The sequence below is a fragment of the Ixodes scapularis genome, unplaced genomic scaffold, assembly GCF_016920785.2.
Source record: "Ixodes scapularis isolate PalLabHiFi unplaced genomic scaffold, ASM1692078v2 PGA_scaffold7__128_contigs__length_106722199, whole genome shotgun sequence".
NCBI lineage: Eukaryota > Metazoa > Arthropoda > Arachnida > Ixodida > Ixodidae > Ixodes > Ixodes scapularis.
In genome coordinates this window covers 104,713,715-104,781,507 of record NW_024609882.1, presented here as the reverse complement: position 1 = coordinate 104,781,507, position 67,793 = coordinate 104,713,715, and the positions used below count along the sequence as shown (strand labels likewise).

Below are 67,793 nucleotides of genomic sequence, written 5' to 3'. Positions count from 1 at the left end.
TTTACCAGCACAATGACGAAAAGGTTGATAATGCATTCCGTGTTACGCTATCCTTGGCCGAGGTATCTAAATGCCGCATCACCGTTCTGATTGGGCTTGGGTTCAGTCAGTGAAACACCAATTGAACGCGAGTATCAGCTGAACAATTACGTGTCCGATCTTCACGAGCTCGATTGAGGTAGGTGAAATAAATAATCAACTTCATAAGCATTGTGTTGGGTAAGTCTTGAACTCCGGGGAAAAAAGGCTGGGCGAATTGTGTAAAGTATAGTTTAATCTTCTCGCCAATACTGCTTAACATCGCGATATTTTAAGTAGCAATATTGTAGCACCGCATTGAGCTCGTAAACCGACCTCTTGAAAATACCTGCATGTAATCTTATGGTTACATGTTTACTGGCCACTGCTTTATTTGTTGTTCAGAAAACAATCCATTTATCATAAGTACCATCTCAGACAAATCCGTACTGGGGTAACCTAATTTGAGTAAAGGTAACATTAACATCAGCATAACTTTTAACTAACTGCACCGCACAGAAATTGTACGGTAAAAAGCTAGGAAAACCGCGTACAAAGGATTGCGAATTAATGTTGTGGCTGTCCTATTGCCCCTGCCCGATCGGACCGCGCTCCGCTCGCTCACCGAAAAACCGGGCGACACCCGCTGCCATGAGAAAGGGTTTTATAAATACAGTTCTCTGCGTGGTCTGTCCACTGGGTTGGCCTCCCACGTTCTGGCAACCGCCGCTATGTTGTCGGCCAGCCTCGATGATGCAGGTCCGACTCTGCCGTGAAGCAGAGGGAGGGTCTGGGCCCACGACTCCGCGCCTTGAGCTCCGCCGGATTCGACCGCTGCCACCGTTCTCGTCACATGCCAGCCTTTTTTTTTTTTTTTTTTGTCCCTCGCGCCTTGTCGTGAGCCTCTCTTCTTTTTTGTCTCCTGCAATGTCAAATATTATAACAACCAACTTCGATATTATTTGCTTGTCGAAAACATGGCTTCCGTAATGGTACACCAAACTCAAATTACTTATACCCAAATAGAACGTCTTTCGCCGCGGCAGGGACTATAACAACACAGGGCTTAAGCTAGGAGGAGGTGTTTTGATTGCGCTTGAGTCTTCGCTTGTTTCCCATCGCGGGTTCAACTTGGAGTTGTAATGTTTGTGGATCGAAGTTAGAACAACGGACGGCGTTAATTGGCTTATAGGTATTTACTACTTTTCCTCCGATATTCAATGAAACAATATTTATCAAGCATCTCGAGTCACTTGAACAACAAATGGACTTCGATATGCACTATAGGGGAAAAATGAAATGCGAAAAGAGGAGCGCGTGCCTCGCGGTAAAGGCTGCGCCACCTGGAAGTGAGTCTAGGGGCGAGGGTGCGTGGCCTACTCCGATGTGTTCACGCCCTTCGCTCTGCGCTCCCCAAGCTTCGGCAGTGCACCTCTCAGTACGCTGCAAGCATCACCGCTATCTTTGCTGGCTCAGCGCTTGCGGTGCGAAGAAGTTCGCCGCACACGCCGAGCAGGCGAAGATAGCGGTGATAGCTTTTAGCGAATGAGAGGCGCACTGGCGAAGCTTGGGGAGCGCAGAGCGAAGGGCGTGAACACATCGGAGTAGGCCACGCACCCTCGCCCCTAGGCTCACTTCCAGGTGGCGCGGCCTTTACCGCGAGGCACGCGCTCCTCTGTTCGCATTTCATTTTTCCCCGATAGTACAGAGTTCAAATATACGGAGATTTTAGCCTTCCAGGAATTGAATGGCCATTAGGAGTCATAAATAGCAGCATTTATATTACGTCATCTAAGGCAACTCGGTTGCTATTTTTTATGCATTTTTGTGGGTTGAATCAGCTAGACAATTTTAAGAACAGCGCAGGTAATTAATATTTTGATCTTGTTCTTTCTAACATTCCGATCGATGGCATTACTACAGTTTCATCACCTTTAATACGCATGGATGTGCTCCATCTACCTTTTGTGATTCATATTCGTTTTCCACGCAAGCTGCGTGTGTCGCAGACGCCCAATTTTAATCGTTACGGTAAAGGCGATTGTTTTGGAATCTATAAGCACTTCCATAGCTACACTGGAACGAGGTTCTAGCAATGGACGATACCGATCTGGCAACAGAGGCGTTTACTGCAGTTGTTAACGACGACAGATATATTTTTGTTCACAAACGCATTTCTCGGATTTCTATTTAGCCTGATTGGTTTTCGGAAGTTTAAAGAACTGCCAAAGAAATAAAGATCATTTTCACAGACATTTTAGGAAAACTGGCTTAAATCTTTGGTATATAAAATTTAATATTTATCGAGTTCTTGCTAAAATATTGTATTCGCGCGATAAACAACTCCACAACAATGTTGTGGAAAGTAGTTTAAATCGTGACCCCAAAACCTTTTGGAAGTTTTCAAGGCAACAACCTCGTGACGGTTCACAGGGTATTGCACTGCGAAACCGTAGAGATTGAAATGCTGGTTATATTTCTTGTCGCAAATGTTTATGCTGACTACATCAGCAACTGTTACACAAGTGGTCCAGCCCGGTGACGCTCATATTAACTGCCAGGACACATTTTCTGGTTTAGAGTAGATAACGAAGAAATTGTAGAGGCTACCAGACAACTAAAGCTAAATTTATCTACTGGATCTGATCTCATTCCAAGTTTTATTATCAAGGGTTGTGGTGACTTGCTTGCACCGATTTTGAAGCATATATTTAGTCTGTCCCTGAGTTCTGGTGTATTCCCATTGTTATGAAAAAAGGCGGTTGTTGTCCCAATTTTAAAGGGGAGTGACGCTTCAGTTGTCTGTAATTACCGCCCCGTTTTGTTATTGTACGGGTTTTCAAAGGTGTTTGAAATGCTGATGGATAAACGTGCGAATGTTTTATTTTCGTCAGAAATTAACGGCTGAGAAGCTTGGGTTCATCAAAGATCGGTCGGTTGAGACCAACTTGTCTTCCTTTTTAAATTACTCTGTACCTGTTGTTGTGAACAAGAGACAGGTAGAAGCTATTTAGTTCGACATTCGATAAAGTTGACCATAGGCTGCTACTAAACAAGCTTTCTTTATATAGTTGTTCGGAATTCTATATCTGGTTTTAAAGTCATTTGTCGCATTGTACAAATAGTGTTCGCATTTCTGGCACCCACTTGAAAATGTTTCGTTCAACTTCGGATGTCTCCAAAGGCGTATACTTGGGGCGCTTCTGTTCTTGATATTTGTTCGCGCTATAACATCATGTGTCAAAAAGGCTGAAATACTACTGTTCGCAGATGACATCAAGATTTAAATGAGCCTTAATTCTCTTGTTGATTGGAACTTACTTCAAAGTGACATGGATAACATACTGCGCTAGTGTTCAGCGAATAGCTTTCTTTTAAATCCTCTTAACACTAAGATTCTTTCTTTGTGCCAACGCCCATGATGTTATGCCTTTCACCTACGTTTTAGGGGAAACGCAAACCAAACGATTTCGAGTCGACCGACTGTTGTTTAAGGATCTGGGTGTGTATGTTGATAGCGTGCTTCTATTCAATGGTAACCTGTCTTTTATTGTCGGAAACGCAACAAAAATGATAAACATGATCTCCCGTATGACTAAGCAGTTCAGAAACTCTGCATGTTTGATTCGTTTATTTTGCGCGTTGTACGATCTAGGCTTGAATTTGGTTCAGTTGTTCGCAATTCGTTATCTCGCACACGGGCGTTGAGCATTGACTCCGTGCAAAAAAGACTGATACTCATTGTATAGGATAGACACATCCAACGTCGCTTTCATTATGATTATGAATTTCTTGTTAAAAGAGTTTCTCTGGCACCTTTGCGAAGCTGTAGGCTGGAACGGGACCTAGTTTTCTTGTACAACATTGTTAATGGGGTGTTCGACACTAACTTGCTTTTGGAAAGTGTTCATTTTCACGTTCCCTGCCGTGTTACTAGACATTTTACTATTTTTACGTTAATTCAATTTGTAGTGTGTTGCCAGCGCCTTGTCTGCAAACTTCGTTCAATAGAAGCGCGTTGTCTAGCCTGGATATATTCAGTGACGTTTCAGTTTTCGGTTAAAAGTTTAGATACCATACAGCAAATATTTAGCGTGCGTACTTATTGTGCATCTCTTCCACTAGTCAATTTTACGTTATGTCGTTCTTTGATCGGCCATGCTTTTTCGCTTGGTTTTACTTTTTTTATTGTGTGTACCAAAGTGAAGACCACTGTGGTTGTTTTTGGACGCATTAAATAAAGGCCTTCTCCGACAGGGAGAGAGCCTGACAAAAAGTCGCAAAGTTGGAATGCAGGCGGAGAAAAGTCAAAACAGGTTAAAGACACGTACTTTGCCATACAATGCCAACGGAAGTGCTTCTCATTCTTTTCCAACCCTGTTTGAGTTCAAAATGTCGAGTTTCATTGAGCCTCTGTGGAGGGCGGGGGGGGGGGGGGGGGGGGGTTGTTTCATGTCGGGGTCCTCACAAAGCTTCTTCGGGCTGCCGACACCCGTACTAGAAGGTTGAAAAAATATTGTAGAAGAAAGCCATATTGCACCTAGATTGTCCTGCATACCAAGACACTTTCAGGGCAGGTAGAATATTCTTTACCCTGAGCCTTTATGCACACGATAAGAATCTATCATATAGTGCCGATTCGATGGCATGTCTCATTAAAAAAAAAGCCGTAAAAATATGTGAATTCCCGGATTCCGCTATGATCATCCGAAATCGCCTTCCGAAATCGCAAAATGTTTAAAGTACTTCAGGCAAGAAATGCGCGACATGAAGGCAAAAATGGAAAAGAACCTAAAAAAGAGTACAAGGACCTGAAGAGCTCGATAGTCTTTGTAAATGAGCAGTTTGACGAAATGTCAAAGCGTTGCACAAAAATCGAGAGGGCAAACGCGGCACTAAAGAAAGCAAACGCTGCACTTTTACGGAAAATGCTGCGCTTTCTGAGGAGTCTGCACCGCTCAAGCAACAGGTGGTTGGCTTAGACCAAAGACTAACTGATCTCGAACAGTATTCGAGGAACCGAAACATTGAGATCAAGGGCCTTCCACTTGCTGAAAACGAAAATCTACCCGAAATCCTAAAAAAACTCGGCGATGTCGTCAGCGAACAAGTCGCTGACACTGACATCGACGCTTGCCATAGCGTTCCGAAGAAAGACGGAGGCTGCCCGAACCTTGTCGTTCAATTTCATTCGCGAGCAAAACGGGACGCGTTGATCGAAAAGGCTCGAAAAAAGCGAGTTTCTACCTCTGACTTAGGCCTCTCAGACCGGTCTCCCGTCTACGTAAATGACCATTTATGCCCTGTTCTCAAGAAACTGCTCGGTCAGACCATCGCACGAAAGAACGAGAAACACTGGAAGTACGCCTGGTCAAGGAACGGCAAAGTCTTTGCAAGAATAACAGACACATCGCGTGTACGACGTGTCACTTGCGTTCAGGATCTAGATAAGATTGAGTAGATGTTGGCCTCAAACATCGTCCTTGATGCGGTGAACTCATATGTCTGACAGTGTGCTATCCCCATCTGACGTAACGGATCTCTATCGATCTAAGAAAAAGTGCACATCTTTTTTTTTTCATTTGAACGCACAGTCTGCTCGCAGTAAGGGCGATGACTTGTAGGCACTGTTTTCTTGTTTTGGTTTTTGTTTTGACGTTGTGATGCTATCCGAAACGTGGTATCAGCAGGACTCTGAAGTTTTTAAGATGCCTGGTTACGAGACCCAATGCCTGAACCGCTTTGTCAAGAGGGGTGGTGGTGTACTACTGTTGATAAAAGATACCTTACGCTTCGACATAGTTCAAGATTTCACCAAAATAACAGATGATTTTGAAATCTTAACCGTCATTTGCGATCGAAATGTATTCGCTGTACTATACCGTCCCCCCGGAAGACTCGTATCTACTTTTCTGGCGTTTCTGGATGACTTTTTGACTTGGGTTAATCAAAATAACTTCAATGTGGCTTTAGGTGGCGATATTAACATTAACATGTTGGACGCGACAACATCACAGTGTGAACTGGTAAGATTATTAGTCAAATGCTTGCATTAACACCATTAGTGCGCCCACTCGCATTCAGAATGGTTCCGCAACGCCGCTTGACGTTTTTATTACAAACATAGATGCTGAGAAAGTGCTCTCCGGTGTGATAGCTGCTGATGTCAGTGATCACTTGCCCGTTTTTTTTTTATAACGTATCAGGATTCAATAATAAAATCATCTAAAGAAAGGCACCACGTGACATTTCAAGATATCAATCCACTTACATTAGACAAATTTTACAACGAGCTATCACAGATTAGCTGGGAAGTAGTTTATAGCAAAAATAACCCTGAGGACGCCTACAACACGTTTTTGTCTTTATTTAAGTCAGCTTATATGAAGTTATTTCGTTACAAAACATCAAGAAATAAAAAGGCGCGAAAGCCTTGGATAACAAATAATTTATTAAAATTTATAAAGCAAAAATATGCTATTTTCAAACCATTTTTAGAGACAAGACGTTCAGAGGATCTACATGCATTTAAAGTGTTTCGAAATAAAGTTACTGGTGTCGTCAGACACGCTAAAAGAAATTATTTTCATAACCTTTTCAACGCCGAAATAATGAAACGTAGTGATGTTATGTGGCAAAGACTGAACGCAGTACTTGGTCGTAAGCAGCAGCATACACAGTCTGTTCAAGAGCTTATATTAAATGGGCTACCAGTATCAGGAACGCCGCTGGCTGACTCGTTCAATAACTTTTTTGTATCACTGGCAAACAGCACACATAATCCACTCAGCCTTGAATACTTAAAATCAGAAATCGTGAAAGCGCGTTTCTAAGTCCTACTGACGCTGACGAAATTCATCAGATATTTCTTTCCTTCCGAAACAGTAGTTGCTGTGATGCCGATGATCTGCAAATTCTCCCAGTTAAACACGTCTTACATATAATTTGCCCTGTTTTAGAACACGTGTATAATCTTTTGCTTATGTATGGCGTATTTCCAAAACATATGCAGTTAGCTAAGGTGAGTGTCCTATTTAAAGGGGGTGACAAAAATTAATTATCAGATTATAGACCAATATCAATTCTTCCCGTTTTCTCAAAGTGCCTCGAAAAAATTATTAATCTTAGAATGACTTCATTTTGTGAAAAACATAGTATAATAACAGACTCTCAGTTCGGCTTCAGAAAGGGTCGCTCAACAGAGGCAGGACTTCTGACTCAAAAAGAACTTATTATCTCTGCAATAGAACAAAAATTACTCACACTAGGAGTATTTATAGACTTTTCGAAGGCGTTCGATAGAATAAACCACGAGACCCTACTAAGAAAACTCGAAATTTATGGTTTTCGGGGAATATTTTTAGATTTATTAAGAAGTTATCTTGAGTATCGCTGCCAGAAAGTTGTTATAAACAATAAAACGTCAGGTATTAAACCCATTCATTCTGGGGTACCCAAAGATAGCATCCTTGGACCGTTGTTATTTAACATTTATATAAACGACATAACCTACATTGACGATAATACCCAATCCGTTATTTACGCTGACGACACTTGCTTATTTTTTAAATCTACAAATACTAAAGAATTAATTGATCATGCAAATAATGTGCTAAACAAGCTAGACAAATGGAGCATATACAATTCCTTAACCATAAACACATCTAAAACAAAGGCTGTCATTTTTAGGCCTAGAAACCAGAAAGTAAATGTTGAAACCAATCTTATGATTGGCACCTCAAATGTGGATATTGTTCCTTCAGTAAAAAACCTGGGAGTGTTCTTCGAGGAAAACTTAGTTTGGAATAAACATATTGAGATGGATGCAAATAAACTTGCCCGCGTTGTTGGAGTTCTGACAAGGCTGCGATATTTTCTACCAACTAGTATAAAATTGATTATTTATAACTCACTTTTTCTCTCGAACATCACCTACTGTCATTTAGTATGGGGAAACACAACCGTGACAAACACTTCAAAAATATTCTTGTTACAGAAAAAAGCCGTTCGCGCTATCTCTGGTTCAGCCTACGATGCTCACACAGAACCACTTTTTAAGTGTCTTAATGTTTGTGCTGTACAGTTTTTATATAATGACTTGCTGCTCAAGCGATACTATGCGGGGAAAAAACAAAAAAAAACAATTTTATTGAGCAATCATCCAAATTAAAAAGAAACGCTAGCAGCTATAGCACACGTCACAGTGAAATGTGGAATATACCCTTTGCACGTACAAATTACGGTACTCAATCAATTGTTTACACACTGCCATCATTACTCAATTCCCACACTCATTAGAAAGTAGATGTGTTTTTGATGTTATTATGTTTTCTTTTATACAACCTTGTTTTTCCGGTTTTTGTTTTCACTGCATTGTTGGCCTGACATATGCTAAGTTCTGTTTTGCAAACTGCTGTATAGATTGTTACTTGTTTACTATTGTATAATAGCCGCTGTCGCTAATTAGATCAATCGGGGGCACAGACCTCGTCAAGCCACACTCCAGTGGCTTTTTGTCTGTGCTCCCGACATCACCATCCTTGTACGATGTGGTGTCAAATAAATTTGATTTGATTTGATTTGATCATGATATTTCCTCGGTGCAGAGAAGGGGGTGGGGGAGGGGGATTCTGCAAAGAGATGTAACGCAACGTACTGAACCGCTAAATTTAGCAGCCTAATTATTTCGTTGATAATGCAGTCAATGCAAAGGTAGAAGCGAGCGGAACAATCATTACGAAAATAATCACAATGAAAATCTCTGGAGAAGGGGAACAAGGGGGCAAAGGACAAGCATGCATCTCCAAATACAGCTAGGTGATTGTTGCGCGACCAAAAAATCCGCCTGGCCGGTTTCGAACCAGTGACCTCTCCATCTCCAGCGGAGTGCTCTAACAACTGAGCTCACCAGGAGTTAAACATCAGGAGAGCAAACGGGTTTTATCAACTGCCAGCAGTCAAACACCAACACGTGTGAACGGCCTGCATTTTAAGGTTATGATGATAATGTAATTAATGTAAAGGTGAAAGCGAGCTCGGCAATAATGACGATAATGCCAACTGTAGCGTGGAGTGCATCCGTAAGATGAAATTGACCATCGATAATTCTTCCAATAATATACTGTAAAGAAATGTCATTGAGTCAACTTTTCCGCAGAACACGACACAACTATACTCTGTTTCACCTTATAACGTACCGCAGAAAAGGCTACAAGCGCCAGCTCCTTGCTCTAGGGCACATCAAGGCGGCACAAGCTCACGTGCGTTAAGAGTAGTTCCCAACACTATGAGCTCGCGCTTCTAGCCTTGTCTGCGGTACAACATAAGGTGAAACGGAGTATAGACACGACAAAGATGAGAAGGATGAAACCGAATGGCGAATCTCGTATACGATTCGACCGAAAAATTAGATATGCGCAGATACAATTCGCATGTCATTTCACTTACTCGTTGTCCCTAATCACATCCCGTGTTTATTATAATTTTTTTTCTTTTTTTACAGCGGAGCTGCTAAGGGCTAGTTTCTCCAGGATTTTGTCCCCCGCAAACAAATGTCGGCACAAAACTCTGGTTGCCGCCGTCGCTCACAGATGGCGGTAGCTGTCCAGAGTGCTGTGTTCGCCGGTCGTCTGCAAGCCGCCGTCGCTTATAGATGGCGGCAACATTTCTTCGGCGGAAGAACGGGAACAGAACGAGCGCCGAAGTGCGCAGCAGCGAGAATGGTTTCGTAACCGCCGCGAGGCCGCTATCGCCTAAAGTTACACTGCGCCGAGGGCTTCAGATTCCCTTGCAAAAGAAGTGCAGATCGCTCTCCTGGAAAGCCACCGCCGAGAACAGAAGCTACAGCTCCGCGGCCTTCCTTCTTCACCAAAGTGGAAAGGCTGAACGTTTTTCTTATTTTCATATCTAAATAAATTCCAATGCTTCGTCATTTCTTCGCGATCCTTCTATCATCCGCCGCCATTGGATGTCTCCGTGCTCCGCAGGAAAGCTAAATCACGGACGATCTCTTTTGAGGCTGTGGTGTTTTTCACTCCTGTTAACTTATTGGTATCACCAATTATGTCTGCTGTATGGGAGACGAAACATCTGATTAGATTATGATATTTGTTATGTAAAATCGGTGGTATAGGTTTCATGGGTGCAATAATACTTAGTAAGTGTCGACAGAAGGCATAATCAGAGAGCACTCATTCCTTTTTCACGAAAAGAAACAAACAGTCTCGGTTTATTGGTTCGGAGGGAAGCTCTGGAGTGCACTTTGTGCCGGTGTTCGCCTTTTGCCAAGTAAGGCCGAACTGGCGTACAGCATGAGTTCGTACTCACTTCTTTGTTTATGTCACCCGACATCACCGTCTCCTTTCAAGAGTCGCACAAGCAGTGAGTACTTCATATCGTGCGTTGTGAGAACGAGACGGGCACATCTAGGGTCCCATTTATTGAACGGCAGCACTCGGGAAAATTCAAGAAACGCGAAAGCTCAAGTGTGCATAAAATAATTAAAGACTATAGTGACGATGAATGTGATCATAAAGCAATGATAGTTTTCGCCTTAAAATCAAGCCTATCTTTAACAAGACGTCATTACACAGGTGGAATTGCTTCTGCGCCACGTATGTCCTCATAAATTTCCTGTCTCAAAAAAAAAAAGAAAAAGAAAACCTTTCGAAGCTTGATTTTTTTTTTTTTTGACAGCGAGTAAAACACGCGCAGGCATATAAAAACTATAAATTCCGTTGGTGCGATTTGTACAGAGGTGCAGCCTAACACGTAGTTTCTACATCACTCCATGTTGTCACGAATGTGAGGTGACGAAACAAGGAAGGACTAAGTAACAGCAGGATCGGACGCTGTGGCGAGAGTGACGCCGGCTCACCACGCGGGGCACTTATGTACACGCGTGGGTTTCCGCAATATTCGACACAGAACGTTCGGTGCGTAGAACACTCGGAGCTCGATCAGCGGATAATGTTCTCGGACTTCCGAGGAAGCCAAGTTCCAATTACAAAGAGAGGAACATTTCACTGACTAGGAATCGAACACCGACTTTCCGCGCGACTGTCATGCGCTGTAACCATTCGGCCACGCACGCGCTCAATCGGAGACACGCAGGGCAATACAAACGCGATCCCTGTATCTTGTTCCGTCGCTAAGCTCGCAGGCAGTCCCCAAGTTGTTCGGTAACTGGCCAAGACACAGCACACAATACAATTTGCATGCTGATATTTATTATTACATCCAAAATACCGATATCTCCTAAGAAGGGGAGCAAAGTCTACATTCTATCGTGACTAATGTAGACCAGCAAAGGCGCCGTGGCTGCTGGGTGGCAGATCGTAGTTCACCCACAGCGGCGAAGCGAGACGAGCCCGACACAGTGGAACGGACGGAGGACCGGGTGGCAGGCATTCGCTCGGAAAGTCCAAGGCGGTTCTTGAAAAGACGCGGGCTTTGAAGAAGTTCCTGTTGCAACGGCTGGACATCCCGTTCCTTCTGAAGGGCTGTTCAAGCTGCCCGCCAGGCCTCGGTGTTGCATGCATCTGCTGGGGACAGACAGGGCACCGGAGGGTAGCCGCCATCTCTGGTCGTACGCACAATAGCGGCGTGTAGGTGGCCCCTGAGAGCGAGTTCGGAGGTGGGCTGCGCATGCTGGGGAACCGCACTGGTGGATCCAAGACTAGGTGGGCATTATAGGTCACTGCTGGGACGCCATTGGTGAGACCTGGATCTTGAGAAGGACGGATGCTGTTCCCTGTTCGGGGAAAGCGGCTCCGAACTCCTGCTGGCTGCCAGCTTAGCTGACCCCTCGCGAGTTTCGGGCGTTGATTCTCTCGGGGTCCGGAGGTGGGGACGAGGTCCTCTTTGGAAAACGTGCCGCTATAAGAAAAAAAGCACCAGAGTGAAGAGCGTCTGCAGCATACCATTACGTTGTCTGTAAAACGTGAACAGTTTAACGACAGTACCCGGCCAGCTTCCCATGAATCACTCCGTGGCCTCAAAATGTGCAAAGGCATAATCCCGAGACCCACAAGAAAACGCACAGGCTGAACAACTCGTACTATTTTAGCTGACACAAAAGTAACAAAGATATCGCAAGGGACGTGGTCATACGATAGCATAGATGCAGCAAAAAGGCAGACAGCCCTTCATACTTGTTCTCTCTCCAACTTGCCAGCCTCATGTCATAGAAACAGAATTAATAGTAAACTGCGAAAAGCACGGAGCCCACTATAAACTCGCAGCTTACGTTTTTATCACGGATCGTCTTACAAGAAGGAACTCCCTGGCCGAAGTCCCCATGTTGTTTGGTACCTGGAAAGAACACAGGCCATTACATTATGTACTGAGTTTAATAACGTGACTGATGCTAATTTAGTTCTTGCTAAGTATCTCCACTGAATAAAAACAATTAGCATTGAAATGTCATTAGAAAATGCAGCCCTACCTCGCTTATGGCATCGAGCGCTACTGCAAAAATGCAAACCATGCCATTTTGCAGCGACCATCGAATTTTGTCCCGTCTTATAACCTTTCCTACGTGGGTGCCGCCATCTTCAATTCTGGAACTTCCAGTATGCGTGAAAGCCTCGCTTTCTTCTCGCCTCGGAAGTAGAACGTGTAAACATTTTAATTGCAACCATCAGTCGTTCTTGTTATGACCCTTCTATACTTTTTTATTAGTTTGGTGTTGTAATCTCTTGCTTTTTATTTTTCAGAACGCATACCCGGATGGGGGATAACGTGGCTGGGTGCGAGGTATACGCGCAAAAGGTGTATATACGGGCAGTAACTTCGGTGCAAAGGTAGCAGCGGAACTTACTGCGCTCTTGAGAGAAACAGCCAAAAGCTCGCTTTTCTTCAGAGCGAAGCGAACGACGGGAGAGATAGAGAGTGCTGCTCCATGTCCAGATTTCATGATCCTCAGCGTTGGTAGATACTCGCAGTTGGATGTCAGAGTCATCTGCAACAACACACAGTGATAGTAAACACTCGGAGCCTTTCGCTGTGACGCATAACTCGGAAGGTCAGAAGGCATCCCCTGAGGATTAGTCAGTGAGCAAAGGGAAGTTTCCAAGAACACATACAGGACAGACTATCCGATTACTAAGACCACAATAAACAAGTCGCCAGCAAAACATTAATCCAGCGATGTAGATGACCGGTTTTTACGTCTTTTTATCATACTGCCAGGCGAGTCCTGCGCTATGGACGAAGAGCGAGTTTGGCATGACGTCGTACACGCGCTAGTCTTTATCGGCGACCAAATTTGATTGCGTATTTTGAAAAAAAAAATAGCTTGTATAAAACACTGTCAAAGCAGTGGCGTAGCGGCGGTTAGGCGCTCACTTAACACGCTGCTGTCTCAGTATCAAATGCTGAAGCCGGCGGAAGTAGTCTTTCTTCGAGCATTTGGCAATATCGACGGTCGACGTCCTAAGCTGTTGAAATCGCATTTGTTTTTAACAGCTGTCGCTGTAAAATAATTGCGCTGTCCACAGACATGTGAAAACAATAGGAAGAAAAAAATCACCACTAAACGAACTAACTGGTGCAAGCACTCGGCGTCGTGCCTACAGCACACTTAATGTTATGCAAATATATATTTGTCGCGTTACAGTCATTACAGCTTGCACACGTCGCATAATTGGAAATAACAATAAACTGTCCAAGAATGTAAACCCAATTGACGCAACGCCACTCACCCCGCTCTTTAGAAGTCCACCGTTGACTATTGACGTGAGATTGAAGTAAAGGACTCTCTTCATCCAGTCCCGGCCCTCCAGGTGGTTCGGACGTGGCATGTAATACGGCTCTGGGGGAGAACGGGGGCGTATATTAGTTCAAGTCCACAATTCATTCGAATACCTAACGAGTTCGCTCAAGAGTGATCCTGAGGTCACGGGACCGGCTCCGTGGGGAGAAATTACTTAGGTTTCCAGAAATTCCGCTCAGCAGACCTAAGCCTCGCCTCACTTAGCATTACAGTCCCCATAACGCAGTACATTTCACTCCCATTTGAAGCCTTTGACCTCTCTCCTGCGCGGAAAATCGAACTTTAACAGTCGAGGCGAGTTAGGACTTTCGGAAACCAATTGACTGTAACCCAAGAAAGCGGTAGTTTATTTTCTCTAAAGTGCCAATTACGTGACCTCAAAATCCCTCTTGCGGTAGATATAGCCTCAGAAAGAGATACCGGCCACCGCCACGGTTACTCAAAGCAAGAAAACACTGAAGTCGAATGAACAACAAAACAGTCGGCTTTGAAATTATTAACAATTATATTTAGTCCGGTACAGTAAGATCCAGAGAGGAATGTATAATAACAAATCTCCAGGAAAGCATCACATTTCTGTTCAAATCGTCTGTTCCTTCGCAAGACTTAAATATCAATAGCGAAGCAGATCATCCGCATCCTTACTTAAACTTGAATTATTAGTGTCGTAAAATATTTAATATTAAGCATCGATTACGGAGCAGGCATCTAATGTTAATTTCTTGCGTCTTGGAGAGAAAGTAAAAATCCAAATATCGTAAATACTCCGAGGGAACAGGCCCTTCCAACATAAAATAATAATAATAATAATAAAAAATTACCGGTGAATGTCAGAAACCTCTGGTTCATATCGGTGAACATCTCGCAGAAGTCCAATGCTAGCAGGTACCTCCGGTCCTCCAGCAGCCCACTGATGGCGATGTGGAGGCACGGAAACCTGCTCAGCACACACGAAAGAGTTTCAATTAGTAATACCTCTTATATACATGTTCTTTGGCAAAACGTGACAAGCACAATATATTGAATCGACGAAACCAATGTGATAACGATAAACAACGCTCCAGAAACGATGGAGGTTGCGACTGGTTCCATAAAAAGACCAGAACCGCCGTGGACGACAATCCAAGCGCACACTCACTTTCCTCCGGTAGCCACGCTGATCTGACTGCCGTCCTCTTGCAGGATGTCTGTCAAGCTGCAATCCCTGGGATCCCCGCAAGAACACCCCTGTGACCGCACCCGGCACATCGCTGCGCCGTCGGAAACACCGTTCTTCGCGTTGCCGGCACCTTCTGGAGACCCGTTGTAATGATCAATGTCCGTACTTGTGAAAGGAGACCCTCTACTCGATGGCCAGCTGTGTCCCAGGTCTTCGTCACCGTCACGGAGTAGCTCTTCGATGAACGTAAGCCCTGAGAACTCGTCATAGGGCGATTCCTTTTCTGCCATGGCTACTCAGGTACTCGAAGACCCTTCGGAAATACAGTCTGCTTGATGGAACTGCTGAAGTCACTGTGACTATTGGGCTGGCGGCAGTCGGGTTTTATATGGGCCAAGGTTCCCCCTAGAGCACAGGACCGGTGCGCCCCCGTTTGGATGCAGAAAGCCTTCGGCTGCATTCTGCTTACACATTTCAACCAATCACAGTGGCTGTACTATTCTTTTGTGTTCAAACACTAAATAAACTTTCTACCAAGATGCTTCACCAGTTCAAGGTACCTTGTTATCTCGACAACTGCACCTTCAAAAGAAAAAAAAAAAATAACATAACATAGTTAGATAACATAGTTGTGCTGCACCCTCCTTTTCCTGGAAAATTCTGACCTTGACAAGTAAACTCTCACCTCAAAGCAACCGACGTGGAAATCGTTAGGAGAGAAATGGAGGTCAAAATGAATGGGGAAAGGAGGGACAATTAGCTTGGCTACCACTAAAGTTCGGCGGTTCCGGGGTGTTTTTTTGTTGTTGTTTTTTTCGAATTGCGGGAAATTTTTTTCGCGAGTATTTTTCTACAGATTCGGTGTTTTTTGTGTAAAGTGGTTAAACTTAAAAAAATTCACACACAAAGCACCTAATTTGTGGGGGAAATTAAACCTCGAAAAAAAAAATGGTCCCAAATTCGAGAAAAAATATATAAACTGCGAAAACACGGAACTCTAGCTACGACGTAGCAGTGTTCTGCTACTGAATGAAATTGTGTTTGAATTACCTAAAGTTGTAGGTTCCTACAGGTTTCTACTGTGGCATAACGGTCAATACAAACGGATGAAACAAATTAAATGGGAACACCAAGGACAAAAAAAAACAAACAAAAAAACCAGAACTTCCGCGCACAAAAAACGCTTCGCCCTTACTTTTACATCTGCAATATTTATTGATCTATTCCTACACCAGACATTGAGGATCATAGAACACGTTTGTCAGCTTCAGATAATATTGGTGTGCTTCATTCTCGAATTTTGTAACATGCTGTCTTTAAAGGGTAATTGCATAGAAAAAAAAAGTTTTTTTTTTTTTTTTTTAAGCAGCTTAATTGGGTCAAGCAAGACAAAAAAAAAATTGCAGCAATATTTATTGCGTGAGACCGATTTTAGTTTGCGGCTATTTCGTCCGTTTTGAATCGCGCGCCACGAAGTTGGTATTCCGTGACGTTGAATACCAATCGGCTGCTATACTTCTCATTGGCTAAGAGTTCGATTGACAGCTTAGATCTTGGTTGTTAAACCCTTGTTATATGTTGCAATTTTCATTTGAAAGGCATATTTTTACGTTTAAAGAACAACCCATGTGATGAGAGTTATTAATCTTTACAAAATGTTTACAAGACGGGCACTTCCGTTTGGATTCATACCAAAACAAACAAAAGCCTCGCCATTCTTTAATGGCCGCCGAAGTCTCTGCTCCCGCCTGTCTGGCCTACCTCGACTAATCGTTTCGCCGAAATTATGAGTGTTTCGTGCTGACCCAGGTGCTTGAGGGATACTTCTTGAAGTGAAGTAGTGTGTTTAGCAGCTGTCGCAGGTGTTAGTGATAGGAAGCGACGCGGGGTTTTGACTTTCATAGCGCGGTTCTTTCGTTTTCCTCTATGCTTGCTTAGCGCTTCGGGCGTTCGCGTAGCGACAAACGTGTCCAGTTACGTTCTCGTTATATCGCTCTGGAGGCCGTCGAGATTCGCCCCCTGTGCACCTAACGTCCGCGACTAGACACAAAATAAAAAACAACTATGGTCACTACGTTAAAAGTGGTCTCAGTTCATGCATCTGTAGGCAGGTACGAAATCGTGCCCAAATTTATTCACACCACACGATGCAACACGTCGCTGTGCAAACGCAGTCCAACACGAAGCATAAAAACGGCAGATTTAGGGCAGCAATTCCGAGTCCATTGTTCAATTAAAACGACGCAATTTTGTTGAAAACGCCTACAGCTTTTTACTCACGGTATGCGTCGGGAAACTTCCACATTTTGAAACAGAACGAGGCAGATTTACTTTTAAAAACGCTCGCTGCGTCCTCCCGGACCAGTTTGACTGGATCAGCTGACGACGACGTGACTGAACTGGTTGAACGTCAACCCCACAACAAAAAATTTTCGCTCCGTGTTAGCACCGCATTACACACACCACGAACGTTTCAGCTCTTTCTCGCATCGCCGTGTTGCACCAAACAGAACGAGATCGCCGAAACCAACGCAGCGCTGTCGTAAACCTTGGCTTGTGGTTGTGCACTCGTGGATTCTGTGACTCCCTTCGCTTTCAAAGCACGCACGACGATTACGAATGATAGTTTCCATCTTCCGGGAACATCACAGGGGCACTTCTCCGTTCACGTCTTCGCAACATGTGCTCGCAAGCCGCGTCAAACCAAAACAATACCGCCGCCGTGCGTTGTTGCCAGATCTTACCGGAAGTCGAGACGCTGCGTCGTTCAACTCCGCAACGCAAGGAGAGTGAGGGGCGGGGCGTACTCCTCTTCCGCGGGGGTCGAAAGAGCGGGAGTTTCAAATGTGTAGAGGTTCTGACTCCGACTAAATTACGTCCTGTGGCGTAAATATTAGTAAAAAAAAAAACAAAAAAAAAACAACCTTTTTTTTGCGGAATATTTGTTGACGCCCAAGGCATGTCGAAGCACGACTTCAAACAGCAGTTTCAAATTTGCGTGACACGCTGCCTAAAATTGGATCTGCGTCTGTTCGTTGCCTCGTTCGCGGACCTTCTGAAATATCACCATGCGAAATCCAGCAGCGATAAGTTCCCATCCCAGATTGACCGCGGCGCCCAAGCTACTGAGCTCAGCTTGACGAATTTTCGACCTCCTACAAGACACAAAGAGAGCAAACACAAGAAAATGGAACGCCGAAGAAAAGGGATAAAGATACGCATTACAAGGAGGCTATGGTTTGGAACATTTTGAAATTTTTTCATTTCCATCGTTAGCGATGGGGGGTACCGCGAAATAAAGTTCCTTTTATGCAGCCTAATGAGCCCTCGGTACAAAAGTCAAATTGGACGTTTAGTGTTTATACAGTGTAAGGTTGGTCTGCCAGGATGAGGCGACACTGGTTTACACTGTAGATGAGCAATTTTGCCAGTGCAGTACGACTGCTAACCTGGGGTCTTTAACGTGCTCACGCAGTAGTGATACACGACCGCACGCCGGTACGATGCTCATCCAGATCGAAACGGGCCCTCGGTACACTCACAGGGCAAACCACGAGAACCAGACGCTTTGTTATTGGCACATTTACGGTTGGCGAAATGTTCCAGACGACGGGCTCGCTTTTGCTAGAAGCGTAGCGGACAATATCGACATTTCATCGAACGTCGTTTCGTCGAACGCCATTTCATCGAAAAAATGGACGTTTCATCGAACGCCGTTTCATTTCGCTTTTTCTGGAACATTTCGCTTTGGCGAAATGTTCCAGACGACGGGCTTGCTTTTGCTTGAGGCGTAGCCGACACTATTTACACATCAAATATTGAAAACTTCGGTTCCCGGACATTTCATCGAACGCCGTTTCGTCGAAAGCCGTTTGATCGAAAAAAACGGACGTTTCATGTAACGCCGCTTCATCGAATCGATGACGGCCGTTTCATCGAATGTCTTTTAAATAAAAAGTGTGAAAGATGCTCTTCTATGCACGGATCGAGTGCATTTTCGTGTAATTCACCCATTTCATTGTCAGGTTTTTTTTCATGACCAAACCTCTAGCTGTTACAATTTATTTTGATGCAAGTAACCCATGAGAATATTTTTACCGATTTATATGTGTTTTTCGCACGTTGTGCTTATTAGTTCACTCCCTCTGTATTTACCCGATGGGCCTTGAGGCTATTGTAACAAATGAATAAAAAGTCGCACTCCCGGTAAGAGCGCATGGAGGCCAGAAGGCGACTTAGGTTTTGCGCAGGCGCGACAACTTTAGCCATGTGAGCCTCCTAGCCTCTCATGTTTTTCTATTGATAGTTTTTTACTGCCCGAAGCTTGCATAAAGAAAAGGCGGACCTTCTCATTCCTTGCCGCTATGGCCTTCTTTTGGCGAGGAGGCTCTTGGGAACTCAGCATCGCCTCCAGCTTGTCTCCCGTCAATTGATGTTCTGCGGCGATGCAAGTCAAAAACTTCCAGAACCCGGGATGGGCATCTCCGACCAGCTTCAGGAAGCGGGAATGCCACCCTGGCGTTCGGTAAGACGGCGTTCAATAAAACGGCGTTCTATGAAACGGCTTCCATGAAACGGCTTCGATGAAACGGTGTTCGATAAAACGGCGTTCGATGAAACGGCCTTTGATGAAACGGCTTCAATGAAACGGCGTTCGACAAAACGGCGTTCGACGAAACGGCGTTCGACGAAACCGCGTTCGATGAAATGTCCGGTCCCACGTAGCTAAACTGTTTTACTGGTGAGGGCTAGCGACTCTCACGAGACTTTCCCGACCACCCTCCGTTCTCACTTAACGTATATTGGGACTGGGCAGTTCATCGATTAACCTTCGAATTATTCGAGTGATGCTTTAATCGCGATATTTCTTTTTTGCCGTGAAATCAAAATCTTGTGCTGAAGAAAGTCAGGAAAAAGTAAAAAATGCCTGCTTTAATATTTCGGGTGTATTTCTTTCTTTTAGGACACAGGCTTGCATGGTAAACCACCTTAGCGAGCTCGTGATTGTCACCGAGAGTAATTATACTGTTTAAGTAGTAACTAAAAAATTACTTTGCTTCAAGAGGCTTACCGTGTTCATATTTCTGTAGGCATCACAACAGGAAGCCTAAAATAAGCATGCAATATGCCATTTATGACATAGTGAGAATAATTCTAATAAATATGGTTTTAACGTCCTTCATGCAATGTGACCGGTGAAAAATCAACTAACGAATTGATCCACACTCCCAGTGTGGTGTTGTTTATAAACTGAACTCATTGCACCCGTATGAAAAAAACACAAGCGGGACGTGGCTAAGGCCACACATGCTACAAGGGCAATGACGGAGATGGGCGCCCATTTTGGGCGACGGGTAAGAGTTTTGTGTTGGAAAATGCGGAGACCTTGGCCCTCAAACAAAGGTGGGGTCCACAAAGGCACTTGGAGCAATAATTACTGATCTCTACTGTAGTAGGCTGCATCGCGGGTCGGGAGCCCGTCGGTGTCGCCATCGGCGGCTATTGCTTGACGCCAGGCTGCGTCCGGACATTTCATCGAACGCCGTTTCATTGAATGCCGTTTCATCGAAGCCGTTTCATCGAACGCCGTTTCATCGAACGCCGTTTCCTCGAACGCCGTTTCACAGAATCCGTTTCATCGAACGCCTTTTCATTGAACAACGTTACAGTCTGTACTATTTTGGAATTTACTTTAATTTTTCTACACAATTTCATCCAATTCTCTCTTTTTTTTTTTCCTTTTGTTTCTGTTTTTATCTCGCTGGGTGCAGTGACGAGATAAGTTCCATCGTGAACATATCCTGCTCCGAGAAGAAAGCCTCCATGAAACAATGACCCCTCTCCGTGTCACATGAAACAATAAAAAAAAAAGACGAAAACAGAAAGCACAGACACTTAAAAGTGTTTTAAGTGTCTGTTCTTTATTCGCAGTGTCGTTGTGTCAGTCATGTATGCACATGAGTAAAGCTTTTGAGTAAGTCGCATACCCAATTGTTTTTATTTATTTATGTGCCAATTGTTTTTACTTTTATTAATTTGACACCACCTTCAAAACAATAGAACCTTTTCGAAGTAGAGCGCCACCTGTTCCACGCAACTGCAACTGCAACTAGGTTCGCCGCCATCACGCAGGGGTCCCGCCAGAACCGCCTGCACTTTTCCGCCTACAACGGTGCTGCTTACACTTTGAGTCCCAGTCTGCGCGCGCCGCATCAATATGCCATCGCATTGCTGCGTACCTTTGTGTACGCAGAATGGATACGGAGACGGAAAAAAGGTACGTGTCAGACAAGTTCTAAAGTGTTCAGAAAGAAAGACCGAGTCCTCGAGTTGTTTACAAAACTTTCACGGGTTAGACAAGAAAACGCTTTTATCATCCGTAAGCGGAAGCATCGCAAACGATTATATGTCGTAGTAGTGTGGCCGTGTGTCGAGCCCCGTCTTTCACTAGAAAGGTACGGCCGCGGTTCAGTGCGCGGCTCGCATGCGCGAGCGGCTCCCTCCTTCAGTGCTTCTTCACTGCAACCGAGGCCATTTTAGGTACTTTTTCGGCGTGTAGATACATTATTACTTCTTCCGCAAGTTCATTTCCTTTACTCACGCCGGTAAAGAGTTTTCCAGAAAACAAACGTCGGGTGGCGGGGGTGTACAGACTAAATGCAGTGTACACCCAATCTGACGATCACTCGAACCCGCCTTGCGATCCTGGGAACTTTTGGAGTGGTGGCCTATACAGAGTGCCAAGGCCGTACCGCTAGACGTTTAGGGACGTTCTGCTACTAATCAGTTTGGAAATTTGTAAGAATGCAGCCAAAGAGTTGGTGTTTAGAGCATGTTCAACAATTGTTATTCTGTTAAACGGTTTTTATTCCTGAACACATTGTATGTTGTTCTTGGGTCTTCCGCTTGCTTCGGTAGCAGGAACCCTTGATGAAGAAACTTCCTGCACTGAATGAAATAAAAATAAAAAAATTATACACCGGTTTTACACTCAAACAGCTCTGCATATTTTCTGTGCAAATAAAGATCAGTTCCAGCACACATTTTTTTTTTTTTTTGCGATGTCGCATTTTGATTTGGTTAAAACAAACGTGGTACATTTACAAACGCCGTGAAATAAACCCAATACATCAGTGGTTCTGAAAAGTCTACTCTGTAGCTTTGTGAGCAATGCCATAAACCGCTTAACTTCTTAGTCTTTAAAAGGTTACCGAGGAAGGAATTTAAAATGCTGCCTGCCACCCACCCGTACAACCTTTTCTGCTGTTCTGTACGATTTGCGATTGCGATTTCTTGAACACTCAAGGCTGTGACTCGTAAAGCATATGAGGCACATTTTGCAGTTACTGGTACGCGGTTGTAAGTTTATTGGAGGGGTACGAAAAACGAAACGAGCGAGTTCTCGGCTGTCACCGAACGACACGCTCACGACGGGGGCAGCGTACCGGGTCGTTCAAAGATGCCACGCTAAAAGCTCGATCACTATGATTAACTGTATTAAAATTATGGAATGTTACTAAAAAAATCACCACAAAACAAGAAAAAACTTGCCTGTTCCGTGAGTAGTTAGCCTTCATCGAAGCGGGGACCGCGTATGCTTCGACGAAGAAGTTGTAGCTTCTTTCCATCCACCGGTTTGTGCCTGACCGGCTCCTGTAGAACTGCTCCACCTCTCTGTCACTTATATGTGGCAGTATCGATAGATCATTAGACCAACAGGTGATCGGGAAAACACCCGCACAAGCCATAGCTTAAAACACTACGGCGGCTACGCTGCACGCCGACCGGTCGAACGAGTCGAACCCTGCCAACGTTACTAAAACACTCAGTTGGGAAACTCCCATAGAAACAGCTTTCAAAAAATGGCATCAATCTGTCTCCGAGCACCGAGCTGATGACAAACACAACGCCACCATTTCTCCCGCAGCGGCCACTCGAGGAATTGCACGTGACTTCTGTAATGGCTTTAATACAGGGGTGCCACCCCTGTCTCCCCAGTGGACGCACCGCGTTCAACTTCCTAAGTTAAAATGCACCTAGGTTGGGACGCGCTACCTGAAAGGCCCGCTGAGGCATGGTTGTATAAAAACAATATTCATTGTTCCGCAAAACCTTGCGAACTAAAGATGATAAAAACATCCCAGGCAGCACCGAGTTCTGGGCCAAAACTTGGCTTGCGTCTGGCAGTTTAGGGCATTAAAAATCCCGAAGAAGCCAAAGTAGTGCCAAACCTGACCTCCCTTGGCAACAGTCTGGGTATCTTGGCCCTAATTCGCCAAACAAGTGCCAAACTTAGGCTTCGCTGCCGGGTAGTTCGGCTGTCGTCTGGCATCTTCGGGCGTAAATCGCCTAAAAAATGCCAGATTTAGGCTTACTGCCCGGTAGGTCGGCAGATCTTTGGCATTTTTGGGCCAAAATCGCCAAACTAATGCCAAAGTTAGGCTTCACTTTTTGACAGTTCGGCTGTCACCTGGCACATTCGGGCCAAAATCGCCAGAGATGTGCCAGAGTTAGGCTTACTACCTTGTAGTTCGGCAGAGCTTTGGCATTTTCGGGCCAAAATCGCCAAACTTATGCCAAAGTTAGGCTTTACTTTTTCACAGTTCGGCTGTCACCTAGGATCATATATTGCATTTCTATGAATATCCACAAAATATACATTTTACTGCTACCCCACACTGTCAAATGTGTGTTTACGTAGATACATCGACAGAATAGGCCACTGACCAATCTTTATTGGCCTGGTTCGAAATTTGTAGTTCCGACAAATATGTATGCTACAAAGATAATACGCAGGAGATCGCTAGTTAGGAAACATGTCATTCGACGTCGGAAAATCACAGCCCTTTGGCGGGATTGGTTGTCGAGGGAGCACAGAGAATATAATTTGCAAAAAAAGTTTTATACATAATAGCGCCAAAACTCCAAACAAGCACTTCCGCCGTCCAAGAAAAACAATCGTAATATCACACGGACAACCATTAAAATAAACTAAATATGTAATAGCACACAGACACCTATTAAAATAAAACAAAATGAAGGCACAATTACGCTGCAAACTATACGAAAGTTCCAAAGTCGTTGATTCTTACTCACAGGGTGAAGTCCTGATTCAACTCTCCGGTCGAACACATCAGTTTTGACAAGAGCTTGCTTGCTAGCCTCGTCGTTGAAGTCCTTCCTTGCACCGTGGGATGTTCAAAGTCCCCCAGTCGCTCCTCGCTCGCCTTATTTTTCCGTTCGGTCCCGAAATCATTCCTTGTGATCAACACATCGCACACACACACGCACAAAGACACCACTGTTCGCCGGAAGCAATACAAGATGGAAAATTCATTACTGCTCCTTGAACACGACGTGGTCACCACCGCTTCCCGGACTAGAAAATGACGAGGGCATTATATCTTTAACTAAAATTTAATAAAAGAAAAAAAAAGTAAATTATGAACACATAAGTAACAAAAACACGGACTAAATCACGAGAAAAACATGAAATAGTGAACACACAAATAAAAAAGAATAAAAACACGAAGGACTTACACAGACAGCCACATTTGTTCAATTAACAATTAAGTCTGATAAAAAAATATTCCTGCTGTGCTACAGATCACCAAATTGGTGTGTAAAATATCCGACCTTGAGCAAAGCAGGAATGTTTGTGATCATATTCAAATGTCATTGCGAACTCAAAACGTGTGGCTACCTGCCTAGGTCCTTCATATTACTATTCTCCTGAATTCTGTGTTCATTTTGTGGCTGTTCAGAACCAGGTGGATCTTGGTGGTACTTTTTCCATTCTGAGCTTACTTCGGACAGCTCTGTACCCATAGAGAGAAGCACTAGCTTCTCTACATAATCCCACTTCTCTCCTTGAAGATACCCTCCGTGTATGCTGTAATTGGAAGAAAAAAAAACAATAATCAGCACACATACACATTATTAGCTACATTGTTTTGCAATAATTTTTCTAAATAGGCCCCTGGCCTAGGACAACACAAGACTTTTTTTTGGGCGATGTAAAGATTTGACACAAACGATCTGGCCCGCATTTTGCTGAACAGCCAAATCCGCAGACACTTCACAATAATTGATGCTTATTAAGCAGTGTGCTTTATGTGGGGCCTTTAAGTGCAAAGCATCAAAAGTGCGTGTCCGTCTGCATTTGCACAGTATACAGAAGAGGGGAGAATGCGGCCAGACTGCTGTTTTTGCTCCTTGCAGCATATAGCTCGAGGATTCTCTAATTTTGCTTATACAGGGCGTTTCACCGCACAGAACGTACAAACACAAGCTTGGAGGTTGCACACGGAGTCTAAAAAAACGATTACATCGCGTTTTTTTTTTGCACTATATAACGTTGTGTAATCATAATCATAACATCAATGGGACTACACAAGATTGCATTAAAGTTCCCAATTGGGTTTGTTTTATACGGCACAGCCACTGTCTGTACACAAGTCAACTAGCTCTACACATTCCGCTCAGCACACCACTGCTAGGCTGAATCAAATAAGTGTCACACTTGCCGAGCTTGATGTACACTCGTGATCTATACGATGGTGAACAAGCAATCGTCGACTGCTCAGTACTGGGAGCATCATGCAGCAGCTGACTTGCTCTCCTTTTCAAATGCCTTGCGAACCAAGCGTGGTAAGTCGTCTGATAAGGAGAGAACGTCACCACGAACGGAACTGAGCAGTTCATACTCACCTGTTTACCTTCATATGAATCAAACCTCTACCTGGCCGAAGTAGCTAGTGTGTGTGCAGCATAAACGGCTGTATCGAAATCTCAAGAGGACGAAAGTTCAGAACAGGCTTCGTAAGGTTTCGCGTTGCAAGTATGCCCATGCAAATTTCACTTTCTAAAACATAAAAATGCATTTCAAATTGTCACCCAAGACAAGCTGCTCTTACACAGCTGTACATAATATATAAGGCAGCTTACCCATCAACAACCTTTGCAGACTGCCATGGACCTGAACCTCGGCCTAGTCGACGCTAGCTTCTGTTCGGCGAGGGCTGCACTGAGTAGAAAGGTGAAAAACGTGCTGTAGATTATGTGAAACAAACAAGCAAAAACAATCCTAGCATGCACAATTCGCTAGAGGCACTGACGAATAAAAATCAGAGGTCGGTTCAATTATGTTAACGCAATATACTTCAAACGCGTACCAAGAGTGCTGGCAAAATATTTGTTGCCTTTAATCTAGATAAGCTTGTAAATTTACATGCCAAATAACAAATAACTTAAAGGCTGAGATATATTTCGATGGAACTACAAAAACCGAAGACTAGCTCTGCAAATATGGTGCTATCTAGTACACCATAGATGAGTAGAATCGGATTAGAGCGTTCCCCTTACAAAGACTGAAGCAAAACAAGTATAGAGTCAGCTGTGCCACTACAACAGAAACGATGGTATTGTAATCTCGTGGAGATTAGAGTTCGGAACAAGTGTGACAGGCTTTGGCATGACAAATATGCCAATGTCATTATTCATTTTTGCATATTCTAGGGTGACAGTGCAGGGAAAAAATCACACACCAGATACTCAGAAAGACAAGCACACGCGCTAAACTTATAGCTCTTGTATATTTGACTACTTCATTCTTCTCTTCTTCTCTCTTCCGTGTCTCTGTTCGCTGACAACTGCGTACTTTACCGTGAGATTCTCAATCATAATGACACCTGTATACTCCAATCAGACATTAATGTTATTTACCGTTGGTCTGACTCGTGGTCTATGAAGCTTAACACTAACAAATGCAAGGTCATGCGTGTGTCTTGCCAGTCTCAGGACTCTCCTAACTATTTCCTTAATAATGCTCATCTAGAACCGGTATCTTCGTACAAATAATTAGGCGTACATATAGCTTCTAACCTTTCATGAAAAACACATATTCAGCATATTTCAGCTAACGCTAACCGCATGTCAGGTTACATCAAGCGAAAGTTTTCCTTAGCCCCTGTCTCACTGAAATTAACTCTTTACAAAGTTTTAATTCGTCCCAAGTTAGAATATGAAGCTTCTGTCTGGGATCTCGAACTAGTCACTCTCCTATCTACATTGGAAGCGGTTCAGAACAGATCCGCTCGTTTCATCCTCACAAACTCTCACCGCACCGCTAGTGTCACCTCTATGAAAACAACTCTCTCATTACCACCTTTATCCCTACGTCGTAAAATTTCTCGTCTTTCCCTATTCCATAAAATGTATCACCATAATTCTTTCCTGCGCGACAAAATAATTGCTCGGCCTGTCTATGTTTCCTCCCGTCTTGATCATCAACATAAGGTGGGCATTCCTAACTCTATCACAACCACGTTTTATTCATCTTTCGTTCCCCGTACATCCCAGGAGTGGAACCACCTTCCCCGGTCGATCGCCATTATCACGGACTCTGAGCTCTTTAAAAGTACAAAAACTGATTACTTTATTACTGAGTGTGTCTAAATATGTATTATGTTATTTGCATTAACCTTCTTGTTGCTCTCCCCCTCTGTAATGCCTTCGGGCCCTAAGGGTATAATAAATAAATGAAATGAAACGTCTGGATTGACTTTCCAGAACGTGATAAGGAGAAGAAATAGCACAAAACACAAGGAAAAAAAGCGAAAGACAAGAAAAACGAAAAAAAAAACGAAAAAAGAAAACCCTTACAAATCCTCCTTCTTCCTCACCGCTATTGTTTAGATATAAATTGAAGCTCTTTGGTCGACAGCGCTATAGAAGGACTACTTACACACTTGTCCTTCAGATGCTCTATTCTTTGCGCTTTTATTATTTCTATCTATCTATAAATCTATCTATTAATTCAAATCTATCTATTATAAAACAATTTTCAAAATGTGCTACGCAACCACAATCTTGACAGCAGATTCCCAAATGTACAGCGACGACTCGGTGGTTATTATAAGAATGCTCCCTTAAACGATCATTCAAAGACCTGCTAGTCTGGCCTACATACTTCTTACCCCACTAGTTATGAAGAACAGACTGGCAGGTGTTTGAATGATCGTTTAAAGGAGCATTTTTATAACACCCACCGAGTCGCCGCTGGACATTTGGGAACCCACCCTCCGGATTTGGTTCTGTAGCACATTTTGAAAATTGTTCCGTAATAGTTAAGAGTCGAGACCCATTGCCAAGAGAAATAATGGAAGCACAAAGAATAGAGCATCTGAAGAACAAGTGTGTAAGTCGTCCTTCTATTGTGTTGTCGACCAAAAAGCTCCAATTTGTATCTTAAGGATAGCAGTGAGGGAGAGGGATGACTTGTAAGGGCTTCCTATTTTCGTTTTTTCTCCGTTTCTTTCTTTTTTTTTTTCTTTGCTTTTTTTTAGTATCTTGTGCTATTCTCCTTATCACGATCTGAAAAGTCAATCTAGACGTTGAAGAGAAGAAGGAAATAGTCGAATACACGAGTTGTAAGTTCAGTGCGTGTGCTTGTTTTCATGAGTATCTGGTGTGCGAATGTTTCTCTGTGCTGTCACCATAGAATATGGTTCATCAACTCGCCCAAGCATCCATTCTATAATTTCTGCAATATTAAAATGTCTCTGAAAGTGCGAACACCTACAGGGTGTACTCACGCAAGTCTTGCAAGTGTTGACTTTGTAGGTACAGTGCCCTGGTTGTGTCCATATGCGATATATGACCAAATACCACAAAGACTAACACTTCAAACTTCTCCGAAAACCAATGGGCGTGGTGGCGAGCGGCAAAAGTGGTGCTCTTCACTACTCTCGCCGTTTCTTCGCGTTTGTGTGTTGCTACTAACAAGTGCACCAATGGGAAGGCTCAGCCATTATTGGGAACACTAAATAAACAAATACAAAATACAGATACAACACACAGAAATACTGGATGCAAGTAATGACGCACTTCTGTTGGGGTTCTGTGGATATTTATACCGCGTGTAGTTGGTGAGCCATTTGAAAGTTGCGACGAGTTGCTCGCTGTAGATGAGCAATTTAGCCAGTGCAGTATGACTGCTAGCCTGGAATCTTCAACCTGCACCACGCAGTAGTGATACACGACCGCATGCCGGTACGATGCTTATCTTGATCGAAATGGGCAGGGGTGGAGATTGAACCCAGGATCCCTGGGTTATGCAGCGAAAGCTTTTGTTCCACGTGCTCCAAGTTGATGTCCGCTAGCCCAGTCGGCCACTGATCCCCAACGCAAGGCAATGCAACGCACTTCTGTTGTAAACTCAGCATTCCGCTTACGAATGAAATGCGCAATTTCCCTAAAGGCTTTCATTCCACGTGAGGGGCAACAGAATTCCTAAAGGCCAGCCCATAAATACAGTCTGTGTTAAAAGCAATCCTAGCAGCAATAAGTTGCTATTATATTGCTCGATATATAGAGCACCTTACCATGAACAGCCTTGGCAGTCTTCCACCAAGCCAGGACTTCAGCAGGGAAGACTGTCATTTTGTGTCGTCTCAGGTCACTCACATCAGGATGGCGAAAGTGAATGCAGACGTCTAATTGGGAAAGGCTGCAGCAAGTATAAGGATGAGAACACAGATTAGAATATATGATAAAAAATATCATGGACCAACTTGAAAAAGGTCCACAAAAAGACAAGGACAAAAGGACAGGAACGCGTAGGACGCAGACTGGTGCACATTCGCAACTCGATCTATGAATACAAAAGAAAATAAGTAAGAAGATGAGAGAAATCAGAAAGGCTGTACTCGCAGAATGTGAGCTTCAGGGACCGAGGCGTGAGGCAAGGATGTCAGGTAGATTGTTTTACAGACACTCTTGAATTAGCAACAACTTTTCCATGAAGTAAAGTGGTGAGTTCATTCTGATTGAACATCTTGAAATATAGCATACAAAAAACAAGGAATAAAGGAGAGGGATACATACACCACATACGAGCGCAGACTCGCAACACACATAAATTAGAGAGAAAAAAAAGAATGCGTTGGGAGCTTTAGCAAAAGTTCAAACAGGTCCAAGTGGGCCCTGCTAATTCACCCATATGCATAATACTGCAAAAACAATTTCCTCGGCAGCTCAGGTAACAGACGGATGTGCGGACAAATTGGTCGCCCATACTACGATAAAAACCTAAAATAATTCTCTTCTATGTTTTTATAGTATCTGCTAATTATTCACGTTTTTCCTAAGGATGTGAACAGTGCAAGGTAGGTGACAATCCATCGTAGATTTTAGAGAAAAATTGAGCTCTCTTTATGTACTACACTGTTAGCAAAAATAACACGCCCAGACGTGTAAACCGTTGTCCCATAGCGGACACGTCGAAACGTGTTCGTTTTACACGATGCCATCTGTGTTTTTCCTCTACACATGAGGTGCTGTGTAAACTTAACACGATACACCGTGTTTTTCTTCCGCTAAGCACGGTTCAGCGTGTTGGCTGAGCGTGCTCATAAAACATGGCGGCCAGCATCCGAGAACAGGCGAGGGACGAGCCCAGCAAGCCGCGCGCCTTTCGGCTGAATTGAAAGCACACAGGACGGCGTTTGTTCTCCTTCGATGTCTTTTATACACACTAAACAGTCTCCAAGCGGCGGACGTAGCTACGCGCAAAAATACGTACGTGCGTCGTCGGCGGTCGGCGGCGTCGGCAGCTACGGTAGCTACGATCGAGCCGCTAGACAGAAAAGCGAACTTAAATGGACAAATAACTCGAGCAAACTATTTGAAATCGGGCGGTAACTTCCGCCACCTAGCGGGATTTCTAGCAGTCTATAAAAAAAGTTTGTTAATATGCTACGAGCCTACGACCGATCACAAGTAGACACAACCCCTACATACATCACGCACAGCACCAATACCACGCATTACACATCACCGACATATACACAAACACAACACCCGACACTGCGCCCGACACTTCCTACTTAACATGCTTTTCTCTCCGCGGCGTATATAAGCTTGGCATGAGCGGGTGAGCTATTTAGTCGCTGACCGTTACAGATTTATAGAAGAAGACACAAAACACGGCGCAATGGACAGCCGTACGTCAGAACTCTTTGCATTTAAAAAGTATGGAGGCAAAATCTATAATGTTAGTCCGTTGCGAAAGATAACGATGTATTGACAATAAATCCTAAACCGGTCATGAAGAAATTCAAATTTTTGTTATTTTTATGCTAGACCAGTGTTATGAGCAGTCCGACTAGCTTGAATCAGATTTTTTTTTAATTATTAAGATTTTATCATTATATAATTAATAATAAACGGAAATGATGCTTGCGCAAAGCATTTTTTTATATATTCTTGTGAAGGACATGTGCTCAACACTTCACTTCCGCTAGTTGCAGTACAGGAGCAGACGCCTTCACTTTTGGGTCGTGTTGATGCAGTTTGTTGTCGTCTGTCGTGTCGGTGTTGAGTGGAGCGGTGGGGCTCGGGAGTTCGTGACCGGTGTTATTCGTGATCACTGGTGTAGGGCGCTAATGCGTCTTTTTTTTTTTTTACACTGCCACGCTGTTACCATTCCGAACTTTGAATATACACGGGCCCGTACGCGTAGCTCTGCATTATGCTGAATGGTGAGCTCCTTCTCTGCTGACGTCGCTTTCCTGGTACCACTCGTGGATACTGCAAGCGTTTAAACAGTGTACACCGTCTCGCCTACATCCCCGGTGACGTATTCGACCTGTTGAAACGTTTTGCTTCCGTCATTTTAGAGTACGCAAGGCAGTTATCTCGTTGTTCTGGTTTCGGTTATAAAAGCAAGGCAAAACGCTCGTAGTTCCCGCCCTCAGTACACGTTGGACATCGTCCACACTTTGACACCGGATAACTGAATGAACGAGGATCTACATTCACTTCAGAGGTCACTCTCGCCGCTTCCTCACCGTTTAGCAGCAGGATCAGCTGGCGACAAGCCACGGATGAAAGCATTCGTGGCTTGTGAGCATCAACAGCCCAAGCGCACTCGGTGCCGACGCGGGCGATGCGGGTTTCTGTCAACGGGGAGGCCAGCACAAACCGTGACCGTTCGAGCTCTTCGTCATGGCACGGTGTTGCAGAGAGCAGAGTAAAATACAACTACACGGACCACCGAAGCAAACGCACTGCTATTGTAAATCTTGGCTTGTGATTGCGCCTTTGTAGATCATCTTATTCGTTTTACTGGAGAGACGCAAACGACAGGCATAACAAAATCGCTTGCATACTCCGCATACCTCGCAAAAGCATTTACCCAGGCACCTTACGAAAAGCGCGAAACACGGAGTCCGCACCGTCCTAAGCTTCTTCTGTTTTTTACCTGCTTTAGAGCAGTTTGTACCCGCTTTTAGATATGCCTACTGAAACTGAAACAGGGCAGTGCCATAGAAAACACACAAAGTTGGGAAAGCTTGCTCGCTCTCTCCAATTTCTCAACTCTCAAGTGATTGTACCATAGTAAATGCACCAGCGCCTTTCCAAAACAAAGAAAAAGCACTATGTTCACCACGCAAAAAATGGTCTCAGTTCATGCATCTGTGGGCAGGTAGAAAATCTTGCCCCAATTTATTCACACCGCATGATGAGCGCAACAAACTCGCACGAGATTTAAAGGAAAATATCAGTGGTGACTTAAGTTTCCACGAAATTCTGTTACCGGTCGTTTGCAGGACCGAGTCATCTACTCGAGCTGTGTGCGTCGCTGTGCAAACGCAGTCCAACACGAAGCATAAAAACGGCAGATCTAGGACAACAATTCGGAGTCCATTGTTCAATTTAAACGACGTAATTTTGTTGAAAACGCCCACAGCTTTTTACTCACGGTATGCGTCGGTATACTTCCACATTTTGAAACAGAACGAGGGAAGATTTACTTTTAAAAACGCTCGCTGCGTCCTCCCGGACCAGCTGGACCGGATCAGCTGATTACGACGGACTAAACCCACAGCAACCAATTCGCGCTCCGTGTTAGTGTGGCTTTCTACCTCCAAGCACCGCACCACACACCACGGACACTTCAGCTCTTTGTCGCATCGCCGCGTTGCACCAAACAGAACGAGATCGCCGAAGTAAACGCAGCGCTGTCGTGACCCTTGGCTTGTGGTTGCGCACTCGTGGACCCGGTGACACCCTTCGCTTTCCAAGCACACACGACGATTGCGAATGATGCTTTCCGTCGTCCGGGAACATCAAAGGGGCACGTCTCCGGTCACGTCTTCGCTACATGTGCTCGCAAGCCGAGCACCTTCCAACCTTCTTGCCCAACCAAAAGAATACCGGCGCCATGTTAAACGTGCGTTGTTGCCAGATTTTCTCCGACCAAATAAAAAACAACGAAAGCAAACCGGTTCTAGCTTCCAGCTTACATCGGCGTTACGCCGTGGCCAAATTTTCTCTGTCAGCTCTAACTTAAAGATGACCTACAGATGCAGCAACACTGGACACCACGGAGCGCCGTAAATTCTGAGGAGGATGCATGGGAAGCGGCGGCACTATGCACCTTCGCTTGCAGTTGGAAGGGTTGAAGCCAAAACGAAACCAACTGCAATGTCGCGTGTTCAGATCAAGGGCACGCTTTTTATAGCCATTGTAACTGTTTAGAACGAGTAATTATACGCCTAACTTTATTTTTGGTGTGTGAGAAACAATTATCAAGACCCCTAATATAAATACAAACAAGGGCGACATAAGGGAAGCCGCATTGCCATTGTCGACCACAAACAATGGCAGCCAGCACGCACGGTAAGCGCGGGGTTCGCCCCGTCTCGCGACATGGCGTAATTGCTTTTGGTGCTTATCTGTCTCCGAGACATGTTCCTTTCCGCGGAATTTGACTCCACTGTCCTTTCTAGGTGTATCCCCAAGCGTTCCGGTGCATCGGTAGCCGGCAATGCTGCGGTCGTCGCCGGCGGTGGTGCGTGTTTTCGAGGTCGGCTACACGGTTATGCGTGTATGACCGAACGAAAACACGTTTTTTACAACCTCGCATGATTTTTGAACGAATTATCCGTTACTCAACGTGTAAATTTATGGTAATTTGTGTAAATAGCGTGTTTTTCACCCCAAATATTCACCAAATACACGGGACTTGCTAACAGTGTAGCCATCCATTTGTTACCTTCACTGACATAAAAATTGTTTTTTTCTTCTTTTTTTTTAAACGGCTCTTGCTAACAGTTAAATCAGCGCGTTCCACTTGGGCCTGTGCTCGATCCCTACCACATTTTTATTTCTCCCTTCTCTGATTTATGCGAGTTCAGTTTGCGCTCGCATGAGGTCCAAGTGTCACTCTCCTTGTCTCCTTGATTTTTTGCGAACTCTTTTTCAAGATGTTCAATTAGTACCAGCTTCCACCTTACTACAATAACGCAACAACTAAAACAATTAAAACTTACACCATTCGCTAAAGTCAGTACCAAACGAAAAATCAGGGATAGGGTGAGGTATGTCTAACACTATATACTTACACTCAATAAAAATATAGGTACCAAAAACTGGCGGGACACTACATTAATTCAGGACATGCTTGTAAATTTCCCTAGAAGCTTGTAATTAATACTTGATAGCCTCTAAAAAAACAGCAGTATGAAACGAGTAAATGCTTCAATTACATTTAAAGCAGCCTGAATGTTTCTGGAGGTGTGCAATTCGTTGCACGTGCGTTGGATCATACAAAACACGTGTACAGCAAATGATATTTAGAGCTTGACATTTCGCGAGGTATAAGTGCCGGCGTCAAAACTTATTTCGCGGGCACATATTTTTGCGATCGAAAGTGGTATGCTATGCATTAATAACCATGGGGTAAATTCATTGCGGCACCAATTTTTGGCAATCCTTTTCTGCTTACGAATCGCGAAAATGAAATCGTTTGGAGACGACTGGGCGGTGGAAGCTACGGGCTTGCTCGGTCAATCAATCGCCGCTTTTTGTCGGGTCCAGCTCTCCGCACGCAATGGCGTCGGCGATGGAGGGGCACCGCACCGCGCGCTTCCAGACATTCTAGTTTACCAGTAAACAATACGGCAGAGGAAGGCAATGAACCCCCCCCCCCCCCCCCGCCTCCTCTTCCACCCTTGACCCCCACCCCCCCACCCTCCGCCTCCCAAAGTTGAGCGAGTACAGTCTCTGCATCGGGGAAAAAAAAAAAAAGAAAAACAGCCTCGCGTAACACCATTCGCGCGCAATTAATAATACTGGTAAAAGCAAGCGATCAACAGACAATAACAAGCCTCCTGAACGCAGGAAATAAGCTAGCTCTAACGAACAAAAACAAACTTAGTTCGGATCCCGTGCCATGATCTTGGCTGTTGAGCTGATTTGACGTAGTTCCACGTCTCACAGTCGCTTCCGTCTTCTTCGGACACGTTTGAAACTATAAGGCCTACTCCACGCATCACGACTAATCGGGAAATTTAACCGTTAGCCGGTCGTGAACGCAGGCATTCAAACTGTTCAAACCACTGATCTCAATGACAATTGCTGGATCGCGTTTGCCCGCTCTGCGAATGCGGTCACTGGCGGCCATCTTTAGGTAGAGTTATATTACCTCTACCCAAGGTACAGCTCCTGCAGCCACTGTAATCCATCCATGGCAGACAGCGTTTTGGCAGGTGTGGTGGCAGGCTGCCGTCAAAATAGGGTGGATGATATTCCGTGCTTGATTGAAATTGTTTGACGAAACATGTTTTTGAAACCCGGCGTGAACGGTAGCGCGATCTTTGAGGACCCGGTGAAAGTTTCACGAAATCGCAGCACTGGGGGAAAAGCAGCACAGCTCGCATCGAAAGTCGCATCTAAATTAGCATTAAAAGCAAACACCGGTACGGAATCTGCTTTCGATGCGAGCTGCGCTGTTTTCCCCCGGTGCTCCGCTTTCGTACAACTTTCTCGGGGTCCTCAAAGATGAGGCTACCGTTCACGCCGGGTTTCAAGAATCTGCGTCGTCGAACAACTTGAATCAAGCAAGAAATATCTCCCACGGTACAGTGTACTAGATCCACGGCTATTTTATGGCGCCCGGCCGCCATTGCGCTGTCCGCCATATTACTAAGATGGCTAGAGATGATATAACTCTACCTAACGATGGCCGCCAGTGACCGCATTTCGGTCCATAGGCGGAGCTGGTCAAACGCGATCCAGGAAATAGACATAGAGATCAGTGGTTCAAATACAGTGTACTAGAATACTTGGGTAGTGTTGGGAGCGAAAGGGCTCGCCTGAAGCGCGTGGTATTGATCGCGACAGGTGTCGCGTCCGGCGGCTTATCCGGAAGGTGTGCGCGTGCGCGGCTGCACGCGCGAAAATTTGAATCTTTGGTGCCGCTTTGGTGGAGTGCACGTAGGATTTTTGAAACAGCTACGACCTGCCCGCGGTCGTACCGCGGCATCAATTACGCTGCGGCACGATCGTTAGCAACATGATGCTTCAATGTATTGGACGGTACAAGCTACATTACCCTTCCTTTACATAAAAACAATTGCGACTTTAAAGAAGCGGTTTCGGTTTGTCGGATGGTGAGCATCTTAAATGAAATGCCCATTTCCTTGGTCGCAAATGCCGAACATTAGATATTTGAAAGGGATATCTAAAACTCGGAAGCGGTTTTTTTTTTTCTATCTTATTTTATAACGGAACGAAACGGCACATACTAAAGTTCAAGATTGTTTTAGTATGTTTTTAATACCCCAGGTTAACTTCTCTGTCTTCTTTTCTGCCCGTCTTCTTTTTCTTGACCTTAATCAGCTCGCTTCACTTGTCACTCATTCTTGTGTCCATTTATGCGACGAACCACCCAAGCGACGGTCGCAAAGGGGTGAGAATCTTCTATTTCTTCGTGGCTGCCACGACCATCCGAGAATCACCCGACGCTCACTTGTAAGAAATGGCTTATAAGCCGTGACAATTTTTATCACGCGTTTAAACATTTAACTTAAGTCCAAAAACTGAGACAATGTGGGCTGAACAAGTAATGCTTTATAAGATTCAAAGAAAACAAGAAACTATTTCACATCATTTTGAGCAGAAAACATGAGCACACGTAGATCAGGCAAGGAAAAAGTTGTAATAGTTTAGCACGGCATTGAAATAATGGCTACAATGTGCAGCGCATACATGGTTACAATATGCAGCGCATTATCCTCTTGAGGGTAAACCATCTGAAACCTACACGCTCACAACAATACATTTAACCGACAGCTGCTTTCTGACAACCAGGTAAGTCTCGCCTGAGCTGGGTATTCGAAGGGAAACACTCATGGTTCCACAGTGGGCGTATCTGGTTCACGCAGACATTCAGTCAGGGTGTTTTTGTTTTATTCTTTACAGAAATTTACATATTTTACAAAAAAAGGATGTGGCAGATATGTGGATGCTGTTTTTCGTTATATCTGTAGGGTTCGGTGGACAATGAATGGGTGAATAACCGTTGCAACGTTTAATAATGAACCAAGATCTGTTAATTAATTTGTTTATTAACGGCTTAATTGGCCATGGTGCAATTGCAGTTTTAAAAGGAGTCATTATTAAAGGCAAATACAATTTCGACAATTCGCGAAAAGGCAACGAGGTTCGCAAAATTGATCGTAAAAGTTTGCCTTTCTTTGCTTGATTCAGAAACCGCGTTATGAAAATAATACGTAGAATAGTAACTTAGTCGTCTTGATGTGTGGCGCCGGCGAGTCCACCGAAGAAACCCTGTCGAGTTAGTGACGAGGGGACAGAAACAACCTGCGTCATTCTTCTACGCATCAATATCAGCACAACCTCATTCGCGCTTTCAGCGCGCGGTTTTTTTAATTAAGTGAAGAAAGGCAAAATTTTAGCGATGAATATCTCAGGACAGAACGAGCGGGTTGGTAGAGATAATTAAGCTTGAGGAAGAAACGAAAATGGACGGACAAACACAACAAAAACGAACGCCTTGTTACTTTCGCTCAAAGCTCGTTGTTTGTTCGCGAACTTTTTAAATTAAGTTGGCCTTTAATGATGGCTCCCTTTAAGGCTGCAATTGCAACATGGCCCATCAAACATTTCATTAACCCTTTGCCTACCGCAAAAATTAAAAAAAAATTGAAAATACTGGTTTTTTTTACGTGCCCTATACTCTGTTTCACCTTGTGTTGTGCCCCAGGAAAGGCTACAAGCGCAAGCTCCTTGCTCTAGGGCACATCTCGGCGGCACGAGCTCCCGTGCACGAAGGGCAGCTGCCAACGCTATGAGCTCGCGCTCCTAGCTTTCGCTACATGCACCGCTCAAAGAGAAAAAAGAACGAAAGAAAAAAAAAAGGCGGGCTGCGCGAGCCGGATAACTCGACTACATCGCCGCCACGAACTGTCAATACACGCGTCCTCTCGAGCTCCCGTTGCCGAGCCGCTCCGGTCCCAACACTACCCAAGTATTCTAGTACACTGTAGTTCAAACGCACACGGCCGACACGCCCGGCAAACCGTGCGAAACATAGGCTGTTGATTTGATGAGATTGTTTTCGTATCTTCAAAATGTTTCAAATTAAAGGATAAGCAAACCGCATTATGAAACTTATAAAAGACACAGTAATAATAAAGTATTGCGCCCGTCAATATTGCCGTAATATTATGAACAAGTCTTGAACACTTAGCAAAATATAAATACGAAACTAAGTGTACAATGTTTTGAAGCGAATTTAGAAAACATGTATACTTCTAGAAAACAAACCAGGTCAACCCTGCGTCTGTAGCGTAGTTTGTTAACGCTCTGTCATACTGAGCGTCCGGTCTTTAGTTCGAATCTCGGTGGGCACTCTTTTTATGTCATGTTTTTGTATTAGTTTTTATTATTTTAAATTTTTTTTTACTTTTAGTTTTTAATAATTTCAATATTCTTATCTCGCCTTTTTGTAGTAGTTTTTATTATTTTAATTTTTTTTCTCGCCTTTTTGTATTAATTTTTATTCTTTTAAATATTTTTTCTCACCTTTTTGTATTAGTTTTTATTCTTTTAAATATTTTTCTCACCTTTTTGTATTAGTTTTTAATATTTTAGATCTTTTCGCCACGTTTTTGTATTAGTATTTATGATTTTAAATATTTTCTATGTTTTTGCAGTTGTTGGCACCGTTCTTTGGGGTAATAATCACGTAGAAGGTGAAAAATAAAAAGAGCGAGCCACCGTAGGCAAACAGCACAAGTCCTTTCAAAGAAGAAACCAATGCAATAATAATGAGCATATTGCAAGCAAAATGGGATGATGTGTAAGTGGTAAAACTGCCACAGTAATGCAGCCGAAGTTTTTTCTGAGAGCGGCCATCTTCACCCGCTATTGAATAAAAAATACCGCCATTTTAAGGCAGTAATTTAGCTGAGCTCATAGCGCGCTACGTATTATGCACATCCCTTAATACTCTGACTTCCGGAAAGTAGTATTTAATTTGTTCTGGTAGATCAGTGCTATCCCCCGTGTGCCGCCTCGTTTTACTTATACAGACTGCGCTCCGCAGTTTTACTTTTTTATTAGGCCTAGACACGTTTTTATTCCTGAGATTGAAGTACAGCACGGATAATTATACTAGCTTTCAGAAATGGTATCGTTCGGCATTGTAACAATTATTTTTCGTAGAGTCAATGGGTCACGTTCACAAACCCGGCAGTGTGCGCATCCACAACGCAGTGGGGTTTCTCGCTTTTTTGCGTTAAAAAAAGTTTTTATACTCGCGTTTCTCTGGTACGGTATGTCGTATAACTTAAGCTATCAAAGAGACAGATATCGCTTGGCTATGGGAACATTTGAAATATCTCTGTTAGATAACCGTAACTACCACAGAAAACAGTTCATTTCTGCCTGATATAGCATATTTCCACGCTCAATTTCGTAGCGTCAACACATCTCTTACTTTTCTAGTCTCTCGAAAGTAATGTTTATTATTGTTTTTGTAACTGAAAGCGCGTACTCAATAATGCCAGGTTTTTTTTTTTCCACTTTTTGCTTCGTTATACCGTTTTTATTTTTTATCAGAGCCAAACACAAGTTTATACCACCGGACCTTACGTATAGTACATCAAATTAAACTAGCTTCCTGAAAAAAGTAATGCTCGGCGTTGTGAAATTTATTTTTGGTGGCGTAGGCGGTCATATTCTCAAATCCTGGCGAGCAAATTTTCTTCACCGCATTGTTTTTTCTTACGTTTTCCCGATAAAACACGTCAGACTTGCCATGCTGGGATAAAATACCCTAGTGTCGGCCGTCATTTAGGAAGGATTGATCAACACAGACATTTCCACTCGCTATTCATGAATTGCCGCAGTTCGTCAGAATCTCAATGACTTGACCGCATAGTGAAAAGGCAAAAAAATAAAACGATGCCGGTCGGTAAACGGATCTTCCATGACGGGGCTCGCCAGTTTGAACAGCAAAGCGCCGATGCCGGCCAGACATTGAACTTCCATGTAAATACTGGCCATCAAAGGATATTTTAGCTTTCACTTCCCAAAATACTCTTAATTTTTGTGATTGTTTTCTGTTCAGTTAAATTCTGGATCCCGTTAATATGAAACATATATACTTAACGCCAATGTCAAACCTCTCACATTTTTTTTTTCTTTCTGTGTTGTCTCAAAATTGTCACTAGCGACACGTTTCAGACAAAATGAATACCAGGTTTTTTTTCCGCCAGCTCTGCATGTCGATCAATTTACCTGGCTTCTTCATACTGGGTACTGCATGTCAGGAATATCGGTGGTTTGATGGAACCGAATTGGATGGACATATGAGAATTCTAACTTATTAGTTATTTACACTGAAGGCGACACATACTGATACATGTAGCGATGTAGGAGTGTGACAGATTTAGAAATAGAGACGTTTTTATTATAAGCACGACCACTGATTCCAACTAAGTATCCTTAATCCTAAAGTTAGATTGAACGGAAATGTATTACCAGATGCACCACTCGCTGAAAGTAACTCTGTCAAATTGCCACGATATTTAATGATCTCGCCTCCAGGTCATCCCTGAGAAAAACTTTTTTTTTTTTTTATTTTTCGGCTAATATTGGTTAAAACCGGTTACCGGTAAATACTGTACGGTCACGGTTACGGTTATGGCTATAGTTATTTTTTAATCTCTAATAACAATTTTGTTCCAATTATGGTTACTGAAAATTTTCGTTCCTAAATGGTTTTCAGTTTCGGTTACGGTTACGGTTCGAGTCTCTGCTTTGCGTACCTATATTGATGAAAGCCCTTGAAATTGCCTGCATGTGCACCATAATAGAATGTTGAACATGCAGGCATAAAGAAGGAGACCGCAGGAAAGCTCTCAAAGATACTGACATGACACTTTCCGATTGTGTGTACATCTAACTGTGGCATCAAATTAGTTCTTGTTTTTGTTTGTTGTTATGTGGAGAAAATTATGTGAAAAAGGTTATTTGACAGTTATCAAGCAATTTTTTAAGAAAAATAATAAAAAAACAAAAAAAAACGTAGTTTAAGAATAATATTGAACAAGTATTACAGAGTGCATAGAAAAAGCTAGATGGAATTAGATGGCGATGACTTGCGCAAAAATCGCCTTGATGTCACCTTTTTGGCGCTGCGTATCAGCTCGCTGCCTTCTGCAGTCTGAGCTCTGATCGACGCAGCCCGTACGATATCGGGATGGATTGTTTGCAACTTGATGTTTCAACCATACGCATGAAAGTCTTCGGCTTCAGGCGGCTGATCCGATTTTCTTTTGAACAAGGTATGGCAAAGTATGGTTTGTGCAAAGCGGATATTTTCAGTCTAAACTTTGTCCAATTTGCCTTTTAACCGAATTTGGCAAGAAATGGTTTGTTCGAACCGCCTATTTTGTGTCTAGAACTCCTTCAATTGTACTTTTAACGGGATTCCAAAAAATCACAGTTTGTGCGAACCGATTAGGAAAATCACGGTTTGTGTGAATCGGAATTTGTCTGTCTGGTATTCCTCCAATTTGACTTTGAAGCGGATTAGGAAAATGACGGTTTGTGCGAACCGGAATCTGTCTCTCCGGAATTCCTCCAATTTGACTTTGAACCGATTAGGAAAATCACGGTTTGAGTGAACCGGGATTTGCCTGTCCACAATTCCTCCAATTTAACTTTGAACCGGATTAGGAAAATCACGGTATGAGCGAACCGGAATTTGCCTCTCCAGAATTCCTCCCATTTGAGTCTGAACCGGATTTGAAAATTCACGGTTTGTGCGAACCGGAAGCCGCCTTTCCGGTGTGACTCCGGTATGGTTTTAGTCCGGATTTCACTTTCCGGAGTAATTTCAAACCGTTATTTTTGCTAGGGTTCAGTTTCATGGTTTATTTCACAACATTCTCAAAAATAAAGAGCAGTAAAGGAGTTACATATCGCTAGCATAAGCATTTGTGGCTGCTCCCTGCTTTTGAGTAAGCCAACGGCCCAAATTAATCCGCTATAGCTTGCACCGGTCATAACGTTTCAAGGAGACAATGCTTGCATTCATTTGCAACACTCTATTGGACGCCAAGTGGTTTAATTTGGGCTCGTTTAAAGACGCCGTCGAGTGATAGTTGAGCTTCTTCCCATGTTGTGTTATTTACCTCTTTAGTGAATCGGTGAACTCAATGAATAAAAACTAAAGCATAAAATAGTAGTGCATCATATTTTTAATAGAACATACGAGAAACCGGGACTGGACAAATTTACCCAAGAAAGTATTTGCTTTTACAAATACTGAGATACAAGAAAAGGAAGGCCAAACGCAAGATGCTGAGGTACATTTGTATTTTATATCTCGGGAATTTGAGAGGACACTTCCGTAGAAATGGCATAAGTCCTAGAAAAGAGAGACTGAAACACAGAAACGAAGTTCTACAAGTCCAAAATATGTCGCCAGGCACTATTCTTTATTTAACACTGAAATATATATACGTTGTGGCAAATAGTATCTGTCTACTTTCCTCCAGTGGCTATGTAGTATTTGTATTCTCCAAAATGATTCAAATAGGTCAAACAGTCAGTAACCGTCACAAGCAGTCAATAATAGCATTATCATTATAAACAGAAAAGCTAAAAATAAGGCTGGATGGACCTCTTGACGCGTTGAACCTGTTGACTCGTTGGACCTCTTGACACAAATTGGAACTTTTGACTCGTTGGACCTCTTGACTCGAATTGGACCTTGTGACTCGTTGGACCTCTTGACTCGGCTGTCACGTGGCTATTGGACCGCTTGACTCGTTGGACCTTTTGACTCGTTGGACCTCTTGACCATAAGCGCGGGGGGGGGGGGGGGGGGGGGCGGAGTGGTGCAGGCGCTAATTGTCTTTCTCCTTTATGGCTTTTGACAGACGCACAACGAGACTGACAGAATAAGCGCATGATTCATTTCTTTCAATGGAGGCGTTCTGTCTGTGTATGCGAACATGATTTTTTCCCCTTTTAGTAGTTAGTTGTTCTTGCCTTGACTCGGGTCCCAGTGGGTGCGTTGTTGTTTATGCCAACTATTTTTTTTTTAGTTTATGGTAGTTTTGCGCTGATGGGGTATCAAGGTAGACGAAAAAAAAAAGAAACTGTGCCTTGACAAAAAAAAAAAAAAAGTTGTTGTTGCGATCAAGAGCGTTTTCAAAGCCCGAAGCACCTCGCCTTCGTTCCCGTGACATGTCGCTCGCTTTCGCGTAGCACCCCTCGATTCTAAAGGCTACTGTGTTCTTCAGGGAAGACGATTTTAGGAGCCTGCAGTGTTACCACCGGTGCAGGATTGAGAGCGTAACCCACGCACTTGAAGAGAAGGGGAAACTCTCGTCTTATCTTATCACGTCGCGATTGTCCTTCAAAATCAACTGTCATTTATTTCTCGCTCGTGGCTTCCAAGTACTGCGCGCAACTAGTGAGATAGGGTATAGTCATACCTGATTAACATGATGCATATCTCTAACGCACAATAGTTTTGCGTAATCAAGGTTTCGCTGAAATCGATAACTTTCACGTACAGTTTGACGCGCAATACTTTTGACGTATTGACTCGCGAGAGATGGCCCTATCACGGCTGAGTCTGGCGATGTTCCAGAACCAATATCTAAATTCTGTTGCCCTACCTGTTACTATTTCGCGCGCATTTTGAGTCATATCAAAATGAAAGCGCATGATGAAATGAAAGTGACACTCGTCTTCCGCTCGATGGAAATTTCACGCCAGCTCGCTGTCTTTGCTGCTACCTTGAGCGCTTCCCAGCGATGCGGAGAGTTCGAAAAAAAAGCGTACGATGGCATTTTCTGCACGCTCATTACTTCTATAACAGCGAGCCACCTCGTATCCTTTTGTTTTCTTTCATGGTACTAATTTCTTTCTGCGCCTTACGGCTGCTACGACGCTAAGTCTGTCAGCACCTTCGAATTTGAACTTAGGCTCAGATCAGGGACGAACCATGTATAAATCAGGAAGATATAATTAACACTGTAGCAAAGTAAATCTCATATCAATCGGAAATACGATTTGACATATTCCATCTGAACACATATTGTGCACAGCGAATGCAATAGCGAGTCAGCGTGCAAAACGCCGCCACACTACGCTATCATAACATCTAAGCGATTTTTGCGTAGCACCGAGCACAGAAAAGAGAAAACAGTTATTCATTCACATAAACGAAGCAAATTTATTTAAAGACCGGACACTCCATGCGTCCAATCTAGCTAGGGTTATCAATAGACTCAACCATGTCATTTGTCGAAACAGATAAAAGACGTTGGCAAAAATGATTAAACTGAATGAGTGAATCGAACGCATGTATTTTACCAACCGACGGTCGCGCGCCTTCAATACCATTTACAATTGTCATTGCGTACCTTGGACATACTTTGGGGAGCAATACATATTTACATCGCCGCTCGAGGTCTTCATTGAACGTGTAGTGCTGACCAAAATAAAATGATAACCTGACTCTCAATCGCTCGCCGCAAAGGACGATTTGGAAGAGGCGGTACTGTAGGTCACTTGAGATAAAAAAAAAAAAAAAAAACTAAACAAGCTATAGAAACGAGCGTCGTAAAAAAGGGGACCGACATTTTTATTCCTACCTCCGAAATGGCTCTGCCTTTGAACAGAAACGAGCGCCACCCACTGCATCACACAGCGCAGAGGCCGGACTCGGCCACCGCGCGTATTACCACTGACGTCCGATGCAATGCACACTGAGCTGACTGACCACAGAGATACCAAGAGCGCGCGAGGGAGGGAGAAACTTCCTCCGCCGGGAGAACACGGCACATTTCGGGGATCTATTTCAAGCAGGGGATAACGCGGGCCTTTTCACACTTTGATACTGGCGCCACCTAGAAGTTGCGCGTTCAACCACGTTACGAGCCGCGCGCTACCTGGTGGCTGAAACGGACGAATAAATAGAGGTACCGCGCCCTCTTAAGTGAAATATTTATTACAAAGCACAATCCGCGTATTGTTTTCTTCTATTAAGTATTTGCTCACTGATTCTTGACATATAGCTTCAAAGAGATTTCCCCGAAGGATTAAATAAGTGAGAAATTAAGACGGAAAAAGGTTTTAGCCTCATGATGTATCTTCTTTTTTATCAAATCAAACTTAAGTGTATGAAACTAATTTTATACTTATTTTTCCCTCTATGAGCAGAAAGCGGTCACTCTCATCATTTAAACTACAATATAAGAAATGACTCCCTAATAAGATTATTTATTTTTCTCCGATGAAAAAGATTTGAAGTATCACAGAGTCTTCGCCGCAGGCGTATGCGGTGTCAGGCTCAAAGGAATGATGTATGTCCTGACTGCAGAAGATCTTCCTCCGTACGCCTGATAATCGTGCTCTGTGACGCGAAGGTGAGCCTCGTGTCCCTGGACTGCAGTAAACGTTCCTTTAGCAGTGTATAGGAGCGTCTCCATTCCTGTAAACTTAATACGGGGATCTTTGAGATACGGGAGGTTGTAATACCACACGAAAGAACCTCCGAGTTTCTCCGTGAACTTGATAGCGAAATGTCCGGTTACGGTCACTGTCGATGTCCAAGGAACTTCCTGTGTAAAAGAAAAAGAATACCAACACAAAAACTTAATTCACTAATCGCAAGAAATAATTTATTGACTCATAAACGGTCAACAATTTGAAAGCATTGCCAGATCAACGTATTTTCCTATTTATTCCACAAAATAAAAAAAAAAAAAAACGATGGTTGCATTGTGCAATAACGCAGGCAGCAGTTCGTCTGCTTCCTGCGCAGGAGTTGCGGCGACATCAGAAAGACGCCGAGCTCGGATTGGCTCTGATTGAAGGATAGAGGGTAGCCTTCGAAGCAAGCTGCCTCGACGTCTACCCACTATTCTTCAGTCAGAACCAATCAAAGATCGGCGTTTTGACGTTATCACAACCCCTGCAAAAGAAGCAGACGAACTTGCGTTCCGCGTAAGTAAGGCGATAAAGCCTCGAGTCATAGAAAAATGTACAATTGACGTCCAATGACATTCACTATTGGGCCAATCAATCGTATAATCATTTAGCCATTCACTCACAGTGAATTAGTCGTTGCAAACAAATGCAACGAGCTCCATGACCATGCACTTTAGAACTGCTCGATTGGCTCCAGTCGGGTTCTAGCATTGGCTCCGGTCAGGCTTAATGTGTGTGAAACGGAGTATGAACGAACAGCACGAAGCGCACAAGGTACAGGTGTTTGTAATTTATTTACATGTTCTATGATCGGCTAAATTAATGAAGCGCAGTGAATGCGTCGTGACCTTGCAGTTATAGTCGGTATGTTCGGCCACAGCATCTCAGTGTTCTATTACCTAACACAAACAAAATACAATCACCCTCGTCCTAATGACCTCCAGTTCACTTAGGCTCACTGATGCACCTTGCCTAGGCCAACACACCATAACTTCGATGTAAACTGCATTGCTCGAGCGAATCGCGATGCCTGTGATGGCCATTTCAACGACAAAATTCATCCAGGTGTTACGTACCTGCACGGCATCTGTGATGATCCAGTCAATCTTGACGGACTTCATCGGAGGCACTTTGACGACCTGATTTACGGAGAATGTCTCGGTGTCAGAGACTTCTTCACGAGATCCCTTTTTCAAGTCTAAGCTTATTTGGTGCTTGGTTTCAATGTTCACAATAAACGAATGGGCACTGGCTGTCACGGAGCCGGAATAACCGAAACCATTTTCAACGTGCCAGGTGGCTGTCTTCTTGTGCTCGGTCTTTCTTTCAACGGTGGTCGTCTGGTACGAAGAGGCCTGCCCATTGTGGACCCACTGACTATATACCACGGTTGGTCGCTTTGCTGAGCTCTTCGTTGCGCCGTACAGCACAGGTCCGGCGGTCGCAGTCACCCTGTTGATGGAAACGAGCTTGTTAATTTGTTTGTTTTACTGGCAACATGTATCGCGACAAGAGGCATGGGTTCAAGGTGTTTGGAAAGAAGGATGCCTACTGCTTTGCAATTATCACGAGGGCGGTTTGATTTGAAATTGAACAACCTTTTCGGGGTGGATATTTCCATTTTTGCCTCTTCTATATATATATATATATATATATATATATATATATATATATATATATATAATGGGAATGGTGGCGGGAGGCCGAAGGCGTGGGCGTGGCCTGCTTCCTGACGAAGGCCGGACTCCGGCCGGAACGTCGAAGATTAAATCGTCCGTTGTTGCTGTTTTCACTAAGGTTTTTTCTTCTCAGTTATATATATATATATATATATATATTTATCTGGGTGATTTCATCTCAAATCGTGCAGGCAAAAAGGGTCGAATTTTTAATTTCGCTGAAGAAAATTTTCTGGCGTCATTTCTAAAAACGCAGTAGCCACAAACCTTAAGTTCGTCGGATCTTTTGTTCTCGACTTCCGAATTTTAAAAGAGGCCGCGGCAGAACGCAATGTTTTTCACATCCGGCGTGGGTCGGATGTTTCGCTCGATCTCCCGCCGTGGATTTTTAGTCGACATTATATTAACTTTTTTTCAAGCACTCTGTAAGTACAGTTAAAAGCCTCTAATGCCATAAAGTAATTTTAGGCGCTTCGCTTTTTTTCTGCAAACATATCAAACAATTGTTGATGAACTTTGACAATTAATTACTTTCGATCTACTTGGGTTACGTCGATACTTTTTATGTCTATGGAGAGCGCAAATCACATTTTTTATACATATTATAAAATCACTCAGCCGTATAAAAGTTTCTTTCCGGTACGTTTACGTTAATATTATACTAAAACCAAAAAGGACCAATTTCGAAATCGATTTTGTCAAAAAATCAATTTTTCATTTTTTTTTTTTATTTTGTGTTAAAATATAGATATGATAGTTGTCTACTCGAAAATCAAGTCAAGAAAGTGTTATCTTGTTTGAATGTTTTATATTGAGCATCAATATCGTACAAAAACGTGTTTTTACGGCTCGAAATGGCCGCGCGAATTGCGCGTCGTCACAAACATGGCAATATTTTTGCCTTTTTTCAACGTTCCCACATAAAAATTAGATACAGTAGTTCCGCCCTGTTCTATTTATTTATCATTTAAATTTTAAATAGGTGCCAACCTACATCGGAAAAGTTGAAAAGAGCCCAGCAGGCGTCGAAAATTTTTAATGTTTAGAGATCGGCAGACGTGGTATTGATTCGGGGCCTTCATTGGCCTATATGAACGTCCCGCCCTTTCGGAACCAGCCGATGACCACGGCCTTTCGCGCTCGTTGGGTTAGATAGAAGGGCCCGTGACAGTAAAGCGAGCAGCGCACCCTGTGTCACGAGGAGTGAAATGGTACGAATGTGTCGTTGACGCGGCGAACAGTGACGGCCACTCAGGAGGAGTCAGTCAGTCAGAGTATTGCACAAGGGAAAGCAAAAGAACTGTTGCCTGTGAGGTTGATGGCACCATGTCCTTACAATATCGACGGTCAACAACCGTTCTGCCGGCCAAAACAACGCCGCGTGCGCGCTAAACCGGCGGCGCGGGACAAAAATCCCGCAGACGCACATACAAAGATGGACCGGTTTTGTTAGGGATGTGGGGAAATTTTGAAACCAGCCATTCGTGCAACCGTGAAACGATACCGCGTATTTGCTCAAGCTTCGAGCTCCCTATCCTTGAAACGGCCGTGCTCTATCTCTCTCCGCGGAGATCCGATAGCACCGAAAGGTTATCTTTTTTGGAAGCAGCAAAACCCGGAGACTACCATTAAAACGAGCGTGTTGGCAAATATGCTTGTGTTTATTCTCCCCGGAGACTAGTTGGGTCGAAGTCAGCCTCCTTTTCAGCTATAACCGTTTGTGAAGAGTGGTCTTCTCCCGAGATGAAAAGTTAGCGCCAGCTGAGGTGTTCATTTAAAAAAGGGAAGGGGAAAGAGAAAGTTTGAGTAACCGCAATAACTACCTTGAAAGTTCTCTCCCGATTCGAATCTCGAGGCAAGTTTCGTCTCGGTTACCTTCTCGCGCATCGCTGGTCGAATCTATTCTTCACTTTGCGTAAGAGTGGCTTCACAGCCCCTGTTCCGCACAGCAGTCGTGGCTGTGCGGAACAGAGTGAAGAATAGAATCGAGCATCATCTGGACGCCTTCATCCTACCAGGCTTCAGTGTCGTTTGACTGGACTCGGCGTAGGTCAGTTAAGACCTTTTTTTTGTGTATTTCTTGTGTGTTTCTTCGCCCCGCTGAACTTTGTTTCTCAGGTGCAGTTCTGCTAAACTTCCTTTTTTGTGTTTTCTTACTAATATTTTGTTAGCATTGTTTAGTTGTTGGGTTTATTTCGTCATGGCGTAGCGGCCTGATGGTGCTGTAGAGAGCGTGTTCGAGCGCATTTGGTGTCCCGTTTAGGGAACGTCCGGAGGAGTTGGTTTTTGTTCTCGCTGTGTGGGCCTGAGTTTTTCCGTGTTGATTAATTTTTGTTCTTGTTTTTCCTTTACGTGTCGTCGATTTCTTTGTCTGACTCTCCACCAGGCGTGGACCTATCGCCTTGCCGCCGCTCGAACTTAAATCTTTTATTTTTTTAACACAATTTTCTTTAAGATCGGGGTTTGGTAATTTTATTCTTATTTATTTATTTTTATTCCCTACCCCTCTCCGTGACAATCTCGCCATCTGTTTGGGACTGTTTGTGTCATCACTTTTGTGTATTACGGACGTGAAAGGCCATTTCCTGGTGATCTGCGCAATGTCCGGTGCACATTTCGGAAAGAATTGTATGTAATATATCATTGATGTGGTGACTTTCTGTGGCTTAGCAGTATGAAAGTTAATAGCTAGTCATGCTAGTTTACAATGAAAGTTTTATAAATCGAAACAGTACAACGTCTGTGCCTCTTCGATATTGAAGGCCTACTAAGAATGCTGATTTGATTAGATATGTTTCTCGTGGTTTCTCGCTCTTATCAAAACATAAATAATTATTCAACACCAAAAAATGCGCTTATAATTCATTAGAAAACGCAAATAAAAATTCAAGGAAACTTTTCACAAATCCTAGGAGCGCACGGGTCCCTATGTCTAAGGTCTGGCAAAACAAAGACGTCTTTTTCCGATATTGGGGCTTAAATATAGAACATACAAAAAAAAAAAAAAAAAACTTTCTCGACTTGCTTTTTGAACAGACAACTATTGTATCTACATTTTAACAAAAAATAAAAAAAAAAATATTAAAAAAAATATATATATATTTTTTTTAGAAAATTGATTTCAAAATTGGTACATTTTGGTTTTCGCATAATATTAACGCAAACGTCCCGTAAAGGATATTTTATACAGCCGAGGCATTTTATAATAAATATAAATAGCGTGTTTTGGGCTCTCTGTGGACATAAAACATATCGGTGTAACCCAAGTAGATCGCCAGTATTTAATTGTCAAATTTCGTCAACAATCAACCGAGGGGGCGGCTTTGACGTTTTTTCAGAAAAAAAAACAAAACGCGTAAAATTATTTCACGGTAAAGAGCCTTTTACTTGTGCCCACAGAGTGTTCACAAAAAGGTAATATAATGTGGACTGAAAATCCACGACGGGAGATCGAGCGAAACATCCGACCCACGCTGGATGTGAAAAACACTGCTTACCGCCGCGGCCTCTTTTAAAACTCGGAAGTCGAAAACAAAAAATCCGAGGAACTTGCGGTCTGCTGCTACTGCGTTTTTAGAGACGCGGCCATAACATTTTTTTTTCAGCGAAATTAAAAATGCGGCCGTTTTTGCTTGCTTGAGATGAAATCACCCATATATATATATATATATATATATATATATATATATATATATATATATATATATATATAGCCGCATTTTTAATTTCGCTGAAAAAAAAATCTTATGGCCGCGTCTCTAAAAACGCAGTCGCCACAGACCGCAAGTTCGTCAGATTTTTCGTTCTCGACTTACGAATTTTAAAAGAGGCCGCGGCGGAAAGCAGTTGTTTTCATATCCTTCGTGGGTCGGATGCCTCGCTCGATCTCCCGCCGTGGATTTTCGGTCCACATTATAATAATTTTTTCAAGCACTCTGAGAGTACAGTTAAAAGGCTCCAATGGCATGGAAAAATTTTAGGCCTTTTGCTTCTTTTCTGTAAAAACGTCAAAACCACCTTTCGGTTAAGTGTTGATGAACTTTGACAATTAAATACTGGCGACCTACTTGGGTTACGTCGATATTTTTTATGTCTATGGAGAGCCCCCAAAAAACGCTTTTTATATATAATATAAAATCACTCAGTTGTGTAAAATTTCCTTTGCGGTACGTTTACGTTAATGTTATGCTAAAACCAAAAAGTACCGATTTTAAGATAAATTTTCTCAAAAAGCCAAATTTTTATATTTTTTATATTTTGTTACAATGTAGATAAACAATGTAGAAAAACACTGCTTTCCGCCGCGGCCTCTTTTAAAATGTGTAAGTCAAGAACAAAAATTCCGACAAACTTGCGGTTTATGGCCACTGCGTTTTTAGAGACGGCGCCATAACATATATATATATATTTTTTCAGGGAAATTAAAAGTTATACCCTTTTTATCTGCACAATTTGAGATAAAAAGGGGGGGGGGGGGGGCTTACCAGGATGAAAAGAACACGTCTTCATTGAAACAGCACACTTGCTCTTCAGACATCCGATTCGACTGTGCAATTGTTCGTACAAAAAAAGAGTTAGCAAACATGCATGTCCCAGCGCGGTACTCTCTAATTTTAAGACTATGATCATTACGACTAGAAACATAATAGGGTTCTTTTAAGTAAGTCTCGCTATTTATTTCTGTTTTTTTTAACTATTGAGTATAAAAATTTTAGTCGCAGTTGTTCCCGACGTACGGAAAGTGGTTCCCAGTTTAACATTTTTTTTTTATTTCTGTACAGCTTTCTTTGCTCCCGTATCGTCCAAGAACAAACCTAGCCGCCCTGTTTTCTATTTTATCCAGCTTATCAATCAACGGTTTTTGCCCTGGGTCCCAGACAGCACATGCACACTCTAAAATGGGTCTAACACGTGTTAAATAAGCAGTTGTCTTTAAGTTAGGTTGTGAGCATTTTAAGTTACGTTGGATAAAATTCATTGCCCGCCAGCTTTTAAGGCTACTTCTTCTATGTGGGCATTCCATGAACAGTCAGATGATGACAACATGACACCTAAGTATTTGTACGTAACTTGCTTGGTTGTAGGGATATTATTATTTGAGCCAGCTATATTGAAAATATGCAAATCTTTACTTCTCGGGTTTCAGTTTTTTTTTATATTCTTCCTAATTATGTTAAATTTCTATGAGATTAATAAAATGATCTCTTTATTACTTGTATTTTCTGTAGAACACCTTAGACACAGACAGATGCACCCGAAAGGGAAAAAGCGCAGTTTCGCAAGTTGGCTTTCAACCAGGGTGAAAATCCTCCTCGCCACAATTCCCATTTTCCCCTCTTCAACTGCTATCTTGACGGAGGGCGCTTACATCGAGCCTATATTGGATGGTGAAAAGCTGTTATCTGGGGTATCATGTTGTGAAGTACAGGTCCCCTCAAAGTAAAAGGGAGGGCCGAAGCGGCAACCGAACTGCATCGCCGCGCTCTCTAGCAGCGCCGGCTCGAACTGATAGGTGCCGGTTTGCGCATGCGCGCTTGCCGTTCGCGGTGTCCTCCGTCTTTCTTGTTTGATTCTCGCATTATCGGCGTCTCGAGCTGCCAAATGCTGCTTCAATAAACAGCGCCAGGTGTTCGGCTCGCACGGAGAGATAACGCTGAGGAAAGTGGGAGAGAGGGGCGAGTGCTGGCGCTGAGTACCGCCCCTTGTGCCATCAGGTGGCGTTTTTAGGAAGAACATTGCGCCGCGCGAGCCACCGAAAACGTGTGGGTTGGAAGAAGAAAACAGAGGCCCCCGTGGAAGGCACGTTTGCATGTGCAGATACACCTTATCAGTTCCAGGCGCTGATAGATAGCGCGGCGATGCAGTTCGGTCGCCGCTCCGGCCCTCCGTTTTACTTTGAAGGGAGCTGAACATCTTTGTGTTCTTCGGCGCACTTTCTGAGTAAACCTTAAAATTGCATCATTGTCCCATTTCCGCTAACTGGGTTACGTGGTGCAAGTACACTTTAATATTTCGGAGGAAATTTACCGGCTGATCGAAATTTATGTTTTGTTTTGTCACCGACCATTTTTCGATGTTTCTTTTTTATATTTTACAATACAAAGTAGAGATGTTTTAGTGATACATTTTTATAGCATTGTACTTCGGTATTAAAAAAAAAAGCCTCTGACCACTGCCAAAAATGTCTCAATTCAGACTATTCTACAATTTACGTACAGCACACAGAAAATGTCTGCATCGGTAGTGTCGCTACGCTGAGCCTCGACGAAATGCGGTAGCATTTGTCCCTCATTTTGTGTGCGTTTAGAGGCATCAGATACATTAAGCCACACACGTGGCCGACCCAAGATCCGTTTAACGTGCCGTCATTTTACGGTGGAAACGGGCGTGCAACACCGTGCACACATCACCGCCATTGACTGAAAATAAAATCGAGCGAACAAAGAGAGCGAAAGAGCGCGGTGGGCATACGCAAGAGGGAAAGAGGGCGCAACGGGCGAACGAATAGAACCAAAGAACACGACGGGAATCTCGGCGCGAAGAACCTCATCCCGACCAGTCCAATCCAGTCCGGACGAGTCGAGTCCACGAACATCCAAGCAAAAGAGGGTCGCACGTAGCAGTGAACCAAACCATTTTAATGGATACGCATCTGAAAGGCTTGGTTCCACAGTAAGCGTTCTACTTCGTGTAATTCAAACGGTTTTATTGAGGTTAAAAAGTCGACTCAAGTTTGTCAGAAAAAAGGATCTAATTATTTTTCGATGCGCTATAAACAAAGTCATTTATTTTTAACTTTATTCAGCTTTTTGGTAGACACGAAGGGTCATATTCCACTCATAACCTGATAAACGGTCGACACAACTAAGTCATGATTTTATCTAATTTAATACGAAGCATTTTATTAATTGGGTTTGGGTCTTTGGTATATGTGGCCTTTGGGCACAGTGGAAACAACAAAGTCATGCAAAGCATGATGCATTCTGACATGCACTACGGCACTAAAAAAATCAATAGTTTGATCCCGCAGAAAAAAGTAAATCAAGAAACAACCTGGCGTGGAAACAAATAAACAAGACCAAGCAAATTGGCTACGCAAGCATTCGGCAATATCTTTTAATGACTTACGGTGGGTGCTCGTGACTGTATCCCTTGACCTCGTCATGATTCCGATAAAGGTCCCACCAGGCTACTTCCCTTTGGACATCCTTGGCATGGCGCTTCACGAAACTCTCGACCGCTTTGTCGAGATCAAAGCCATCTGGCTCCCCTGCTTTTAAAGAAAGTAAAAATTACACATGGTTTAGTGATTCAATGATTAGAGAGTCTAAATTAATATACACTCTTTTCAAGCCAAGTTTCCATTAAATATTCTGCTTCCCGGCATTATTTGGTACATAATTATACAGGCACCGTCCAAAGATGAATAAGGGGTCGGTATGAATTTTTCGCTTCGTACTTCGTCATGCAAAATATATTTTAACAATTTGAATAAATTCGTGATGACATATTAAAGTTGTGGTTCAGACATTTTGAAATATGTTCATTGAAACATAAGCCTAAATCAGACATGTGCGTCTAAATGTGACGAGCTGCATTACCACACCTTGCTTTTTGCAACCATACGTTGCGCGGACTTCAAACGCGGTGACATTAGCGTGCAGAAAAGCACTTTACCGCTTCCAGCCTTCCACAAGACCTGAAATTTTGAACTATTTTCGCAGTCCAGTCTACGCATTATTTATGTGAATTGGTAGCCTACAACATTGACACAATCGTTTTAAGATAAGGGTAGAGGAAGAATCCGTTCAAAATTAGGAAGCATACGCAAAACTGGCAAGGGTTGTAAGCAGTCTTAAGAAGTCGTAACGTGCTCAGTCATACTCAACCGGAAGTGCGTGACGTATGTTTTGTCGACCATTCAGGACTCACTAATTGAAGCGCATATCAAGGAACAGCTCTGTCATCCACATCTATTATGCACTTTTATTGCTCTATTGAATTTAGCGCACCTTTAAGGCCGTGGTGTTTCGCTTCTTTTTTTTTCTGTTAGCAAAATAAAACGGTAGTTTATCCAGAAACAAAGCCTCTTCTATTTAAAATATTCTCACTGTTTGCGAATTTAAAAATATGTAATAGGATATAACGAATATATATATACTTAACCACTCCAAGGTAAGAAATCAGTAAAAATATTAAATGTACGACTGCAGTACAAGGCAGCCAGGTACCTGAAACTTAACCTACTAAATGTAAGGTAATAAGAATTTTTTTCAAACAATGTGGTTTAGTTGGCATATGAAACTTCAGTTCTGTGACCTGCAGGAAGCAATAAAATATATTTAATATAAAGTGCTTAACATCTGTTTGATCTTCACTTTCTGTTAACCCTTTCGTGCCAATCTCTGCCTTCATGAAAATACAGATACATATATCAGGTTTGATTCAAGAATATAAGAAAAAACAATTTTCAAGAACAATATAAATTAATTTTACTGGTTGTACCATTGTGGAATGTTGTGCATGGGCAACGTTTGGCTTTTATATTTTTTATTTATTATACAAAGTTTTTGAAGAAGTTTTTGCTGGGAACTAGGCAAGCATGCATGCTGCATTTTCTGCGCTACGTATTCCCGTCAGACAAAAAGAAATTAGCTCTGAAACCCTTTTAGTGAGTCTTCGATTTTGTTATGAAAAAAAAACAGCTGAACTAAGGAAAAGGTAGAGATAGAAAGAAAGACACCCGATCGCTGGTCGGGTGTCTTTCTATCTCTACCTTTTCCTTAGTTCAGCTGGTTTTTTTCATAATGAGTAACCAACTAGCTCAGATTACACCATTCGATTTTGTTTCGCACCCTTTATCCAGGCGGTAAAAAGCCAAGAAAGCGTCGACGTTTTTTTTATAAACTCCTACCTAACCAAGTGCCACGACAGGCGGCGGCTCAAAAAGGATTTAAACAAACATGTTAAGCAGAGAAATAAAAACAAAATTACGCAATGATGTGTAAGCACGCCAGCAGCCTGTTATTCGCAAATGTTTTCCCAATTTATTCCGAGAGTACAAATAGTGATTGTTGTTATTATGCACACTGGATATCATAATAAAACAACATGGCTAAGTCTCGAGCAAAATCTTTTGAAGAAGCAGTGACGCGAATTACCATTGTTGCTTCAGGGTAACAGCAGTTCATATTCCACGTGGGAGTTAGCCACACGTGAAATATCACTATTTATGGTAATGCGCCATTGTCCTTATAACTCGGTATCAGTTTCAGATCAATTTTTATAAACGAGCTATGCAGGACGTGATATTTATAATCGTGTCCACACTGGTGGCGCCTTTAAATACATATGACTGTCAACCCAAACAAAACGTTCTCTAGGTTGGGAAGACCGACGCACGTCCCAATGTACGTTTCTTTGTGTGAAACACCATAAAGTTGCTTGAGAGCTACAACGGGCATTTCTGTCTGAAAACGACATTTTGATAGTGAAAGAAATAAACAGTTTGCAATGTTGCTCCTCGGTAAACTGGACATGAAAGGGTTGATTGTCGTTCTATCTTGAGCTCAAAGGAAGGATGTAAAAGAGTTCGGGTTACTCACCGGCGTACTGACGGACCTGAAATCAAAAGATATAAATACATTTTGGTGACCGCAATGTCTCTAGTTAGAATCACCACAGTAAGTTTCTTGATATGGAGCTTGAATAAAAAAGTGCTCCTATGAATCCTTTTTGCACCTCTTCAACGTAAGAACTTCGAATAACATTTATTTCAACGCGATTTTGGCCACTAGAGAATTGGCTCGCAATTCATGTCCGCGCGTTTTAGTCGGCTGGGTGCGGTTTGTCGATTTTTAGCTACATTCACTAAGAAGGGCCTTTTAGTTTTTGTTTGGCAGGAGTATACGAGAGACGACGCAAAAGTGATTGGTTTTAGTATATTAACGTCGCGCAATTCGTAGTCCCAGCTTCCACCACTAGGAGTGGTTAGTTGCACACATTTCGAGACACTTTGCCGACAGGCGTCGTCTGCTGATGAGGGTAATGACACGTTGTGATTTTTTTTCCAGACGCTTCAAAATTATCACTCGTGTTTTTGCAATGTTTGATTTGAAAGAACAGCGTGTGGACGTAAAATACTGTTTTGCTTTAGTGAAAATGGCTCCGCAAACTTTTGATATGCTTCAGACAGCTTACAAAAAAAAATGCTATGAAGAAATTTCAGGTCTGTGAGTGGTTTTCTCGATTCAAATTCAGTTGAACTATTGATCGACGGCCAACCTAGTTCAGGGCGAGTCTCAACTGCCTCAAAAGGTGAAAACAGAAGAAACTTCGGAAATTGTTCACTCCGAGTTTGTTCCTCCTTGTAAAACTGTTAATCAGGTGTTTTACTTGGGAGCTTTGCGACGCTCGCGCAACTCAATGAAGCATAAAGGCCCCAATATCAAGGAAAAGTTTGAGTGCTGGTTTTATCACGACAATACCCAGCACACGCTACCCTGACAGTGCAAAAATTTTTGAACAAAAATGGCATGAAGTGCACCTCCCCCCCCCCCCCCCCCCCACCCTTGTTCACTGGACCTCGACGCGGTTGACTTTTTTCTCTTCACCCGTTTAATGAAAAGTCTGGAAATGTAAAACGTTTTGTGAATCTCGAAGGTTTTCTAATCAGATATAGAAAAAGATAGAGAATGAGTTTGAAGTCCTTGGGTGGAAACAAATTACTACACACCTTTTTTATTTCCAAATTCACAAGTTTTTGACCAGCAGTCCTGTTCTATCGAGGCCGAGATGAGGACACCAGACTCATGTTGGAGCGAATCGAACAAAAACGTTTATTCGTTGCATACTCTCTTATATAGTCGCTGCTATCATGGCGATGACGTCATGTTGCTGACGTTAGGGTAGCGTGTTTATTAATACATGACACTCTTCCCTCCTTAGCAAAACAAAGGTTTGTAAATCAATCTTGGCTACTTGGCCTTCGCTCTGTAATCATCGGCTTGGTTGGTAGTTGTCGGGAGGTCGCCGGTTGCGGTTGCTTCGCCGCGGTGCCGGTGCTTCACCTTGAACCCTTGCGGCGGTGGACGTCGCTTTTCCGGCGTTGCCTGGAGCCGTCTGAAACCAACGAAGTCTGCAACGCCATTAGATGAGGTTGCTAGTGATGACTTCTTCTTGCCTTCGGCTTGGCTATCGGAGTACGGTGATCCCTGGTTAAGAAGTTGAGGTTCTTGTGCTGATGATAGGGCACGGTCGTGCACCTCTTCACCTGCACAACTGGCCTCTGTTGGCTGGCTGTGCTTCCAGGGGTTGCGTTGATCATCGGGTCGGCTGTCCGGGATCGCTGTAACGTGTTGACCTGATGTAAAAGGTGGTCTCGGTGCAATACACCATCGTTTCTGCAAGTGGTCAGAATGGGTGAATCGCACGTTGTCTTTTACTCTTACGAGGTACGTAGCGGGGCTGGCGACTTGTTCTATGATTTCCTCCTGCCATGATTCGGCTTCTCCTCGCGTTGTTTTGACGTAAACCTTTTCATTGACGCAGAAGAACTCCGCTGGTTCTCTTTGCTGATTGAGTTGGTCGGCGCTCCTTTGTTGACGGTATGCCATGTCACCTGCAAAGCATGACTTGAGCAGAGTCAACTTCATGCAAGGCAGTCGCTTTAGAAAGAGCTCCGCTGGAGTCTTTGCCGTCACTGAGTTTGGTGTGCACCTGTACGACAACAAGAAATCGTTAAGGCGCTCTTGGGTTGTGCGCTCCACCCCTGCCAAGTTGTCGCAAAGAACGCTTGAGCAGCGCTGTCTTCGTGGTTCGCCCCAGTCTTTCAGCGGCTCCGTTCGATGCAGCGTGGTAGGGAGGTGTCCTCGTATTCCTGATACCGCGGCGTTGCAGGAACTCTTGAAACTCGTCCGAGGTAAACTGTGGGCCGTTGTCAGTTACAAGTTCCTCCGGATAGCCGTAGGCTGCGAAGAGTGTGTCTAATTTCTGGGCTGTCTGTGCGCTTGTCGTTTTACTCGTGCAGAAAACATCGATCCACTTGGAGTAAGCGTCGACCAGCACGAGCAGCTTAACTCCGTCTTTGACTGCGTTGTCCGCGTGAACGCGTTGCCACACTCTGGTTGAATAGGGCTACGGCTGCAATGGACCGGGAGTTTTCGCTTGGAGGACGCTTTGGCAAATACGACAAAGACGTACCGTGTCTTCCACTTCCTAGTCGAGAAGAGGCCACCAAACGTAAGACCGGGCTAACATTTTCATCCGAGCCATACCTGGGTGGGCTTCGTGTAGTAGAGCAAGCGCGTAGGCTTGCAAGGTTTTGGGAATGACGACCCGATATCCCCAAGTCAAACATCCTCCTTCCACTGACAGCTCGTCCCTACGCACAAAGGAGGCTTCCCTTTCTTCGGGATACTTTCCTGGCCACCTCGAGAGCGTGTAGTCGATAGCTGCCATGAAGACCAAATCACGCTTTGTTTCCCTCGCTACTTGTTGGGCGGTGAACGGCATTGCGACGAAAACAGCTAGACATTCTGGATCAACATCCTTGTCTTTCGCCTATAGTGGCAGCCGTGATAACGCATCCACAACTTGCAAGCTGTGGCCGTTCCAGAACTTGAGCTTGTACTGATATGCGGACAGTGTTACAGCCCATCTTCGGATTCTTGCGGCTGCTAGCGTTGGAACTGGTTTATCCTGTCCTAGAATGTCAACCAGAGTGTGATGATCAGTGCACAGACTGAAGCTACGTCCATACAAATACGTGTGAAATCTTTTTAGGCCAAAAATAATAGCAAGCGCTTTCTTTTCTCCTTGCGCATTGTCACGTTCACTCCTTGTGAGAGTGCGTGAGGGAAACGCGATCCGCCCTTCATTTCCGTCCGGCATTTCATGAAAAATCACAGGTCCCAGACCGAATGCAGATGAATCACAGCTGAGACGAATGGGCTTGGTTCGCCAAAGAATGTGAGCATATCGTTGTTCATGATCATATCTTTCGTGACTTCGAAAGCCTTCGTGCACAGTTTTGACCAGCGCTACTTTTGCTATTTCTTCAACAGTGAGTCGAAGGGCTCGGCCGCCGTCGCAAAATTTCTTAAGATCTTGGCGTAGAAGGTCAAAAGTCTTAGATATAAGCTCTCAGTTCTGTAATGTTTGTTGGCTCGGGTACTTCTCGGATTGTCTTGATTTTTGTTTATGTCGGGTAGATGCCTTCGGCCGAAAGTTTATGACTCAAGTAAACAACCGAGTCGCGAAAGAATTCACATTTTTTTTTTCTTGGGCGTGATGTTATAGTCTCTTAGCCGTCACAAAATGTTTGTGACTGAGTTGTGGCAGTCTTGCTTGCTACTGCCCATGACGATAACATCAACTACGTAACATCCTACGTTAGAGATGCCTTCCTGAACCTTGTCCAGCAGTGCCTGGAAGATTGCGGGCGCACTGGCGATTCCAAACGGACTCCGATATTCAGAGTCCCAAATGGGTGTTAATCGTGAGCAGGGTCTTGGCTTCTTCATTGAGTGGCACCTGCTGGAAAGGGGGGACAAGACCAAGACGCAAGACACATTGCCACCAGCAAGCATGGAGTAGAGGTCTTCCGCCAGCGGTAGCGGGTAGCAGTTAGTCTTTGGTACTTGGTTTATGATTATTTTATAGTCTCCGTCGAGCCTTATTCCTCCGCCGCGCTTTGCAACGACTACAACATGGATTGTCCAGTCACTGCGGGTCACTCGTTTCACGATGACGTCGTTTTCTAACCGGCGTAGTTCTGCCGCAACGGCCTCTTTGGTTGCGAATGTTGTATGCCTCGCCTTGCAGTACACTGGTGTGCTGCTCGCTTTAAGGACGGCCCTTGTATCGTAGTTGGACATACCTCTAGGTATGCTACGGAAGACTTCTCAAAACTTCCCCTTTAGAGACTTGACTTTGTCTTCCTCTGTTACTGCACAGACGGCGTTTGAATCAAGTTTCAACTCGTCTAACCGGTTGCGACCTAGTAGTGCGGGTAGAGTTCTTTGGTTACCTTCTACCAGGAAAAGGGGAAGCGTCGCGCTGCGTCCACTATGCTCTACGTTGGCAGCGGTCTTTTCTTTTACCTTCAAGATTTCTCCAGTGTATATTCTACAGGAAACCTTCGTTGGTTGGCATGCGACTTCCGCGAAGTTCGGCTTGTAGACGCTTTCAGGAATCAGTGTAACTGCTGCGCCCGTGTCCAGCAGCATAGAGATCGGCTTCAATTCAATGTTTACGGAAACCTTGTACCCAAGTTTGTCGCTTGCTGCACAGAGCACGAAGTGATAAACTTGCGATGCTTCGGAGTCGTTGTCTGACGTATCGACAATTACATGGATTATCGGACGCCATTTCTATTCTTGGAACATTGCTTCCAAATGTCCTGTCTTTGCGCACGCCCGGCATTGGGTATTTCGATACATTCTACGTTCAGCTGGAAACCTTCAGAATCATGTCACACCAACCAGCTCCGCTCCAGGCAGTCACGGAGTATAAAAGGGTAGGAGAGGGCATGAGGTCAGCCGCGTAGCCTCCACAAGCCGTGCTCCCTTGACGCCTCGCCTCTTTCTCATTTTCCTCCTTACCCTCCTCACTTATGAGGTCAACGTGACCACAGCACGTGACCGTAGCTAGCCCTCGTGTAGCCTTCGATCTGATAAAACCTACCGGACGGAGCTCGCGCGAGCTTGCAGGGAATCCTTCTAGAATCAACCATCCATCTCACTAGTAACATGTCACGCGCACCAATTGCGAGAGGTCTACAGTCACGTTGGCCACAACATCGTTTAAACTTTTTTATGACCTGGCTTTACCAATATTGCAACGTTTCTTGCCCTAGTACTTATAACCTCCTTGAGCATCGGTCTAGCGCGTGTCCTTTCACACAGCGATAACAACCGCGTTTCGCCTTTGATGCGCCTTCATTCTTCAATCGTGACGCCTGAGTTTCCCGCTTGTTTTTCTTTTCTTCGTTCTTTGATCGTGAAGCGTGCGTTTTCCCGCATGTGCTGCCGCTGATAGGGTGAACTTCTGTCGGTTTCGCTTCTGCTGTACGCTGCTCGCTGGTTCGCCTCAATGCGAGTTCCTTTTCAAGAGCTATTTTACATGCGTCTTCAAAAGTAAGACCCTCCGTAGCAGACAATATTATCTGTGTCTCTTCGCCGCGCGAGCCTGCTACTAGGCAATTTCTCAAAGATTCATTCACAAATGCCTTGAATTCGCAGTTGCGTGCTAGGTGCTTCAATTCTGTCATAAAATCCTTCACGCTTTAACCTTCTTGGTGCATTCGCCTGTTGAATTTGCAGCGTTCGGCAATTACGGAATACTCCGGACTGAAGTGGTCTTCTAGCAACTCCTGCACTTGCTGGAAGGTTTTGTCAGTGGATCCTACCCCACCGTCCAGTTCTGTCGGTGGGTCCAAATCCTACACTCGGGAGGAGGGAGTTGAACCCACTGACCCACCCTCCAGTGGGTTTCAAATCACTAGGGCGTTCATGGGAATGAGGCAGCCCACTCCTTGGCATGTTACACATTAGCAGTACCCGCTTGTGCTGGAGTGAGTTGGTATGACCCTCTAGAGGATCTAATTTCAGAACGGCTTCAGCGACCTGAAGCCCTGGGTTACTTACGCGAGCCTCAGAATCATTTCATTTTCCGACCTATCCTTATCTAGGCTAGAAGGTACCTTATGTCGCTTAGCGAAAACCTCTTTCCTCCTGGCCCCCACCTGCTTCCCTATTACCGATTACTCCTTGGCGCCCCAATCCCCCCCCCCCCCCCCCCCCCCCCCTGTGGTGACTTTCCAGATATCCCTAACCTCCTCTTGGACTACCCGTCCACCCTCTCCTCCCGCTTCAATGCTCCCGCCTCCTTCCCCCATCATCAGCGCCCCGGGACACTGGCGGTAGAGCTCATTCCCCCGGCATCGCTATATTTCCCCTTTCAGCGGGCCCTGACCCCTCACATCCAGACAACACTCAAGAGCCCCGGGTAAAGAAAGCCATCATGCCCCCCTCTTAGCCCCGGAGTGGACGTCCCTTTCACAATAAAGTTGGAACCCAAACATGCCGCTAGAACTTCGTCATACGACGCCACTCGGAAAACTAACTCGGAAGGGGTGCCGCTAAGAGTGTTAGCGGAGGAAAATGGTAATACGGTCTGCCCGACCCCCCCCCCCCCAAAATGCATTCTGGTTACTTACGGGTCACCCCCGTATATGTTTTTTTTTTTTTTCTAACTGAACCGTTGTAACTGAAAACAAAAATAAGTGGTAATTTTTTACAAACTTTACATTAATTGTTTGGGGTAATGGGGTTGTAACACCAAAAACAAGGTAAAAAAACGGCTCATAATTTAAATCCTACATGTTTAAAATCAAAGCGTTTTTCGACTTTCAGGATACTGATTAAGTATCACCGGGAACAAGTTTATGTGCATAGCATTAAAGCCATATCCGTGCATTGTTATTTGTTAGTTTTTTAGAATTGGAAAATTGTCTAGCAGACAACTGGGAACGAACGGTAGTGTACTCAGAAGCAAGATATCGAACTGTTCATCACTTCGGTTTGGATGCGGTATTTTTGTGTTTTGTTCCGCTTCGGTTTGGTTAAGTCATGCATTTAAAATATTTGTGCAGGTACCAGCCTCTACTCTAAACATTGACCGGTTCATATTAATTTGTATATCAACCCAAAGTATTGCCCATGCCTTTTCTTCAGCTTTTGCTCAGCACCCACTACTTTGAGTAGTGGGACAAACAGTCGAGGTGTAATATTTTCATGAGAAAAAGTAAACGTCGTAGAATAATAGATGTATGATATTTTTCTCCCTATATGAGAACTTCGCTGGATCATCGCTCATTGCACTCACACTGTTACTACGGACGCCAGAGCTGGTCATGTTTCTGTAATGGAGTGTATAAGATTTTACTCCCTCTAAGATAATTGTTTTGGTAGGATACATTGGTATGTTTTGTTATCAAAATTAGAGTGTTGGTTGAATAAATATAAAATGTCCATCAAATGCGAAAAGAAGTCAAGTCACTTTATTACATTGGATTTCGTCCTGAAAACTACTATTTTAATTAAAATCATTCGGTTGCAACAGATCTCGTGTATCTGTTTGCAGCTGCTGCTTTCAGAAATAGCACTTGAATTACCTCAACATAACAAGAACCATTTCACTGCAGGGTAATGTAGAAATTCAAACAAACCCATTCACAATTACAGAGCAAAATGTTTCTTATATTCTGGAATATAAAATTTTATTTATAATTTATACTATCTATTTTTTTTCTTTCACTGCCCTCAATTTACCAGGCTCGATTAGCCTGCCATTGAGTCAAGCATAGAATATTTAAAAGTGACATTAAAAAAGTGAAAGCCGTTTACAACTCCCTTTAACGCCGAACTAGAGCGCAGCTCTTAACGAGGAGGGAAGGGCACTGAGGGGGGGGGGGGGAGAGGGGGGTCACACGACCCCCCTCGCCAAGGTCACGGAAGGTACCCGGGGTTTTCCTGATGTCAGCTCGAAAGTACCCGAGATCCTCCCGAGGTCCTCCCGAAGGAACCCGAGGTCCTCCCGAGGTCCTCCCGAGGTCCTCCCGAAGGAACCCGAGGTCCTCCTAAGGTCCTCGTGGGGGGGGGGCTCGCGGTTACGCCGACGCCGACGCCGCTCAATCCGGAAACGGGCGCTTAATAGCTGCGCTCTAAAATTTAATCACGCTTACCGAATGCTTCTTGTAACTATTTAGTCACACGGTCACGAATCGAATAAAATGCGTTGCTACAATATATTAGCGACTAAGAAAAAAGCGCGTATTTTATTTGTGTTAAATGGGCCAAAACAGAGAGAAAAAGAGTAACGCTGGATTCCAATGTCTAACGTATTGATGTTTCTCTCCTAGGTGTTGGTGGAAACTGCAAGAAAGGAAGGAGAAGAAATAGGTTGCGACGAAAGACCACGCGGAACGAGGAGTGAAAAGGGCAGAAAAGCGGTCTCGGGGACCAAGACAATTCAGTGCAAAGGCTTTGTATCCGGGTGGTGCTGAAGGGAAATTTACGCAGCGTCACGAGGATTGAATGGTGTGACGTAACCTTTTCCCATTCAAACCCTGCCCTAGGCACCACCTGAACTAAAGAAACAACTCACCCAGGGCACTGCAAGATTAAGGGTCATCCTGCCCTATAGGAACTACCCAAACTAAGAACACCACCCACATTATATGGCTACCGCCCTTAAATGTGTTTGGCATAATGACCAAAGATGCAGTCATTTTTATTATATTGTTTTTTACGTTCCCCTTCTTTTTCCTAGGGGACCATTGTTTAGTAGTGACAAAATAAAAAAAAGAATGGCTCATTCACCTCCTGGTTTTATAAGCTCTTGATACACGCCTCCGCTCCATGCCACATCGCTCACGCCACGTCGTGGTCCATTTAAAAGAAAAAATTCTTTATTTGTTGAAGCACTCATTACTTGTCTACACGCCAAAGAACACTGCGGTGCTCACGCTTCCTCTTTCCGCCACCCGGAAAAACAAGGGTGGCTCACATTTAATTACACTGAACTGTTTTCTCATAAGCCGCTGACCGCCACATGAGATAGCGAATACGTTCCGGTTCAGGTTTAATACCAAATCTGTATTTAAAGCTTCGGTTGTTCAAAAATAACATTTTTGATTATCTTTTTGATTCGGGTGCGATTCGATTTGACAGCCCGCTTAGAATAATACCGGGAACTGATGCTAACGAGCAAGCAAAGTTAAATGAACGACGAAACAGGTTTCACGCGTGATCAAGATCGCGGAGCGTTCCAGCATAAAACCTTATATGATTTCTCGATCCTAAGGCGGGAATTAGAGGCTCCATAAGTGGCTGCTGAGAACCAAGTAACAAGAAAGGCACACTCACCACCACAAGTAGAAGTGCTCCAGCAAAAAGCCAGGAAAAGGAAGAGGCCATGCCTGGAACTCTAGAAATGTTTGCTCTAGACCTTGACGCAATATGTGCGTTTTATATGCTCTGGATATCATGTGTAATTCACCCGCCACTCGTCATCCACGGGGTGTACCTCTTGAATTAGGAATGATAAAAATTGGCGTCATTGGGCATTAAACAATGGGTTGCACCATCAATTGTCTTCTTTCTTACACGGAGCTTCGGACGAAGATATTGCGAACGCTTATCGGCGGCAATCTACCTCTTTGGCTGGATTCCTTACAAGAAGGGTCAAACTAATTTATTGTACGCGCGTCCGGATAAAGTGGATTAACAAAAAAAAAAATACAAAAAACAAGTAACGGATAAAAAGAAAAATAATTATTATTTTTAGACATCCAGGTTTAGAAGAATTTGTGTTTAATAAAAATACAAGGATGTTTAAGATGGTACATCAATTTAATGCAATTCTATAATATAATAATATTTATAGCCTTTGGTACGTTTGTTTAAAACTCGCATTTTTTAACACTGGACATAGGAAGCACAGAAGTATACCGGATGGGAAATCTGAAATATTATCACATGTCCCTGCCGAAAGTTCCATTCAAATATGTTGAGCAAAACGCTTCCTCCATTTGTGTTACAAAATATTCGTTTTAGTTGTTCCGGACTACAACGGGAGATATCTATGGACAGTTGGATATAATATTGATAATACCTGAAAAATTTCACGAATCAAAGATCAGTTTGTTCGGTGCCCAGAATTACCTGACTCTCTTTGGGCTCGCCACAACATAGAAACACTACCAAACACATAAAAGGACAGCATTATCGTGAAGGAGCAATTAAAACACGTTTACAATGGCGGCTGTAGCAAATAAAAAATAGCCGTTGACGAAACACAAGCGGGAGTGGACAGACACTGTGTAGTCTGCAGCTACCCTAAGTGTACAATAGTTTTGGCCGGCCATTTTAACTATTACGTATCAACTGGAGTGACTATTCACTTCGCCCAGTCTGTCGTGATTCGTCGGAACGCAGAAAGTTTGTGCCAGTTACTCAGTTACGCAACCTTACTCAAATTGTTCTAAATCCTATAGGAGAGGATTTTGCTATTTTTCTCCTCTTTTCAGATTATTTCCGCTTATCATATTCTAGAAGATTTGGGCGAACACAGGATTGTCCTTACCAATTCAAGCTTTTCTCCCGGCTCAGTTCGATATCATAAAAGAGGTTAAAAATATTCTAAGTGTGCCGCCAAAGAGCTGGTGTTCTGTTTCTCGAACGACTTTTTGAACCTTTTTGACACATGGATGCTAGCTGAGATCTTGGTTATACTTAACGATAAAATCAATAAATTTTGGAATCAAGGT

The 67,793-nt window shown here is 43.6% G+C and overlaps 1 protein-coding gene across 1 annotated transcript; it reads right to left on the bottom strand.

Annotated features, from left to right (window-relative positions):
• Positions 1–45,555: 45,555 nt before the first annotated feature.
• Positions 45,556–59,076, bottom strand: LOC121833204. The gene is made up of 3 exons (XM_042286329.1): positions 58,442–59,076; positions 46,859–47,234; positions 45,556–45,913 (listed from the first exon to the last, which is right to left on the bottom strand). The coding sequence occupies exons 1-3, from the start codon at positions 59,074–59,076 to the stop codon at positions 45,605–45,607; spliced, it is 1,320 nt and encodes a 439-aa protein (XP_042142263.1). The 3' UTR covers positions 45,556–45,604.
• Between the last annotated feature and the right edge of the window lie 8,717 nt (positions 59,077–67,793).

Bases quoted from the DNA above. Each gene is read 5' to 3' on its own strand.
- LOC121833204 (XM_042286329.1), bottom strand. From the start codon at position 59,076: ATGGCATACCGTCAACAAAGGAGCGCCGACCAACTCAATCAGCAAAGA. The intron at 47,235-58,441 runs GTAGCCAAGATT...TTCCATCAACAG, and splicing joins GATTACAGAGCGAAGGCCAA to GGTGACTGCGACCGCCGGAC. The intron at 45,914-46,858 runs GTACGTAACACC...TCTTTTACACAG, and splicing joins TCATCACAGATGCCGTGCAG to GAAGTTCCTTGGACATCGAC.